The 72089-nt window shown below is 43.1% G+C and overlaps 1 protein-coding gene and 1 long non-coding RNA gene across 3 annotated transcripts; both read left to right on the forward strand.

The window, feature by feature from the left end:
* The first annotated feature begins 1310 nt into the window (after positions 1-1310).
* LOC307181063 (testis-specific Y-encoded protein 10-like) lies at positions 1311-4152 on the forward strand. Of its 2 annotated transcripts, XM_079911840.1 has the most exons (7): positions 1311-1448; positions 1677-1982; positions 2590-2667; positions 2771-2882; positions 2980-3125; positions 3240-3328; positions 3969-4152. In XM_079911840.1, exons 2-7 carry the CDS (start codon positions 1689-1691, stop codon positions 3982-3984), a joined length of 735 nt encoding a protein of 244 aa, XP_079767966.1. In that variant the 5' UTR covers positions 1311-1448; positions 1677-1688; the 3' UTR covers positions 3985-4152. The 2 variants fall into 2 exon arrangements, with proteins under 2 accessions (XP_079767966.1, XP_079767967.1); XM_079911841.1 differs by lacking the exon at positions 2590-2667 and having other exon boundaries at positions 1677-1898.
* A 14953-nt stretch (positions 4153-19105) lies between these two features.
* Positions 19106-59796, forward strand: LOC307181052. Its single transcript, XR_013825852.1, has 5 exons — positions 19106-19763; positions 38019-38108; positions 39666-39850; positions 51790-51964; positions 58565-59796. It is a non-coding gene; the product is annotated as an uncharacterized lncRNA (long non-coding RNA).
* The last annotated feature ends 12293 nt before the right edge of the window (positions 59797-72089 follow it).

Genomic DNA, 72089 nt, shown 5'->3' on the forward strand with positions numbered 1-72089 from the left:
TGGATTCAGCCAGAAGCAGATGCAATCAAATATTGGACCCACACTGAAACTGAAACAATCAGACCCTGGAACCATCCTGAAGCTGGTACAGCGAGATCTTGGTTCTGGACAAAACCTGATCAAATGGGAGAGAGGACCCAGGCAGACTTTAAAACATCCACTCTTGGACTCAGCCTGAAGTTGACGTGGTTAGACCATGGATTCAGTCTGAAGCTGGTAGTATCCAACAATGGACAAAGCCTGAATCATCTACATTCAGACTCATGACACAGTCTAAAGTTAATACAGTCACAGCATGGACTAGGCGTGAAGCTGATGCTGTCAGACTCTGGTTGCAAACACAAACTGATAAAATCAGAACCTGGAGCCAACCTGAATCTCCGACAATCATTTCTTGGTCTGAGCCTGAATCTGATAGAGTCAGACCTTGGTTGAATACTCAAATGGATGGATACGTGCAAACCTTGGATTGAGACAGAATTTGAAACAGCCCACTCCTGGGCCCAATCTGAAGGTGATCTAGCCAGATCCTGGACTCAGTTTGAAGCTGAAAATGTCAAACACTGGTTCCAGACTCAAATGGAGACAGTCACACTGTGGACAGAGCCAGTAATCAAAACATCCCACCACTGGATACAGTCCACAAAGGAAAATAGTCAAGCCCTGGAACCAACCTGATAAGGTGGAAACTTGGATACAACATGATGCTTTTACGGTCAGAGGGGAGACAGACACTCAGATGGAGCTCTTCACTGCATGGCTTTTCTGCTCTTGAGCAAAGGAATTCAAGTCTAGCAAAGAGCTGGGTTTGCCGGACACTCCCCTCTCATGCCACAGAGCTTCCGGCTCTCGGTCCCCTGGAAGAAAAGTATCTAGCAACTTCGGCCACCATGCATTTCCTTGTACATTTTCTGAGAGCTCCCAGTGCCTAAAGGTCCCGAGGCAAACCGGATTCTGATTTTCTGATTTTGGAGCGGGAACACCTGGCTCCAACTGGCACAGGCCACATAGGTATCACAGGCACCCAGGCACCCCAGACGCAAGGCCGGAGGCCTCCCTGGAGGCGAGCTCCTTGTGGAACCTGGGCTGCTAAGTCCGGGGGACGGAAGGGGTGTTTTGGCGGACCCGGCAATCCCGGAGACCCGCCTGTTTCCACAGGGCGAGGGGCGAGGCAGCCGAGGGTGACGCCCACTGTCCTCGCCCTGATTGGTCGTGATGGGGCCGAGCGGCCTGGGCGTGGCTTGGAGCTGCTTCCTGCCACATGGACACGCATGCCTGGTGGCCAATGCTCCTGCGCATGCGTTTCAGCACTCTTCACCGCAGAGGATCCTGGGAACGGTTCAGCCCGCAGCGAAGCGTGATTGTAGTTGCTGGGAGTGCGTGGTGCTCGGCCCACGTGCTGAGCTTCCAACTGCCGCACCTTCGCCGCTGCCCCAGCTCCGAGCCAGGTCCGCATGGGCAGTGAGGCGGGACCCGGGGTCGTCCTAGGTGTGGGAGGGGGTCCTCAGGAAGCAGGGGCCCGCGGGTCACCAGGTGTGGTGCGGGAGGTGGGTAGGGTGCTGGCCCTAGCTGATGGGTGGGGCGAGGAGGCCGCCATCTTTATCGGGGAGGTGGTGCGGCAATGCGCGGCCTTGTTGGAGGGAGAGGTGGCGCGGATCATGGAGGTGTTTTGGCAGCCTGTGGAGGACATGATGGAAGAGGTGGAGGTGGTGGCGGAGAAGCAGCAGCAGCAGGTGGTGGCGGAAGAGCAGGAGGAGAAGCCTCAGGAGCAGGGGCAGGAAGAGCCAGGGCCGTCCCCGAAGAGCGCGTCGCTGGAGGCGCTGGAGGCGTTGAAGGTCTTGCAGTTACAGCTGGAGCCTGTGAATGCGGAGTGCAGCCGACAACTCTTTCGTCTCAAGGTCACAACACTTATGAGGCGGAAACCTTATCTGGAACACAGAAGCACCATCATCCAGAGCATCCCTGGCTTCTGGGTCAAAGTTGTATCCTTAATTTTGTATTTGAGAGACCACGTTGTGGCCGGGCTAGTGCAAGGGGTACCTAACATAGCGGGCCGTTTGGGTACCAAAATGTATCCGTTGGATTGTGCATTGTGGGCACACTCAGGGAAATGTGATCCTGAAATTGTGGGGGCATGCTGATTTTCTGCATAGCAGGAAGTAAGACTAGGGCTTTAGTTGCAGAGGTCCAAAAAGGTATTGTCATTAGTGCCAGGGCCTCTTGAGACAAAAGAGTTGTCTTGTGCACAGGTTCTTCTTGGAATAACCATCAGGGAAAACGGAGGTGAGAGTGGGGAGTTATGAAAGCGCATCCTAGTTAGAGCCAGGAGTGTTTGCTGTGCGGAAGTAAGCTTGTTCTGTCCAGATGGAGATCAGGGCCTCCCTCTCAGAATTGGAGGCTCCCTGTTTTAGTGCACAGATATGCACACCCCGAGGGGCTCATTGTTCCTTCATGCAGTCTGTATTGAAGAAATAGGACTAGATGCTAGTGGGGCCTTGAGATCAGACACTCCCAGGCCGCTGTCCAGGCTCGCTCTGTTCTCCCAGCCCTTTCACCTCCGGCATCTAGAGGCTCCTTGACGTAAAGCAGTTTGTGAACCACCCCCGGATGTCGGCCATGATTAGCACCCAAGATAAAGACATGCTTAGCTACATGACCAACTTGAAGGTCAGGCAGGGGAGGAGAGGGGAAATGATTTATCCCGGAAAGCAGGAAAGAGCAGGTGTGCTGGAGAGAGATTTCACCCTCCGCCTCCACTTTGTCCCGACAGGTGGAGGAGCTCGCAGATCCCAGTGATTATCGCAAGATCTTGTTGTTTTTCCGGAAGAACCCCTATTTCCAGAATGAGGTGGTTGTTAAGGAGTATCTCATTGAGGCCACTAGTAAGAGACAGCTCCCTGGATCGTGGGGGAGGGCAGATGGGGTGAGGTGAACTTGAAACGTGATTTAGGCCCTTGTCCCACGCTCCTTTTCCCACAGGATATAGGGCATCTCATCTCGCTCCAATTCAGTGGCACCGTCGTTTTGAAGAGGAGGTGTATAGCCGCAGGCACAACAACAGCGGCCTTAACTTCTTCAACTGGTTCTCTGACCACAGCTGTGTAGGATCTAGCAGGATTGCTGAGGTGGGGTGCCTCTGGGCCTCCTCAGCAATGGCGATGTTGTTCGGCTGGTCGGGGGGAGGGGTGTGGGCCTGGCCTGGCCTGGCCTGTACCGACCAGGCCCCTTTCCCCTACCAGATCATCGGCGAGGACCTGTGGCCCAATCCCCTGCGCTACTACCCGAGGGAGAAAGGCCCCACTGGGACAGGTCACCGAGAGGAGGACAGGTGGGTAAGGAGCCCAGGGGCTGGGCGCTGAAACGAGTAAGCTGGGTCGTTTATTTCACTCATGGAGGAGTTGAGGCTCAGAGGCATACAGTGACACCAGGGCGTGAGGGCGTCAGGGTGCGACAGCACGTCTGGAAAACTGCAGTGCAGGACTGGTTCTGACTAGGGAAGCTTTAGGCGAGTGAAGCAGCATGAGAGTCAAAGTCACTGAGATTCAAAGGTGCACGTCTCTGAACTGTCATTCCATGGCCATCAACCCCACCCTCAGGCCTCCTGTACCGCCCCCTTAAATTTGGGCTTGCCTCAGGTTCCCCCCACCACCTGGTTTCCACAAAGGTGTGTGAGACCCCTTTGTGCAAAGCCTTACCCCGCTGTCCCATCATTTTTTTCTGTTTTGATCATCACCGTCATCTTTTACTTTTCTTATGCATCTCCTTCACCTGCCATGGCTATTGTGAGAACAGTGGCCATTTTGCGTCGATTATGAAGGAAAGTTTCTAATATGCGGTTGGAGGAAATGTAAGAGATCACAGGGGATGTGACTCTGTCTCCTGGGCAGGGCCTTAAAAAGTTAAAGCGGTCTTTAGCATCGTTCAGAGAGGTTGGGTTATTATGTGTGTGCCTGTGTGTGTTTTCAAAGGCACTCCCGATCTTGAGATGCGTGTGATGGAGCATCGCCCTTGACCTAAGAAGCTGCTTTGGGTGAAGGCGAACGGTCAACGTGGTTGTCGTGCACACGAAGAAACGAAGAGAGGTCTGGTGGTGAGACGTACAGAGAGGGAGACACCAGTAAACCTGGAATAAAACCGGAAGATAAATAAGCAGCATCAGTTGTATGTGTTTGTGTGGTGTTTGTGCAGGGGCTCAGGGTAGACACATCAGCCCCAGGCAGGCTTCTCAGTTTGCTGCCTGGGAATTACCAGGCCATGGAGAGTTGTAGAGGTGGGGGGAAATCATACTTTGGGATTGCATCAGAGGATGCAGTTCTGCCTGTGGGATGGGGGTTGGGGAGGAAGGAGAAATAAGAGAAGGACTGGTTAACTGGGGCCTGTCATTTTTCCAAGGGAAATGCAGAAGTTCAAGGAAAGGGCCTGGTGAGCAAGGGCCTGAGATTGAAATGCTGGAAGTTAATTTTGTTGGATAGTGGTCCTCCATGTATCCTCCCTGTTGCATATCATCAGACACTTCAATGGGATACAACGGGGGGAAGCCTTAGCATTTAATTCACTGTTGGACCGGATGCCCTTCTAGTGCATATGAACACAGGGTCTTTTGCTGAGACAATTAGCCTCTCAGGGCTAGGGTTCCAGACAACATCTCAGGACATGGGGTATAAGGTGTATGGAGGACATCTGAGGAGGTGAGGGAGACAGGGGTGGGAAGGCAGTGAGGATGTTAGTGTGCTCTGGCAAAGGTGACCAGGGGAAAAGGTAAGTTTGCTGGGAAACGGCTAAGCAAACAAAAACGGAGTCCCTCACATCTGAGTGAGCTCACGTGAACTCTGTTCTTTTTTCCGGGGGACTCAGTTTGGGTACAAAAGGGCACACGGGGAGAGGGGAGAGGTGGGGGGGAGTGGGGAGTTGGGGATGTTAAACAGGGAAGTGCCAGGCCACCCAGCTGTGTGCTGTCTGTCCCGTGACGGCACAGTGGTTAATATCCCTATTTTCAGACAGGCTTAAGCCCTCTGCCCAAGGCCCGCTTCAGGCCAGGTCCCCAGAAAGTAAACATTTTTCTCATGAACAGTCTGGTAGAGGTGTCCCATCCTCGCTGAATGGCTGGGCACACCGTGTTTCAACCACAAAGGCACTGTCCTTCTTCTGGGGCCTTGCCAGCACTCTGTGCCCCTGAGGCCAATGGGAAGACCTAGAGCATACCGAGCTCACCCAGGAAGTGGTGAGCACTTCGGGTGCTCCTTGCCAAGTGGCTGGCTGCTTCCCAGAAGCACGTCTGTCTCTGGACCAGGCAAAGGATAGACTCTGCCACAAACGGAGCAGGGAATGTTCAATGTTTGTCCCCCCAGTGTTCTCTCTTCCCAGATACAGCGGTTCCAACACAGGCGTCCCTGAGGGTGGCATATTGACAGTACCATTTCCGTCCCACATGTTGAGCTGTTGCTCAACGACTTTTGGTAGAAGAGCCTTCTCCCAAAAGCCCCAGCTCGTTCCAGGACGAGGGTTTGACAATCAAAGTTCATGGAGTCACGGATGTCGCCTTCAAAGTGCACTGAGTTAGATCGCCTGCTCAGTGTCAGGTTTTGTATTTGAACATCTACATCCCAGCTATGCCCCTTCTACAGTGGAGACATCCGAAGGTCTAGAAGGCAAGGCTTGGCCTTTGTCCGCTGCTGTCCCCACAACCACCCCACAGACACTGTGGAAACAGGTCTTCTCAGCTTCTCGCACTGTACACCTCAAGGAACCCTTGGGGCTTCCACATGCTGGTCCCTGTCTTTCCTGGTGCTGGTAAAAATAAACTATGCTCTGATAACCCTGCAGTGGGAGTGGGACAGCATACTGGTGCGTGGTCTTAGGGAACCTCAGACGGGGCTTGTTCTAAGGACTCCAGGATATTTATCCACATCCAGAACATTTAGTAAGGTCTTGCAAAGGACTTAATCACCAAAGCAAAGGTTGGGACAGGCTCCCCCAACTCCTAACATCTCCTGCCAGTGCTTAGGTACCAAGGCTATGCTTAGGCCTGACCTGTCCTGGAGTGAAGCTGGGCAGACGTTCATGGATCAGGTAGCGGAACTGTAAACTGTGGACGGTTGACTTGATTGTCATTGTCTGGAGACTTGGCATGATGTGTGCCCCAGAGGCTATAGCTTACTGAGTTTCCTCCTGGGCTACAGAGCTTAGACGTAGGTGTGACCCGGTCTCTTAAGGGCTTTTTCACGTGGGGCCTAATATCTAGGTGCGAGTAGATTGAATGCACAGTTGCACACGTTGCCTGAGGTTTCCTTCCGTTGAACTTCAGGGCATGTGAGGCCCAGCAGATTACTGATCAATCTATGAGCATTCTGGCTCAATCACTCTGAGCCACGTTTGCGTTTCCTGGTGTCTGGACATGTTTGTGTTTTCCTCTGTGTGAATGAAGATGGTGTGTCCGTGTTGTGTTTGCCCATGATCTCACTCTGAGCGTGAGTTGGTGTTCCTTCCTCTGGCTTTGCCCATGCCTTCGTCTCTCTGATCTTCCACCCATGCCTGTGCCCATATGCACGCCTCTAGTGCCATAGCTGTCTCAGTCTGTTCATGTCCCTGTTTCGATACACGTGCTCTGGGGTGCTGTTACTCACTTACTTATTTGTTAAAGTTTGTGTCTCTGAGTTGGTCTGTGCCTGCGTTCCACCCTTTCCTCCATTCCTGCATCAAATGCTTCCACCACCTTGAACTGGGACTTTTTTGTGACTTCCGTTATCTTTGTGAGCAACAAGAAATGCTTTATTGCAGGTGGAGTTAGCAGTGACACACATTTGGAAACAGAGGAATAGGCATGCCCTTGTGGCAAATCACCAACAGACAAGAATATCTTGGTGGAGGTGAGAATATCAATTACGGCCCCCAGAGGGTGATGAGGACATTGAGGGAATGCATTTGCCAGGGAAGCTTCCAGGAGGAGAACGTTTGGGGTTGACTTGTTAGTGTTTTGTAAACACTAGTGCAGGAGTGAAGGAAGATGACTCTTATTCCTCCCCATTTTATTCTTGCGTTGGTCATTAAACCGACATTATGTGGGCACAATTTCTTCATGATTTTTAATAAAGCATCACCCGAACGATAGGAATTGGGGCTAGTCTTCCTGTGAAGAGAAAAGTTGTTAGAGAATCCTTGCCCTCGGTGACCTCCTATGACCCAGTGAGAGGGGGTGCATGAACAAAATACGGGCATACCGAATAGAAACTCGTGGACCAAGCACCTCACCCAGAGGATCAGGTGGTGCTGAAGGAAGGTGAGGGCTTCAGGAAGAGAGAGGTATGAGTAAAGGAAAGTTTGACGTGTAGATTCATGAGTTTTGCCATACCTGAAGAGTGTGAGGGGCATGATTTCTTGAAATACTTGTCCTGCCCCTTTCTCTCCTGTCTCCACCTGGGACTGCAAATACGTAAGCCTCGGATTGCTCAGTGGAGTCTGGCAAATAATCTAGGCTGTTACATTTTCTGCATCATTTTTGTTCTCTTTCTGCTCCTCAGCCAGGATGATTTCAATTAACCTGACTTTAGGTTTTGTGATTCTTCTGCCTGCTCAAACCTTCCTTTGAAGTCTCTACTGAAGGTGTTGATTCACATGCTGTGGTTTTTCAGCCCATAATTCCTATTTGTTTCTGCTTTAAATGTCTCTTTGTTGAGAGTCTCTATTTCGCTAGACCTTGGTCTCCTGGTTTCTTTTAGTTCTTGCTCCATCGTTTCCTTTGTCAGGTGAGCGTGGGTATGACTCTTGATTGAATGTCTGCCTACAGAGTTAAAGTACTTGGTTTCCTCACGCACAGTTTCTATTAATTTGCTTATCTGACCTGTGATGGGGCAAATACACACTTGTTTCATTGCATGCCTTGTAAGTGGTGTTGAAAACTGGAGATTTTGAAGTTTGGAATGCAGTAAATGGGGAGAAGCTTCTTCTCCCTCGTATTCATGTGTGGCTGCTGGTTGTAGTTGATCCTTTCTGTTACTGTGCCGAACTATTTTTCGTTAGACGGCTTTCTTTGCCGTGTGCTGTGTAGCCACTGGTGTTTCTGTTCCACTGCGTGGGTGGACACAACCAATTATTATTTTTTTAAACCGCCGGGGTGCTGGGTCAGGGGGTTTGGGGAGGTAGCAAGGAAACACAAATTTCAAAAACCACTCTCCTGGTCTCTGCAGATTACCTTGGGGCTGGGTGCACAGCTTCATCACCGTATACACCATTTTCATTTTCCCAAGTTTTCCCACCCAGTACACCTGGAGACTAAAGATCAGCCAGAGGTGAAAACTTAGGGTCTCCTCAAATCTCTTCTGAGCCAGTGAATGTGTGTGACCTTGTCTAGCAACACGGGGATGGGCAAATTTCTCCTTTACCCCTGTTGAGGTCCTTTTGGCTCTCCTAATAATTATGTGGACACAAGACAGATTAACAGGAAAAATAAATGAATTTAATTCATGTACACAGAGGTCTCAGAAATGGGACCGCCTGAAGTGACCAAAGCCCGCTGAATGTATCTAGTTTTGGACAAATAAATATTTTTGTACATTCGACAAAACAAAGAAGCCTGTGCTTGCTTGGGTAAGCAGCCTAATGAAGAAGTGTCAGCGTTCATTTATCCAGCTTTCTTAGCCTTGAATTTCCTAACTGTGGTGACAAGGATGCTTTCTAGCCTCCTGCCATAGGGAGGATACCGTCACATGGATTTAGTTCACACTTTGGGGGAAGGCAGGGGGCCAGAGTATTTTTGTTGTGGTTTTCAATCATTTCCCCTCACTGACCGTTTCCCTGGTAGCCTCCGTTCAAAATAATCAACGTGCCGGTGAGGCATATCTTGGGCGGCCCGCTCTGAGCCCCAAGGATTCCCTCCTCTGCAACTTCCCTTGATGTTTCACAAAGAAAAGGCTAAGGTGATGGCCGTGGAGAGCAAAACTCGGTGAGTAGCTCAGTGCTAAGAGATCTGCAAAGGGAGAAAAGAACATAGGTTAGAATGAGGATGAAGAAAAACAGAAAAGAACAAATCAAATCAAAGTACATTTCCCCAAACCCTACCGAAACAGTTCCCCAGTCCTGGGAAGACATCAGTCCAATAAAACGGCTTTGCTTCATTTATGTGATGAAAGCATTTCCTTCACTTTTAATAAGTTGGAGACTATTTTTCCCATTTGATTTACGTAGAAGCAGGTATTTTCCACCGATGATTGCATAAGTTCATCCTCGCGGAGCAGTCAGGATGTCCAGAGCAAGTCCATTTTGGAGCACCACTGATGCTAGGCTGTTAACTTCTGACTGAAGTATTTTCACACTTTGCATAGGGGAACTGAACTCTTGTTCCACTACCATGGAGAGTTAAGATGGCTGTTCTAATTCATAACCTCCATAGCTTGGGAATAAGATCCTGAACAATGAAAAGAAGTTGGAGTTGTGATACCCAATGGATTGTCTATGACTTCCCTGCTGGCACCTTTATGGGACACAGTTTTATGAACAAAGGAGCCCAGGTTTGTAATTTGGCTGCATTTAGGGTGGAGTATTTGGTGACAGAAGGAGCCAGGTATCCAAGTCCCCATTGTCCTGACTGGTTAGGTGGACACCCTTTATATACTTTGCTGCCACCCAACATAAAAAGACCAGTGTGGTTTGCACACAAGGTTACAACGGAACCTGCATCTCCAGGAACTGGAGTATTCCACGACCTTTGCCATTGGTAATGCTAGCATCCATACCCTCCATTTCCTGTGTGCTCCTGTCAATCTGTGAGAGCAGGACAGGTTGCAAAATAGTTGGTACAGGAAGCCTGTGGTCTGGTTTGGGCAGCACTAAGGCTTGGTTCTGTGGCCAAGCGAGTCCAGATTTTTATAGTGGTCCACCCGTACATAGCTTATGGTAGTAGGCAGCTTAGTCATGGGAGCAGCCGTAGTACCCCAAGTTGTACGGAGGTGGCTTACGAGTCATCCAAAACATTTGTTGATTTGGCAGACGTTTGTACCAAGAATGGTAGCGCTAGAGCCACTTACAATCTTTTCCAGGGATTTGAAGATGCCACCTGTGGGGTCAAACCACAGAGTCTGAATGTACTGTTGGTCCCCGAGTGTCACTCGGGAAAGGCCGAGTATCATGTTTGTTCCAAAGCAAAGGGACAATTTTTCACCTGTTGGTCTTTATGTGGGCAAGGGAAAGTTCTTGCCCTTCCATGTAGGTTATGCAAGACCCAAATAACTCACCAGAAGGAGGGACACAGCAATGTTTTCTTAGACATGGGTGCCATACCTTGTCATTTATCTGCCTTCCATACTTGGTCCACCAGATGTTCACATCGGCAGAAACAGAGAACAGTTCAGGTCCTTTAGCAGTATCTAGAGGCTGGCATGACCAGCAGTCAGATCAGTTAGGCCAGGGGCTGGTAAACTGGCATAAGCAAGTGTTTGGTTGGTACTCTTTGCATTGAAAAAGTAAAGGTTAATAAGAGCCTTTACAATAGGTTGTAAAGGGGCGCACAGTGAGTATTTGGAGAGGGGCAGTAGGATAGATAGAGACCAGCTAACTCTCCAGTCAGCCTTTTAGCAAGAGACTAACAAATGTAGGAGGACCTTCAAGATGCTGGAGCAGTGAGACGTGGAGATCGCCTTCCTCCCCACAGATACACCAGAAATACATCTACACGTGGAACAACTCCTACAGAACACCTACTGAACGCTGGCAGAAGACCTCAGACCTCCCAAAAGGCAAGAAACCCCCCATGTACCTTGGTAGGGCAAAAGAAAAAAGAAAACACAGAGACAAAGGAATAGGGACGGGACCTGCGTCACGGGGAGGGAGCTGTGAAGGAGGAAAAGTTTCCACACGCTAGGAAGCCCCTTCACTGGTGGAGACGAGGGATGGGGCGTGGGGGTGGGTGGGGATATAGAGGGGCGGTGTGGGGGTGGGGTTGGCGGGGGAGAAGCTTCGGATCCATGAAGGAGAGGGCAGTAATAGGGGTGCAGAGGGCAAAGCGGAGAGATTCCCGCACAGAGGCTCGGTGCAGACCAGCACTCACCAGCCGGAGACGCTTGCCTGCTCAGCCACTGGGGCGGGCGGGGGCTGGGAACCGAGGCTCGGGCTTCGGAGGGCAGGTCCCAGGGAGAGGACTGGGGTTGGCTGCGTGAACACAGCCTGAAGGGGGCTAGTGCGCCACAGCTAGCCGGGAGGGAGTCCAGGGAAAAGTCTGGAGATAACTGTAGACTTGGGGTGTGCTGTATGCGACTACTAGTTTATGATTTTAATGTGTATCCTAGTACAGTTTTAGCCCTTGGTATCATTGGTGGATTTGTTTATTGGTTTGGTTGCTCTCTTCTTTTTTTCCGTGTATTACTTTTTTATTATTTTTAATTTTTTTATTTTAATAATATTTTTAATTTTTTATTTTAATAACTCTAATATATTTTATATTTTCTTTCTTCTTTATGTCCCTTTTCTTCTTTTGAGCCGTGTGGCTGGCAGGGTCTTGGTGCCCCAGCCGGGTGTCAGGCCTGAGCCTCTGAGGTGGGAGGGCCGAGTTCAAAACATTGGACCTCCAGCGACCACCCGGCCCCACGTAATATCAATCAGTGAGAGCTCTCCCAGAGATCTCTGACTCCCTGCTAAGACCCAGCTCCACTCAACGAGCAGCAAGCTCCAGGGCTGGACGCCCCATGCCAAACAACTAGCAAGATAGGACCACAACCCCACCCATTAGCGGAGAGGCTGCCTAAAATCATAATAAGTTCACAGACACCTCAAAACACACCAGCAGATGCGGCCTCGCCCACCAGAAAGACAAGATCCAGCCTCATCCACCAGAACACAGGCACCAGTCCCTCCACTGTGAAGCCTACACAACCCACTGAACCAACCTTACCCACTGGGGGCAGACACCAGAAGCAATGGGAACTATGAACCTGCAGCCTGAGAAAACGAGACCCCAAACACAGTAAGATAAGCAAAATGAGAAGACAGAGACATACACAGCAGATGAAGGAGCAAAGTAAAACCCCACCAGACCAAACAAATGAAGAGGGAATAGGCAGTCAACCTGACAAAGAACTCAGAGAAACGACTGTAAAGATGATCCAAGATCTTGGAAATAGAATGGAGAAAATACAAGAAACCTTTAACAAGGACCTAGGAGAACTAAAGTGCAAGCAAACAATGATGAACAACACAATAAATGAAACTGAAAATTCTCTAGAAGGAATCAATAGCAGAATAACTGAGGCAGAAGAACGGAGAAGTGACCTGGAAGATAAAATAGTGGAAATAACTGCCACAGAGCAGAATAAAGAAAAAAGAATGAAAAGAATTGAGGACAGTCTCAGAGACCTCTGGGACAACATTAAACGCACCAACATTCGAATTATATGGGTCCCAGAACAAGAAGAGAAAAAGAAAGGGACTGAGAAAATATTTGAAGAGATTATAGTTGAAAACGTCCCTAATATGGGAACGGAAATAGTCAAGTCCAGGGAGCGCAGAGAGTCCCAGATAGGATAAATCCAAGGAGAAAAAACGCCAAGACACATATTAATCAAACTATCAAAAAAGAAATACAAAGAAAAAAATATTAAAACAGCAAGGGAAAAGCAGCAAATAACATACAAGGGAATCCCTGTCAGGTTAACAGCTGACCTTTCAGCAGAAACTCTGCAAGGCAGAAGGGAGTGGCAGGACATATTTAAAGTGATGAAAGGGAAAAAACTACAATCGAGATTACTCTACCCAGCAAGGATCTCATTCGATTCGACGGAGAAATTAAAACCTTTACAGACAAGCAAAAGCTAAGAGAATTCAGCACCACCAAACCAGCTTTACAACGAATGATAAAGGAACTTCTCTAGGCAGGAAACACAAGAGAAGGAAAAGACCTACAATAACAAACCCAAAACAATTAAGAAAATGGTAACAGGAACACACATATCGATAAGTACCTTAAATGTAAATGGATTAAATGCTCTAAACAAAAGACACAGACTGGCTGAATGGATACGAAAACAAGACCCGTATATATGCTGTCTTTACAAGAGACCCGCTTCAGACCTAGGGACACAGACAGACTGAAAGTGAGGGGATGGAAAAAGATATTCCACGCAAATGGAAAGCAAAAGAAAGCTGGAGTAGGAATTCTCATGTCACACAAAATAGACTTTAAAATAAAGACTATTTTTCTTTCAGTAAAGTTACATGTACCTTTATTATATTAATATATACACTACCAAATGTAAAATAAAGACGATTACCAGAGACAAAGAAGAACACTACCTAGTGATCAATCCAAGAGGAAGATATAACAGTTGTAAATATTTACGCACCCAACATAGGAGCACCTCAAAACCTAAGGCAAACGTTAACAGCCATGAAAGGGGAAATTGACAGTAACAGAGGACAGGCATCTGTGTTCCTCCCAATCCCCCTAGTCTGTTCTAATGGCAGGTAACTAAGATCACTGGGGCACAAGACCATCTGATTTAGAACATTTAGGAGGCTCCTTTTGTCTCTATTAGGGATCTTTACCAGCATGCACCTCTGAAAAAGGAATTTTTTTAGGCAGAAAACACTCATTGGAAATACAGTTCACCCAGTTGGCCTATTATATCCTATAGTATTTTCTTACACGGAAACAGGCAAAGAGTACCTGAAATGCTCACCAAGCAATAAAATAAGACTTCCACTATCTTTCTGATTGAAACTTTGTATTTTCATAAAACTGTACAGCCCAGGAGACCTGTGAGGACAAATACAAACTATGAATAACGGGCTTAATTCTCCTCCATTAAATAATAAGGAGAGAGGTTTCCACCTCTGCCTTTTGCTCAGAGCAATTATTTTAGAAAACTTGTCGTTAAGTACTCTCTCCTCTTTTTGAAATGTGTATAAATCTTTCCGATGGGACTTTTCTCAGCTTTGTGACCCAGAAGTGTCCTTCTCAAGGACCTGGGGACTATCTCTTTGAAACAAAACCAGGAAGGGAGAGGGAGCCCATCTCCCAGGCTCTGTGGGAGGTGAGGGGCTGAGCTTCTGTAGGCTCCTGGCCCCAACCTGCAAACCTACCTCTCGTCACAAAGACAGGAGCGGTTCGTCTTTCCTCTGGACGAAGCTGATTAGCTACCACAGACGGTCCCTGCAATTCGCAGGTCAACTCGGGATGGCTGTGTATGTGTATAGTACACGCTGCTGCCAGGTCTTGCTGAGGCCTAGTCAGTGCTCATCTTGAGAACATTCACAGAAGGAGCTCTAGCTGCCTGACCACATAAAAGGGTGAGATTTTCCTTCTGTCTTTGCCTCTCTTGGCGAATTCCCTGTGGTGTGCACCACATTCTGATTTAACGCTTATCTGATGATAAAACTGCTGTCTTTCTCTTCTGCTTTGTGGAGAGGTTTGCTGGGGGTTGGGAGGAGATTTGCGTTTTAAGTATATTTCCCAAATGAACCTCAAATCCTTTGTGGAATAGGAATAGGAAACATAAGCTACTATATACATAAGCACGGACTATACCTACGTACACTCGGGTATTCTTTGTAAGAGTCAAAATCATATTTATTGCTAATTTCATTTTTATCTACTGCAGTGAAAACTACGTTAAATTTTTATAACATATGCTATTCATTAAATTCCCACTGGCTATGGCATCTATTCTCTAGGCTACAAAAAAATTCTATGGTAATTTATTGACAAATAAAAGTGTGGAGCAAATGTATTACGTATTTGACACTAATGGAAATATTATTCCCTGTTCATCACACAAACGCATCCCAGGAACTCCACCATCTGATTTCTAGGGTTTCCAGGAGCTTATCCTGGTTAATTACGTTCACAAATTGTGCTTCCATCTGTGCCTTTAATATAGATTTAGAAAAAAATAGCTCTATTATAAATCTTCAGGGGCTTCCCTGGTGGCGCAGTGGTTGGGAGTCCGCCTGCCGATGCAGGGGACGCAGGTTCGTGCTCCAGTCCGGGAGGATCCCACATGCCGTGGAGCGGCTGGGCCCGTGAGCCATGGCCGCTGAGCCTGCGCGTCCGGAGCCTGTGCCCCGCAACGGGAGAGGCCACAACAGTGAGAGGCCCGCGTACCGCAAACAAACAAACAAACATGCTACAAGCAAAGGAGAAATACCTTCAAAATGATGGAGTTAATTCATCCATTTGTTCCCTTATTTTAAAATATGTATAAAGGTTACTAGGTATTAGGTATAACGAGAGGAAATGTCTCCTGTCCTCAGAGTGAGCACAGTTCCTTGGGGGCAAAGGCAACCTCTAAAGTGTCAACTAAAATTGATGTGATCTATGGGAAGTAGAGGAAGAAACCAGCCTGGTTCAGTGAGGGAAGCCTGTGCAATTTCAGATGGAATAATTTTGAAGTGACCCTAACAGTATGAAGTGGTTTTACTTGAACAGAAGAGAGGGACGACCCTCTCTATTAACATTCTATTTTTACAATACCAACAGAAATGTAAACTAGGTTATTTCTAGTACTGCTCTGACAGACAGTCTTATTCTGAGGGTTCCATATTGACTTGCGCTTCAACTCCTGTCTTCAAGGCTCTCTGGGGAGGGGGCGTGCTCACCGTGCCCGGGGGATGCCCCCAGATGCGGGACCACCCGGCTCTTCCATCTTCCTTGGGAAAGCCTGGCCTTCACCCCAGAATCCCACACTGTTCAGAGACTTTGTGCTCATTAACTTCTTAATCTGGTCCATTCTAATAACGCAAAGCAGTTTTACTTAATTATTATTCTGAAAGTCCAGTTAAGAATTTAATCATTTCTAAGCAAATCACTTAAATACTAGTGGGACTAACCATGGTGCAGCACTTAACGAATTACTTGGTCTCTCTCTGTAGGAATATTATTTAGTCAGAATTGGACATCTTCTTTCTCTCAGCCAGCCCTCCTCTTAAACAACAATGGTTTTAAAATTCCAATTTTATGACGTAGTTTACCACTCTGCACTGGCATTATAAGAGGCATTTTCTAAATTAAGTGTCTGAGGTCTTTTCCATGCCTCTCAACTCGGAGACTCAGAGTTTAGCTGTGGGTAGATGTACGATTGTATACTGGATATTTCGGAGAGACAGTCCTCCAAGATTTCTACTAAAGTGTACCTGTTTCTTTGGACAACTGGAATTGCCCTCCTCTACTTCTGATAAGTACTACACCCTATTAATTTTATATATTTAAACATTTTCTTCCTCCTATACTGAGTGTTAGCTGGAAGGTAGGAAACTCGCTCCTGATTTAGGAAAAGGAGACATTCTAGTCCTATTCAGTGCTCTATAACTTGTCCTAAAATTTCCATCTCTGTATCTATCTGCCTTTCTAAATACCTACCTATTTTTTTCCTTTTCCTCCTTCTTCTCCTCTTCCTCCTTCTTGTCTCTTTCTCTGTCTCTGTCTTTGTCTCTCTCTATCTCAGACACACACACACACACACACACACACACACACACACTCCTCATGTATATCTGGGGAAGATGCTGATGAGATTGCTATTCTTTACAATCCCTAAGTCTGTAGAGATGTCAATCTTTAAAAGACAGTGTGCGATCTCTCCTTTGAGAACCTGATACCCTTCTGGGAAAGCAGTATACTTGCTGCTTAGCGGTGATGAGATGTCCCAGGAGCTACTAAAACCTGACTACTGTGTTTTTTCTTGAGAAATTTAATCATCAACACAACTGCTAATTTAAACCCTGTAAGTTGTCTTTCATTTTATATTACAGGGAAGTTCAAAGCCAATAAATTGAAGTCGCAGGTGCTCCACTCTCAGAGTTAATAAACATAAAAACTCTTTTATGTCCCTGAAGAGTCTGCTGAATTCATTGTACTAAGTACTTGCCTGCATTCCTGGAAATGAAGGGCAAAATTGTATCAATTGGTGGGTGTGGATTTGTGTGTCCAAGTCCATTTATCTGGTAGAAAACTGATCCTGTCTTTATTTAAAGTCTTAATATCTTGTTCATCATGTATTCTGCATCACTTCTGAGTTTTTAAAATAGTGCATTAAATATTATTCACCTCGATTACTGAATTTTTTTGGTGCACCCCTAAATTCTGTATCCAATGTAACAGCCTCACTTGCCACCCTGTCCCAGTCCGGCAGGACAACCTGACGTTAGTTTAAGTTCTGAAGTGATTGAGGACTTCACTCTTGCTTTTCTTTTGCTTTGTTTTTTTACATAGTAAGTAGTGTTAAGGGTATGAACACGATAAATCGCCACTAACAGAGAAATATCGATAGAGACATAAAATGTGTCCTTGCTTTTATGTGCAAAATATCCAAACCCTGGATGGGTATATTCTGGTCCATCTCAGTTTTTTGGTGTACGTTTAAGTTTAACCACGTTAAAAATACTGATAAAAAGTGGCAAGTTGTGATAAAATACAAATGAAGTGAGTCAATGCATTAAGGGCATATTCCAGCTTTATCGCACTCTATCCACATGATCCCAACACCTTTAAACCTCAGCCATGCCATCCCCTTGTGGGGACAATACATATCAATTTTGTGAAGAAGGTTTTCATCCACAATAAAATAGAAGCAAGCGTAATGAGGCAGGAAGTGTGGACTAGGTTATATTTAAAAAGAGAATATGAGTACGTTACAATCTGTGATGTACAAAGTTCTATAGGTATTAGTCATTAGTTTTTCAGTTTTCACACCAGAGGTAAAACCTGGAGGCAGCGGCTGTGCCCCCGTCAGGAGTGTGGCGTGTGGACTCTACTCTCTGAATTACTCCAAGCCCACTCAGCCTGGTCACCCAAGGATCCCCGCATGAGACCACCTGCTTGCTTTTTGTTTCTTGTCTCCATGGCTCAGTGCTTTACTGCCAGAGAGACATGGGATTCCTCCTTTTCTTTTTCTGCTTCACGGAGACAATTGCCAGTGAAAGAAACCCAGGAAAACTTAGCACAAAGCACAAAACCGAGTCTAAAACTCCCAGAGGGGAACTTTCTAAAAGGCCATTAAGTTTCCTAAATGATAACATAAGTGTGAAAAACCTCATAGGTTGGTGCTTTCCGTTTCCTGACATGTAAAAATGGTAATAATCATCACAGCCAGTGAACGACACTGACAAATGACACTCCTGTAGTCTCTCTTAGTTCTAAGCTCATTCACATGTGTCGTTTCATCTTTGTCCTCACAAGGAACTTGTCAGATTTCCATCTCAACGTCCTCATGCGAGTGAGGATAATGTCAAAAAACTTACAGAGAGACTGTGACTTACTCGAGATCACCAAAAAGAAATCTGAATTTAAAGTTCCTGTATCTTAGTCCTTTTCTATTGCAACCACGCCTCGCTGTTTTACTTAAAATTACGTTCATTTAAATAACTGCTTCAGTAAAATGAAATGTTACAAGACTAGGAACCTTTGTAGGCTAGGTTACACAGTGCTCTAAACACTTAAGCTACGTTATGGTTTGGTCTGACCATTACAAGTTCCGTACACTGCGGGCTTCGTTCTGGAGGTGTAACTTACACACAGCTTACATTAGCGTCAGGGGTACACGGTAATGCCTCGACGTCGGTATACACTGTGAAATCACCACCAGAATAAGCCTAGTTAAAGTCTGTCACGACACACAGGTGCACTTTTCTTCCTGCAGTGAGACCGTGTTTCATTCAGTGTTACTGAGAAGTAACTGACGTCCGCCACTGCGTTAAGTCTACGGTGTGCGCAGCACATGGTTTGATTTAATGGTGAGAACCGCCCCGTAGAGTTCCAATACTACGCAGCACAGTATTGCTAGCCGTGGTCACTGTGCGGGACATCACATCCCAGGGCTTCTTTCTGTCACAACTAGAAGTTTGCACCTTCCGACCCCTTTTCCCCTATCTCCTCCACGCCCCGCCCCCACCTCTGGCGACCACCACTCCGTTCTCTGCATCTAGGAGCCGGTTTTCTGTCTGTCTGTGGCCTGGATCCCACGGAGAAGAGAGGCCGTGTGCTCTTTGTCTTCGTCTGGCTACTTTCACTCACCCTATGGCCCTCCAGGTCCATCCGCCGTCACACATGGCGGCACGCCCTCCGTTTTCACGGCTGAGTGGCACCCATCGTGCGCGCGTGAGCGCCCCTCCGCTGTATCCGCTCTCCGCTCACGGACTCGCAGGGGCCCCCGCCGCGCCTACTGCGAAGAGCGCTGGGGTGAATGCGCCGCTGCAGACACCTGGCTGAGTCGGTGCTGACCCTGAGGGTTTGCCCAGCCCCGTCAGTGGCCCCAGGGGCACGGTCTGGCGAGCACCAGACTCTGGCTGACCCTCAAGCGGAAGCTCTGCACGGAGGCAAATGTAGGCAGTCCTGTGGGACCTCAAGCCTCAGCCCCTTTGGCCACCAGGGCCCGGCCGTGTCCCCCGGTGGCAGTTAAAACTGGGGCCACAGCCACTGACGTAAATCTGGGGTCACTGACGTAAATCCGGGGGTCACTGACATAAAACTGAGGTCACTGACGTAAAACCGGGCCCCCAGAGGTAAAGCCGGGGCCTCAGCCGTAAAGCCGGCGCCACGGACGTAAAACTGGGGTCACTGACGTAAAACCGGGGCCTCAGACTTAGTAAAACCGGGGCCTCGGACGTGAAGCCAGGGCTGCAGGCGCCTGTCAAGCCCAGGCGGAGTCCCTGGTGTGCTGGGCGGCGCGGGGGCCGCAGGAGGCTCGGCTCTGACCCCGAGGACACCAGGCCGCCCTGTGCGCCTCAGGCCACAGCCCTGCCCCTCCGGCGTCTCCAGGTCCCCATCGCCGTGCAGCAGCCAGGCGGTGAGTTCCCGGGCCTCTGAGAACGGCTTCCGGGGGCCTTGTGCGCCCGGCCCTGGCGGTTCTCAGAGCCAGGGGTTCCGGGGCTGCACGCGGGAGGAGGTCTTAGAAGTCGGGGTGCCGCGTGTGGGGTTCAAACCCTGCTCTTCAGGGAGCAGCCCAGGGTTATGGAGAGCCCGCGTCCCAGAGTAGTCATCGCTCAGCCGGGTTTCGGGGGTTTTCAGAGGAAGTGGTTCCAAGTGTAGCTGTAGATCCCGTATTTGCGGGGTGCAGGGGAGCGAGTTCAGCATCCTCCTCGGTCCCCATCCTGAACGTGAACCCTGTGGTTCTCATTTACCCGACAATACAGATCAGGAAACCGAAGCCCAGAGAAATTCCGATTTTCGCTCGTAGTCACTCACGGTGAACAGGGACTCGTGGACTCAAGAGTCAGGCAGCCCAGGACCCCATGCCATCCTGCCTCCCAGGAAGCTGCGCAGACACTCACTGCTTCGATGCAGTGCGACTGCATTCCTGCTCATGCACCGGTCTGCACAGGGGCTGGCGCAAAAACCACAGACTGGGTGGGTGGTTTCCAGGCCAGAGGCGTGTTTCCTCGTAGTTCTGGGAGCTGGAAAGCTACGATGGAGGTGTTGGCTATTGTGGCTCGTGATGAGGGGCCCCTTCCTGGCTTGTAGGTGGGTGGCTGCCTGCCTACTGCTCACGCGGCCTTTTCCAAGCGCAGAGGAACGGAGAGAGGGGTGTCTCTCCTCCGCCTCTTACCGTCTTAGGGCCCCACCCTTACGAGTTCCTTTAATCATAATCACCTTCTAAGAGCCCTGTCTTCAGACACTGTTGCCTTGGGTGTTAGGGCTGCAACATAAGAGTTTTCGGGGGACACAGTTCCGTCCAGGGCATATTAGCAAGCACAAAAATAAATGATTACTAGATATTTGGAACCCTTTGCAATTCTGTGCCTTATGTTTCTGAGGGGCTGCACTGTCTTCCTTTCCGTATTGCATATTAATTTCTCATTGCTTCTGTAACAAACTACCACAAATTCGGTGGCTTAAAACAACGTAAATGTATTATCCTGCAGCTTTAGGGATCAGAGGTCTAGAGTCAAGGTGTTGGCAGGACTTTGTTCCCTCAGGAAGCTTCAGAGAGCGTGCGCTTCCTTGCCTTTTCCGGCTTCTGGAGCCGCCCTGCATTCCTTATCCTGTGGCCCCTTGCCCCACGCAGTGTCTTCCCCACACTGCGTCTCTCTGACAGTCCTCTTCTGTAGTCGGATCTCCCTTTGCCCTGAAGGACAGTTGCCATTCTGCTGGGTCTGCCTGGCTAATCCAGGGCTCTGCCATCTCAATATCCTCAACTTAGTCACATCTTCACTTTTACCACGTAACATAATGTATTCACCGGTTCCAGGGATTTGGATGTCCGTGTCTTTGGGGGGCCATTACTTCGCCTGCCACGTGGTGAGTACTACATTGAAGCAAACAGCTTTCTAATATCATTATGCTATGCTAATCAATAAATTACTAACTTAATATTCTAAAGTTAGAGTCACATATGTTTCAGCTTACTAAAGTGGCAAATGGTAGGCACACCTTGGAAGATACACTTACAAGGAGATATTCCAGTTTCTCATATAATTAGCCTATTTTCCTTGGAAATCAAATCAGGACTTGCCAGTTGTTGAAATGGGCTATCACCAGAATCATTTACTTTCTCAATAATTTAAAAGTATGTGGTGAACTAACATGTGCTTAAAGATCCTGAGTCTGAGTAAACAATTTGTTAAGATCCCTTCTAAAATTCTTCTCATGGTTTCCCGAGGATACAGATAGATGGTCAGTTATTTTCTGCAGCATTTCTCCTCTGATACGGGATATACTTGGGAAGCATCTCTTAGGGTTAATGTTGAAAGTGTTGCTTATTTATTCTAAGTATTCTGCACCTATTTCTAACAAAACACTTTCCTTTGAATTCTGTGTCAGTTTTATCTTCTTCAGTGTACTTGAAAATTGCCAGGTAAGTCCAGCAACTTCATCAGCCTTCATCCTCCTCCTTAAGAGTAACGAAAGGAAGGATTCTTACTTAATTTGGGGAGTACCCTTCGGGGAATTTCATTGGCTAGGTTATTATGTAAGTGGATGAAAGATATTACATGAAGATTGGCCATTGCCCAACTGGAGGAAAGAAAAGAGTTCATCGTAAACCTGCCTTAAGGCCTTCACAAGAAAACTACTAGCTACCTATAACCATAGTGTGAGTCATGTCAGAGAATCTCATAGCTGAGATTCGTCTGTTTGTTTGTTTTCCTTGAAATCTGCACTCCCTGCCCGCAGAGTGAAGTCTACTTGTCGGTGAGGCATCAGGATCGTTCTCAGTAGGTTTTCAAAATATATTGGATTTAGGAGCCGAATCACTTGCCTCCTCCCCATGCCCCCAGCGCCCCTCACCACTGCTCCAGAGTCTTCTCAGTGCCTTCCTGATATTCAGCACTTAGCCCCTGTCTTGATTTTAAGGAAAACTCTGGATTAGTTCTAAACCCCAAATGTTTAAACCAAGCCTCCTCTGTCTAGCTCACCCCCAGACATCCTACAGATGGTTTTGTTTTGCTTTTGGTCCCAAGTCTATGGTCCTTGGACACGTGCTCTTGGTGACCAGTTATCTGGTCCTTCATGTTTCAAGCTCCATTAATATCTCATTTGCAGAAAGCGCCATTCATAACTAGGTGTCATAAATGATTAACTCCAACAGATAGTCATGGCTATCTGACACATACATAATTTTTTTTTAACATCCTGAATCTCATTCTCATGAAGTACAGTAAATAATTCAGGTCCCATGGTCGAACGTTGAGAGTGAGCTCAGTTAGATGAATGAAGCTTGAAGATAAATACAATTCCATTAACAGAAGTTTATAATGATGATTTATCTAAACGTCTATTTGAAACGAAACAAAAAGCACCTGGGGTGGTGTCAGCAGGAAGTGCATATAGAATCGCAAAGTCAGTTCTGGGCCCCTCGTCTCTTAAACACGTGCAGCCCATCGACAGCAGCAGGAATGTAGAGATATCCACGTTCCTTTCTCGATCCTACTCTGAAGTCAGCAGGGTGGGATGCATGGCAGAAATTTTGAGGATGCTTTAAATGTTGAGTAATCTCCGTACATCTCATGTCTTCTTGGTCTTTGTCATTTGTTCTCAAAATGACAACATTTGTTCTCATTTGCACCAAAATACGTAATTCTGGTAAATTGTGATGTACAGTTGATGCTCGTTAAGCACCATAGGATTGATTGTAGGGTTACAAATCAGTTTTGGATTAGGCAAATTCCTATACAGGGATTCGGCAGGTAGTGAGCATCAGCTGTGATTGGTGAATCTCTATGACCATGTTTTCTCTTTGCTCTTGTGTGTGCTTATACGCTCATTTATATGAGGGTTTATCACTGACTCTTAGGCAATGATAACGGTGCTGAAAAACATGGATGTGGAACTTGGAAGGCATCCACATGACACAAGAAGTCATTCAGACCCAACTATTAGAAAGAGTGAGTGGGCTCTCAGCAGAATGGCGAGAAATAAAATGAAAAATTGCACTTGCTGCAAAATATAACTACCGGTCATTTATCAGACACTACGAGTGTGATGTGACAGTGTCACGAATAACCTGGGTTAAAGAGACGATGAGCGACCTGGGTAGCTAGTGCATCTCAGATAAGCAAACTTTGGAGATGAAACAACAACCATGTTTTGGTTGTAGCTCATGACTTCGTGGGTTAGGTGTTTGGAGAGAACTCAGCTGGGCCCTTGTGCTCCACTTGGCACTGAGGGAGGTCTCGCAGCGGTGTGCAGATGGCAGATGGGGTCTGGAGGGTCCAAGGGGCTTCCACTCACAAGTCGGTTGCCCTGGTAAGTGGATGGAAGTCTGGATTCAGCTGGTAATGCCCACCCGAGAAGATTCCAAGAGGCCCCAAGGATTCCAGGATTCCAGATGCTGTCAGATTTCTGTGATGTAGACTTGGAGACCCAGAATGTCCCTTCAGTTGGTCAAGCAGCTCAGCGCAGAGAGGGATGTAGTGCTCTCTTTCTCTCTCTCTCTCTCTCTCTCTCAGTTGCAGAAAAGGCAAAAAGTGCACCCCGTGAAATTATCCTTTCTACCCTTCAGAGTACCTGTAGTGAACATGCTGTACTTCTGTTGACTTCTACACCCCAAACCAATTAGTGGGCAATATATTTATTTTAATGTATTTTAAAAATATCTTCTTAAATCAGGCTTGTTTGCTCATTAATATTTATTTTCTTAATCTAATCACCTAGGGTGAAAATGGAAACTATAAAAAGAAAGGAAATGTAGCTTGTGATGTGCAAATGTAGTATCATTTCCTTAGAAAAGTCCAGAAAGAACAAATAAAAGTTAGCCTCAGTATCAATTAGAGAAGAAAGAAATTTAATTCATGCATGTTAATTGTTTATCACCATTGTAATTGGTAAAGTTAGTTGAATTTCAATATTTTATTTATTGATAGAAAGATGAAAGTCAGAAGGTAGAAACATTTGGAACAGCGTTTTTTCATTTTTCTTTTTTTAAACTCCTACTACTGACTGAGGCTATTAAGGGCTTAAAAAAAAACTAAGCTTATAAATGGAATGGATTTTTCTGTGTACTAACTTTTAAAAAATATTTGGTGTCATACAATTTTTATAAACTACCTTTATAGTAGTGCTAACAAGTCAATATCTGGAGTCTTTAGTAGTTAGATCCCATATATTCTGTTGAATTTAAAGTTGTCAGTGTAAGAAAGTTATGTGTTGTAATGACAGTGAATTAACTTTGGGGGTTCTCAGACCTTTTAGGTGGTTTTCAGGCATGGAGACACAAATAATATATTAAGTAAACGAAAAAACAAGAGGTTAAGTTAAATGACAGAGAACTAAGGCAGTAAAATCAAGTTTCCCTGCAGAAGAGTGTGCTCAGCAGCCAGCCAGGAGAATCTGTGAATAGGAAACACATGCACAAGCTTTTCCGTCACCATCGAGGCCCCTCCCCTCGGTAGATGTCGGTTATGTGGGATCCTTCAGTTTTAAACCCAGGAATAAGCTGTAATAAAACATTAATGAAAACCAGTTTGATAAAACAGTAGAGAATTATTATTTGGTTTCTATCATGACAACTTCTCTTACCACAGCAGCGTCTCATATTTTTTGTCTTTATAAAGTTTTGCATGTGTGTAAAAGTAACCCACGCTTATCATAAAATGTAAATGTTGTAAACGTCTGTAACACAGCCAAGTGGAAGAACCATGTGACACTACAAACAGAGGAGTCCCGTCGTCAGTAGTTTGTACCAGGCTCGCGTTTAGTTCCTTTTGTAATGACAGTCATCCCCAGAGTCAGCCAGGGGTCCAGGGTAGAGAAAGGAGGGAGAGCAGCCCTGGAAGAAAGGGACCTGAGTTCCACTTGACTCTCTGTCTTATACCTGCTGTAAGTATGTGGTGATTTCCTGTAAAATGTACTTAGCAGCACCTGAAGTGACGATTCTCACGTCCTGATCAAGGTCCTTTAACCTCTGAAGAGTCAAAGAGGCCCAGTGAATGGTCTCACCACCCAATACTTTCTCCACATAGCAGAGAGAGACCTCTGAGGACCACTTCAGCTGCCAGAGGACAAGATGCAGAAGACTTTTAACAGACTGACGGAGACACCACCATTGTCCAGTGGTGGCAGCAAGATTTTCTGTGTAGAAGGGTTTAGGGTTGGTATTCTAGCTGGAGCATAGGGGCCAAGGGATGTGAATCAAGCCGCTTCTTCTCAGCAGATCCATTGTATTTCACGTAACTGAAGTGTTCATTGCACATAACTTTTAAGGAGTTGATGGAATTACAGGAGAAAGGACCCCATACCCACCCACACCCATCTACAGCTGTAGAATCTAAAGACCTAAAGTAGAGATATATATTTTAAATTTGAGATGAGGCATATTAGTGTATACACAGGATATTCTGTACAGATTGAACATTGTTTTGGTGTGAGTAATGCTATCCACATGGGGCTCTGGGAAATTTTGAGCACAGGGGTATTTGAAGTGAACGAGACCACGCTACCAGAGCAGACAAACCCATTACATTTCCCACTGTGTCCTTTCTACTGTGTAATTCACCTTTCTTTTCTTTCTTAGAAAAAAAGGCAAGGTTGTTAAATTTTATTTTCATCATCAAACACAAGTTAGTTCCATTGGCCTAGAATAAGTGACATCCCAGATAGGTAGGGAGAAGTTATTTGTTCAACCACTATGCTTAAAATGTAAAGTCCTGCGTTTCTATAGGAAAAAGAATTAAGTCAGGCTCCAGAATTGGGACTTAATTTCTCACCGATCAGTAGGCAACCACATAGGTGGGATCATACTTCAGCTCGTGAACACTTAGAATCAAACATCATTTCAGAGCTGGGACTTTTTTTTTTCCATATGTGGGACTAATTAGTATATGGGACTAATTTCCATATACTGTCAAGGGCATTGGTGTGTAAAAACTTGGGGAGTATTGGTAGCTGCATGCATTCTGATAAGGTGGGATTGCGGGCAGTGGGAAAGAGAAAGGCTGAGAAGAAGGTAAGCAGGAGTAAATCACAGAGGGTTTCATAGGTTTCAAGAGTTTCTATTAGAGTCTGTGGACAGCGATTCGGAAATTGTGCTGTGTTTCGGAATCAGCTTGTTAATTAAATGGTGCCTCCAAGGTTTCCCTTTAAAGAGTCTAATGAAGTCGATCTGGGGTAAGACCCAGAAATGGCTTCGTACTCTTTGAAGGATATATGTTAGTGGAAAGGAGCTAAAAGTTGTATAATCCTGGTCACATAATTTTACATGTTATGGAGCAGAGGGCTGATCCAGTGAAAATATAGATGAAGGCACAATTATATAAGATTTGCCTGGGATAACGTCTGTCAGAAAACAGTGTTCCATGGGTGTCTTGCATCTCTGCACTTCTTGTGAGCAGAAACACCAAGCGCCTTTTTTCTGCTCTATTTTTAAGGAAATTTCTGTAGAGAACATCCTTGGAAAATAGATGCGGTGTCTCCTTCCAGAGTAGAAGGCAGGTTTTCCTGCTGTGGAGTGCAGTAAAGAGAAAGTGTCCCTTGAGATGCTGAGCAGGTCTGCTTGCAGGTTGGGGTTTCCTAACTGTAATACATGCCCACTGTGCATGCCGCAACTGCCTGAGCCGCCTCCGCCCCCAGGAACATGCCATGCATGCTACTGCACCAGCTAACTGTAGCTTGCAGCTAGGATAAAATCTTTGAAATGTCACAGTACTTGACGTATGCTGCTGGGTTTTCATCCTACTTGTAGTTTGTTGAGCTGCTTTGATCTTTATGTTAATTTTTAAATTAATTTGAGAAGACTTGGGGCATTACTACAAAATATTTTTCTGCTCCTTCCTGCCCTCTTCTTCTGAAACTCCTATTTCACTTGTATTGGAGGGCTTGGCACTGAGGCTCTGGTTGTGTTTCTTTTTCCTTCAATATTTGTTTTCCTTTTTTAAAATTTTGACTGGATAACTTCTGTTATCTACTTTCAAGTTCACTGCTTATTTCTTACACCATCTAAACATCTGACGTTAAGCCCATCCAATAATTTTTTCATTTCGGTTGTTGTACTTTCAACACTAGAATTTCCCTTTGGCTCTTTCTTCTGCTTTCCATTTCTCCCTTGATATTTCTTATTTGTAGAATCATTGTTAGTTTATAGTCCGTTAATATTCGGAACATATTTATAATTGCTGTTTTGACATTTCTTTATACTAAATCCAACACCTAGTCCCACGCAGTCAGTTCCTATTGACTGCTTCGTTTTTTCCAATATAGCTCACACTTTTCCTGATGCTGTAGCTTGTAAATTTTGGTTGAAAACTGACATTCAAGATGAAGTACAGCAAGGACTCTAGATTTTCTCCCATAAGGGCTGCTGAATTACTTTTTTGTAACTTCCCTGAACTTCAGCTACAAAATTAGCGTCTCTCCTGATGTGCAGCTCTTGCCGTGTCCGTTGATTTTATTTATTTGCCCATCTGTTTACTTATTGAGTTTTGCCGACGTCCTTAGAGGTGGTTTCTATCTCTGCGTAGTTCAGTGATCAGTTCCAGTGGCTGGGACAGGAGTTGTGATCAGGCAGCTTTATTTCATAAGGCTTCTAACTTCTGCCAACTGACTTGTCTGTGGGTTGAGAAATATATTCAGATGTGTGGCCGATGCTCAAGTCTCTCTTGGCTTTCACTTATCACAGTGTCTTGGGTCTCCCTCAGGCTTGCATAGGACAGTAGTCAGGAAGAGGTGTGGACAGCATATCTCAGTGCTTCTATGGTTTTCCTCCTTCTAGGGTCTTCCTATTAAATCTCTGACTGGATGGCCACTCACCCTGAATACATAACAGCCTGCCACCTTGAGCTACGAAATCTATGTGATACTCCCCATCTGCTCTGAACTAAATCTGCCACTTTTAGCCAACAAAGCCATGGTTTATGAGTGACCTTTGCCCTGACTCAGTGAGCCACTTCTGGCCGTAAAGCTAGTCCAGTAGCTAGTCCATCCTTCTTTGTTGAATCATTGTTAGTTAGTATATCGTCCTTTAATATTCTGATGGACTAGCTAGGAATTCTAGGCCATCCAGACTAAGCAGAGAATGCTATGACGGTTGAGCAGGAAAGCTACAGACTCACGGACAAAACTCGCCCAAAATTGTAACAGTTTTTTGTTTTTTAAGAATTAACGCTTCCCAATTTGTTGTCGTCTGCATTGGTCGAATGTTAAGGAAACTGAAATAGTTGTTTTTCACATTTTGTCTAGGAATCTACCTGTTTTCTACAAAGGGGAACCAACTAAATTTATTATAACACCCCAACCAGCAGTGGGCTCATTTATAAAATACCAAGTTAAAGATGTTCAACTGTCATTTTGTAAAAGACTGAGTGAAATTTAGGCAGTGTACATAATTTTAAGAAATTCCATATGTTACCTAACAGTGTAATAGCTGGATCACATGAGAAGTACACTTTAAATTTTTTTATTTTTAACTGACAAAGTATTTCTCAGATTGGCTGCATCATTTTACATTCCCACCAGCAACATACAAGGTTTCCTACATTCTCACCACCCCTTGGTGTTTTCAAACCTGTTTAGTCATTGTAGTGGGTATGAAAAGTTCCTCCAAGAAAAACAGGGTAATTATAGAAACCATCTTATCTGTGTCACCTCTCTCAAGAATCAGAGTCCTGATAGAGATGTTTTCCACTGTATGAAACTGATTTTCGTGTATGTTAATGGGTTTTCCAGCTGTTTACAGCAGGAGGGTAAGTTTCATTCCAGTTACTCCACTAGGGCTGATAGCAGAGACTCATAGCTAGAATTTGAACTAAGATTCCCTGGTTCTTTTGGTAGCTTTTCGTTTCATTTGTAGGTAATAATACTTAGGAAGCGATAAGCATGCCAATTACCTTTTGGACTGTGTCAGAGGTGGTTTGTCTAATTGAATGTTTCTACATCATTAGATACAGGCCAACCATGTCTTGTGTTTATTTACTGTGTCTATTATGTTTTATATGGGGTTTTGTTTGTTTGTTTGTATGTCTATGTGGTCCATTTCTTTGCTCCCTTATTTGAATTTATTTCGCTGTCTTGAGTGTTAGGAGGTCTCCAAACACAGCCTCCACACAGTTCTGCCCCTCTCCTTGTACAAAGACCACTCCTCCCACCAGTAGAGCTTGTGTTCCTTCCCCTAGCAATGTGGCTGAGTTTTAAACCACAGTGACTGGGGGTGGATTCTTACGCAGCAATATATAACCCCAAATTTCAGGAATATTTGTATTTTGTTTTCATGTGGACCTTTATATGTTTATAATGTCCTTATTCTCATTTTTCCTTTCTTAGTTTTCTACTCATTTATTTATTAACTTTAATTTTCTGACTCCCACCTATTATATTCCCCCCACCCCAAAGACACTGTTTCCTGTCTTCTCTTGACGATTCTTTTCATTTACAGTTGTGTTATTTCTAAATTGTAAGGACACTTAAGATTATTATACTGTTTTCCTATCCTCATTGCCCTTTTCTTTAGTTATCTTTTTAATTTAAATCTGTTTAGTCCTTGACTAGTTCTGTAACTGGTCCTGTTTGCACCTAATCATCCCATTTCTTGCTGTGTGTAGGAGAAGTCAGCGTTCAACTTCTGACAAAAATTCACAGGTATCCTTGACACCACTGACTCAGTAACACATAATATATTCCATTTCTTTTTTGCAGAATAACTGGTGATGAATCAGTAGTCACAGGTGTTCCAACACCTTACGTTTTCAAAGACATTTTATACATTTTTGTAAGACTTTTTATGTTCTACATAAATTTTCACCACCATCCTTTGCAATACACAGATTCAACTTCGCATTGTACTGAATCAGTGTTTCCTCAACTTCTTTGAAAATAATGTCGACTGTAGTTATAAAATAGACTCTCCATAGACGCTACTTTTTCAGTCATTTCAACCTTGGCATTGACTCCTGGAATAAACAACAAGGTAGTATTGGTAACATCCATTGACTCATAAAGGGCCAAGAAAGGTCACTTGAAATTATTTGTCTTGGTATTTATTGACTAATGATAATACTTCCAATGTCATTAACTCATCAAACAACTGTTCTCACCAAAAGACTAATAGGCTTTAAAAAGGCCACTTTACACACATTGCTTCAACTGCTGCAGTCAGACGTAATTATTGATAATTCATCATGGGGACCCTGCTTTCCCTGCTTGACTGGAAAGAGAATCACTCAGAAAATTACTTTATTGCAGCCTTAATTTATAATTATTTTTGTATTTGTGAAGGAATTCTGTCCTGATGTCAGACTGCTTTATACATTTAGTAATTTTTCTGAATGCTGCTTTTCTGTGAGGTGGAAGGAGTGGGTTGAATGTATAATCTGGTAATGTTGGTGTATATTGTATTATTTTAGCCCAAGTATAGTGTCATTACATAATAAACACAATGTTTACCATCTATTTAATTAAGAAAATAGTGCATACTCCATAATGCCTGGAAAATTATGAGAATCAATGTTTACTTTTTTCTTCTTTTCTTCCTTTGACCTAATGGGACCTGTAGTTTCCCCACTATCTGATGATCTTGTTTGTCACTTTTCAGAGCCCCTTCAGCATAAGAAAGTGATCTAACAATCATTCAGCCTCTTTGATTATGTTGTGTAGCTCTTTTATGTGCGACTTTCTTAATTCACTTGATTCGTCTGGGACTGGTAGATATTGTGTCTCCTTCTGTTGTTTTGACCACCTCAAAACTTTGTGTTTTCTCTAGTTTTTGCTTCAAGGAAGTTGTGTCTTTCATTTGTGGCACAGGGAGCATTAACCTTTTGTATGTGCTTTGCATGCTTTAGATTTTTAAATGTCTCTCTCTGGTCTGGATCTGCCTTGGCTTGAATCAAAAGCATATTCCTTGCATTGGTTTTTGTTTGCCTTTGTCTATCTTTTCACCTATATCCTTTTTTAAATCACTTTGCTTAAGTGCAGGGAACATTGAGTGGAATTTTGTTGATGACACAAACGAAAAGCCTTTTTTCTTCTATAAACTTACATTTATTGTTGTGGCAGATATTTAAAATCCGAGTTTTCTTGCTTTAGATGTCTGTGACTCTGTGTGTGTGTGTATGTGTGTGTAAAACTGTTGTGGTGCGCCCATCTCCGTGTTAGTGGTGCCAAGGAGAGTCTAGTATTAGGTTCGTACCTGACAAACACTTGATGAGTAGAGGAATGGATGTTTAGGATCACGCATTTTAGTCTCGGGTGAACCCAAGCCTCGCCACTTCCTAGCTATGCAATCTTGAGAAAGTGATGGAATCTCTGTTTTTTTAAAATTCATCTGATAAATTGAGACATTACCACCTGCCGTACAGTGTTGTTGAAAAAGTTGCACGCAGTCCTGCTTATAAAATCACGGTGCTGGCATGTTTGAAGTGATTGAGAGACAAGATACACAAGTTTCCTCACATCCTGCCGTGTCAGGTCCGACAACCAATGTCGGTGGGATCCAACCCATGTTTTGCTTTAAGTGAAATTCCTTGAAGTACCTAAGCCTTTTAATTTCTTCAAGAAAACCATGACCAAACTCAACTTTGGACTGTTAGACTAAAAGCAGGTTATTAATCCAGTGCCTGAGAGAATGCAGTTGTCTCTCAGTGCCTGAGAGAATGCAGTAACAGACGGCCTTGTTAAAGCATTCCAAAAATAGTGTTCCAGAGGTGGAAGAAATTGGACACAAAACAGATCCTTGTCCTCGTTGTTGAATTCACCGGTGGTGAGAGGTCGGCTTCCGGGAGTTAGATATTTATTTAGGCCACTGATTCATACCGTGATAATAAAAAAAGTGAATCGTCTTAGTTTCATACTGAGAATAATGATTTTATCTTATCCAACTACATTAAAGATCGTGCAGCCAGCGTGTCAATTACAAAGATAGTGTGTATCAGAGAATGAGAGATCTTTTTGGGTATTTTTTAAACGTAATTAATTGATGTATTTATTTATTTATTTTTGGCTGCGTTGGATCTTCATTGCCGCGTGGGCTTTACTCTAGTTGGGGCGAGCGGGGGCAACTTTTTGTTGTGGTTCACGGGCTTATTGTGGTGGCTTCTTTTGTTGGGGAGCGCAGACGGGCTTCAGTAGTTGTGGATCTTGGGCTCTAGAGCACAGGCTCAGTAGTTGTAGCGCACGGGCTTAGTTGCTCTGCGGCATGCGGGATCTTCCTGGACCAGGGCTCGAACCTGTGTGCCCTGCATTGGCAGGCGGATTCTTAACCACTGCGCCACCAAGGAAGTCCCTTTCTGGGTATTCTTTATCATATGAAAATGAAACTTTTTTTTTTTAACCTGCTTATTGTCTGTTCTCTGAATAGAATTAAGATCCGTGAGGCCACAACCCATGTCTGTTTTGTTTACTTAAACAGTGCATGGTACACAGTAAATTCAATCAAAGTTTATTTTTAAAACATTTGAATGAATGAAGTCTTTCACCTGAAAACTGAATGGAATATTTGATCTTTGATAGAGATATCCCTGAGGCGTGCAGAGGAGAAAAACTGTATTAATCCTTTCTTCCTCAGGTAGGCTAAATTATTTCTGGGAATACAAAGCTGCTACCTTCTTGAGTTATCCACTGTGGTGTGTAGTTTAGAGGAGAGACCCATCCGAAGAGAGTGTTTCAATTATCACCTAACTGGGGTGATAGCAGGATTAAACTAGATGGGAGAGGTGACATAATAAAGAATGACTGAGAGTTTCTGCATGTTGAATAGTCAGAGGACATTGTCCAGAAGTGCCTGGGTAATGGGAAGAATGAGCTAGACCCCAGGGAGACAAGCGTTCCAGGCAGAGGGAGGAGCACAAGTAAATGTGTGATGTGAAAACAGACTTCTGTTCAGAGTAAAAACTAGCTTACTTGTCTGGGAGTGTAGTCAGTAAAAGAGGAGAGGATTTAAAGATAAGGTAGATTTTATTTACTTAACTTTTATTGTTTTCACTTTTAATCCAGGCGAGCAAGTTTGCTTTTTATCTTAAGCGTTTGGTGTATTTTAAACAGAGTAGTGACACTGTCACCTTCACCTTTAAATGCTTTTTAGAAGATCACTCTGGCTCCTTGTGTGGAGAAAGCATTTTAAAGAGGATGTAAAAAGAGGATTCAGGCGACTGTTACACTCAAGGATTATAAGGATTTGGAGCAGTGTGGAGTTCAAGAAAGTAAGACACATCTGGATGCATTTTGTACATCGAATGGACGGGAATTGAAAATGGTGGATTGAAAATGGTGGATTGAAAATGAGGAAACAAAAATCAGAGCTAATGGTAGAAAGAATTTGGCGCTTCAGCAATTGAATTGCTAAATGGTGACATTTATAGATCTGGAGAAGAAAGGAAATGGTATAGGATTGAGGATGGGTTAGAATTCAGAGTTTGTTTTGAGATCCTGATGTTGAGATTCCCATTACACAAGTAGGAGGAGATGTCGCATCTGAACTTAAGGGATTTGTTCCCATATACGTGGTATTTAACAGTATTAAACTGCAGTTCCACGGCAGACATTTGTAAGGTAGAAGGGAAAAGGACCCCAAAGAGATCCCTAGGAGTTCTATAACATTTAATTTTTGAGCCACCAGGCAGGGGCTCTTAAAGGAGATGGTGAAGGAGAAAGGAAAGCCAACCAAAAAAAAGATTCGAAAAGCGGAGAGTGTTTACCCCTGTGGAATGCTGCTCAGCCATCGGTCCTGACATGTCACGTCTGCAAGAGCAAAGCAGTAATCGTTGGATTTGAGGACTAGCAGGGGTGCTGCCCGGGAGCTTGAGAGGTTTAGTGTAGCTGGGATGGTGAGAAGTAAAGCCAGAATTGTGTGGGAGAATATGGAGTTAGGAAAACAGAGACTGAAGGTAGCCCATTCAGTATGTTTTGATTTGACGGAGAACCAAAGATGTGTCCTCTCGGGAAGAAGCCGTGGTGGTGGTTAGGGCGTTGTTGGACAGGGGCCTGGCAATTGTGCTGCAGCACTTCAGCCTTCTACCAAAATGGGACCAAGCTCATCCAGAAAGACTCTTGGACGTACCTACAGGTCATGTTTGATAAGGGCACCCTTGACCAGTCAAGTTGACGTGCAAACTAATCAGATCACAGATGTGTTCCTCCATCCATGTTCACTGCCTGCCTTTCCCTTACAAAGCCTAACTTGTATCTAAAGCCATTCTTGAACCCACCTTATCTGACACTCAGACTTCCCCAACCACAAAGCTTCCTACTGGCCATTCAGCTTGAAATCTGCAGACAGGAGATACAGAACCTCTTAAAGCAAGCGGGTCCACCTTTGGGATCCCTGCTGTCAAATTCTTCCTAATGGATCGTCCCTCAGTAACTCACACTTGTTCTGGTTCTGACTGAATGGTTAGGAATACATGAAATCCCTACTCGATATATCTATCCTTCAAATATTTGAAAACTGCTATCTTACTTTTTGGAGTTAATTTTCTTCACTTTTGTGCATTATGTTTTAACAATACAAATTCTTGCAAGGCTCAGTTCAGCTCTACTGTTCTCTAAGTGTATGGGCTTTGCTGTTGCTGATCTCCTCAGAATGTGTGATGTTCACCACAGAATTTGGACAACAGGAAGGGACCAACTGGTACACATATAGTGGTCCATGACCCCCACCATAATTTCTACACAAAAGTGAAGCCCTAGAAACGGAGGAAATACAGCTCCTAAAGATACTTGTAAGCAATAGACATACTGATTTCTAGAAAGATTTAACATTGCTTTCAGGGTTTAGAAGGCCAAAATAAAGTTTTTTAAACTCTGCAAATAATATGTTGTGGGAATTAAAAAGAAATCCTGAAAATTTGTATGCTTTGAGGAGTCTTATATGATGTAAATGAAATCAGTTCCCGACCAGGCTGGGTTCCACTGCCAGTCATGTTTGCATCCTGCATTGTCCCCAGAGTGTAGCCCAATCTTTGAATTGGGAGACCCTGAGCCTTTGGAAGTGAGAACTGTGTACAGTGACAGCATGTGTGGTGGCACATGGAGGCTCTGTTGACAAGTAGTTCAGTAGCTATACTTTTGTACATAACCTAAGAGAATCGGTTTCTTAAAAATATATGTATTTCTGTGTCAAACGACATCTTGAGTATAATAAAAATATGTTAGGCAGGCAAAGAAACATAAGGAACAGGCTTGTTCTGTATCTGTAGTAGAAGTATGGCCCAGGAGGACGTATGACCAGGGACTGGAACTGCTCTAGATGTTATGCTGTAGGACGTATTTTTCTTGGCATGGGAGTGAAAGCTGTGCTAGGTAATACTTAACTCTGACTCATCTTTGCAGTAATTGGAAGATTACTAAGAAGATGTCCATGTGGCGTAAACTTCAGACAAGCGTGTAGGTGAAGCCAGTGACTAACGTTTATAAGTGCACGTGTGGCTGAGAACGCTAGTGGTCTGCATTGGGAGGATTATAGATCTGTAAGAGCTTTGACAGCACAAAACAGTTTCTTCTGGGAATAAACAGTGGGAAAAGTCCCATAGTTTATGCTTTTAAAGAATATAGTAAATGCAAGGGAAACGAGAGGGAACATTAGAAAAATATATATTTATATCCAAGCTGCCAATCATTATTGAGTATAATTTTTGCAGTCAAATGTTGTATGTATGTATTTTGGAAACACATAGAAGGTTCATTCTGCTGCCTATGGAGTCCTCTTAACAAATTGCATGTAGAACTTTGGCAGGAATGTTGTACTAAATTGTTCAAGTGGGCAATTCAGTGAAAAAGAATGTGGCCTAATTAACATATTGAGGTATCTTCAACCTTACTAAAATTTACAGAATCGATAACTTAACAATAAAATGTCACCTCTGGAGTATTCATTTTTTTAAATATGGAAAGGTAATATCCTTACTGGGAAGTTGCAGTGAGATGGTCTCTCTTCTACAATCTTAGTGGAAGTGTAAATTGATACTACATTTTAGAAAGCATTTTGGTAATGTCTAGTAAAATTGTAAATATTATGTGCTTCATAACCTGGCATTTCTTTTGTTTTGTTTTGTTTTGTTTTTTTTGCGGTACGCGGGCCTCTCACTGTTGTGACCTCTCCCGTTGCGGAGCGCAGGCTCAGCGGCCATGGCTCACAGGCCTAGCTGCTCCGCGGAATGTGGGATTTTCCCGGACCGGGGCACGAACCCGTGTCCCCTGCATCGGCAGGCGGACTCTCAACCACTGCGCCACCAGGGAAGCCCTGGCATTTCTGATTTTAGCAATTTATACTCTAGAAATATTTCCTCAAGTCTAAAAAAAATATACAAGAAGTTAACACTGTGTATATTAGCGACATGTTAGGAATAACTCATCAAATATAATAAATTGCTGCATATTTTTATAAGAAACTACTATACCGTGCTTAAAAAGAATGATGGGATAGTTGTATTTCTTAACATGGAATATTGTGCAAGCAGAATAGCCAAAAGAAAGCGACATGTTGCCATACGTGAGACAAAAATTTTAGAATAGCTAAAATAAAACGTCAATTTTTGTACAAGGCATAATTTACTTTTTATAAAAATTTTATAACACTTGTATATTCAGAAGAAAAATCAAAGAAATATTCAGAATGTCAGGCAGTAGTAATTTATTAGGTACCGTACCAATTTGGGAGACTTCCACTCTTTTAATACGTGAGTGGATTTTGTAATGCTTGAATTTGGATGGTTTTTATACACTCTAATCAGGAGAAATGTAACAATGTTAGAAAACAATAGGAATTAAAGGAAGAATAAATTAGTATATTTTTATTTCTATCCAAGTTACCTCTGGGACGGTGTCCACAGCCCTTTGGCTGGTCTGGTGATTCTCCTCCTTCTGATCTTATCTCTCACTTTTCCGTCCATGAATCTTGGTATTTAGTCAGGCTGCTCTGACCTACTCTGTGTTTAAAAAATCGGATTTGCACACGCTCCCATCCTTATTTCTGTAGGTGCCAGGCTCTCCTTAACACATGGTATTGACTGAAGGACCAAGGGTGACATAACACTCATCGACATTCGTCCACTGGAATACATTAGCACTGTCACATCACTGACGTAAATTCCTAGGACTCTTACAGACTAAACAACAGCAATTACAACAAGCAGACGGATTTCACAGGCCAGTGTGTGCTCAGATCCATATCTGCTTTGCTGACAGGTCAAAATACTGTTGAGTTTCTATGCTTCCACAAACTGGGAAACTAAAGAGTTTCTCTTTTTTTTATTTTTCATACCACCATGCTTGGTTCACACTTGGTATTCCATGTAACGGATTTATCTTAGAGGTTCCAAATTGAAAAGTCAGTGGAGGGAGGAGAGATACAGAAAGAAGCTACTATTTCTCATTTCATAACTTAATAAAATATGAGAACAGAACTTCAGTTTTTACTTTGACTCTTTACAAAGCTTTGGGAATAACCACTGTCTACTTCTGCTCTTGGCAAGTAACCTTCAGCGTCCCTGGGCTACCCTACGTCTGCCACAAACAACACTGCTTGCAAAGATCATATCCACCTTACATCTGGCCCTTCTTTTTGGTGCTGAAAGCTTGTATTCCTGATGTGCTATCCCAAATACACTCTCTTTTTCTATAGATTATTATTGTTATTATTATCATTATTATTATTGCCAAGTCTCTGACATGTCGCTTTGCCATGTAGATTTTGTTTTATGAAGAGAAATGTGGGAAATGAAACACTCCAAGCAACAGAGACACTTAATTTTCAAGGGCATCTGGAAAATTCACTGAGGTAGGTCATATTTGGGGCCACACAATAAATTTCAATAACTTTAAAGGATTTAAGTCATTCAAATTATGTTTTCTGGTTACAGCAGAACTAAATCAGATATCCAGTAATTTGTAAAGTATGCCAGAATTTGAAGTTAGACAATAAACACCTCAGCAGTACCTGGGTCAAAAGAAATCACAAGACAAATTAGAATATGTTTTGAATTTAACAGAAATGAGCAACAATGTATGAAAATTTGTGGGATGCAATAAGAGCAGAACAGAAGGAAGTGTACAGCTTTCATTTTGCTTTTTTTAATGAGAAAAGAAGGTCTCACATTAGTGAGCTAAGCTTCCTCCAGGAGAAACTAGCGAAGGAATAACAGATGAAATCAAAACCTGGCAGAAGAAAGTAAGTGAAAAAGATATTATAAGAAATCAATGAAAATGAAAACAGAAAACCACCAGAGGAAATCAGTATGCCAAAATCTGGTTTCCTGGAAAGATCAATAAAAATGATAAACTTCTAATCAGAATGGTCAAGAATAAAAGAGAGAAGACATGAATTACCAATAGCAAGCAAGAAAGGTACTATACCACTAACGATTCTACAGATGCTAGGAGGACACAATAAAAGTGTTATGCCAGTGAATTAGATAACATAGGTAAGGTAAAAATAATCCTGAAAAATTACCAGTCAGTCAAGGGAAAAGGAGATGACCTGACTGACTCTGCCTATTGGAAACATAGATTTCGAAGTTTAAAAAAATTTCCACAAAAATGATACCAGGCACAGAGAGCTACACTATTGTATTCTACCTAACATTTAGGAATGGAAAAATAATAATGCCACCAATCCTAACAAATTCTTCCAAAACTTAGAAAGGGCGGGGGGGACACTTTAAAGTCAGTTTAAGACCTTTGCCTAATCTGTATTGAAATGTGAAAAGAGACATTTCAAGAAACGAAATTATCTTTATAAACATAGATGTGGATTTGAAATATGGATCAAGGGGCAATAGTGGTTGAATATTAGCTTTCCATAGGTCCCTAGTTCTGAATTAGTTTAGAAGTTTCTCCCCTCTTTCCACTAACACTTAACAGCAACCACAGCATGAGTGTAGAAACAGATAGTGTGTTGGATGTAATCTGGGGTTAGCCATTTGCACATCAGCGTAAAAGAAATGTGTGTGTATGTGTGTACGTGTCCTTAAAGCATACGCTGGCCTCTCTCTGCCCTTCAGTAACTCCATCCTCTGGAAGGTGGAGTGGGTTAGCTGATGGATGCGTTTGGTAAGAATCACTGAGCAGGTACAGCTTGGCTTCATCCTTCCTCCCTCGGGAACCGTCCTGTCCGCAGAAAGCGCGTGCTCTCGTCTGCAACCCCAAGCTGCACATTGTAGAGAAGTCCACAGCTTTTGGAGGAAGCTCGCCCTGGTCCAGCGCACTGGAAGTAGTGATAAGCCTGCAAACTTTGAATTCAGTATGAGCACGGATGTCTTTCTAACAGAAGTAACTAAGCCACATTTATGATGATGTTGATTTGTGCACTTCTGTATCTGCATGTTTTATTTTACAGCTTGCTCTGTAACGGGTTCATGAAGAACAGTCCAACTCCTAGGGACCCCTCAGAGACCTCGGCAGTTGCTGAGAGCAGGAGTGATTTGGGACTAAGGAAGTTTATGGAAGTGTCAGGTGGATGGAGTGTTTATGAGTGATGTTTCCTCAAGAATAAGGAAGATGAGCAATGCTGGCAAGCATGAGGTAAAAAGGATCTAGATACCAGAATCTTGAGGGGGACGTGCTAAGAAGATTCTACTACAAAATGTGTGTGTGCGGGGCGTGGGTGGGGGAGGGGGTGAGGCGGGCGGGCGGTTTGAAAAGCACGCCCTTGGAGTTGAAGTTTGAGAAGAATAGGAGACTCGGAATCAGATGCTAATAAACACAAGAGATCAAGGTCTCTGAATAAGGTTCTCTCTCAGAAAATAGTAAAATAATGCCAGTAGGTGAGTGAAGTTTTGTGTCAGTTGTAAAATGGAATTATCTCCTTGGGACCTTGGCATTAACCTTTCAAATAAGAATACACGGTTATTGTTCACAGCATTGCTTCCATTCTATACTTACTTTTCACAGCTTTGGGACTTCTTTTTTGGTAGCCAGGGAAGTGAATTTAAACAATTTTTCTTTCGTTTTGCTTTTATCCTATTTTGAAAACTGGCTGTGTGTTTATGGCTTAGACTTTCAATCTGTCATTTCTCTTATAAAATTTGTACAGTGACACTGATGCCAGGTGTCAAGTCCAGCCACCTCTAAAATGCCACTGTTCAAACCAGCCGTCTTAACACAGGAGCCATAAGACTTTATTGCTCTGGGGGATTAAAAAATATCCTAGAGTCTTGGTGGGGCTTTTGGGGTCTTGCCATGAATTTGTAGTGATAGCCAAAACAAAGCGGGGATATTTCTGAAGAGTGGCACTTTAAAAACTCTTTTCCTTGCTCTGCTCCATTTTGGATAGGCATGGAAATGTTTTCTGGGATGCCTTTTTCCAGATCTTACTGGAAAACCTTTCAGTGTTTTGTTGTGGAATATGATATCCGCTGTAGGCTTTTCGTAATGACCTTTGTGATGTTGAGGTAATTACTGTCTATTCCTACTTTCTTGAGAGCTTTTATCATGAAATGCAATTGAATTCTCGCAAATGCTTTTTCTGCATCTCTTGAGATAAGCATATGACTTTCACCTTCCATTCTGTCCATGTGGTTTGTCATATTAATCAATTTTCATATGTTGAAATATCCTTGCATCTCAGGGGTAAAATGCACTATATCATGGTGTAGGATCCTTTTACTGTGCTGTTGACTTCAGTTTGCTAGTGTTGTGTTGAGAACTTGCGCATCTGTGTTCATCAAGGATATTGCCTGTAGTTTTCTTTTCTCATGGCGTCTGACTTTGGTATCAGGGTAAGGCTGGCCTCATAAAATGAGTTTGGAAGTGTTCCCTTCTTCAGTTTTTTGGAATAGTTGTGGAGTTAATTCTTCTTTAAATATATGATGGAATTCATATATATGCATATATACATGAGAAATGTCACAGTATGTTATGTGATTTCTGGGGAAACTTTGGATATTCTAATCAAGTTTCCAGGACCTCTTTAAAAATAGCCTGCCGAATGTAAGATCAAGCTTCTGGCATCATCCAGACTTGGTCTTGAGGAAATTATTAATAATTGAAGATAGAAATGTGTGGGATTAAAAGTAAAACTTTCTGGAAACAGAGTATCTGAAAGGCATCTGCAATTATTTGAAAGCAGCCTAACACCCCACAGCGAGTGCTGAGCTGTGCTGACCATGGGCAGGAGGTCTGAGCAGTAACAGAGGGCAGCGTGAATAAGATACCAGCCACCTGCCAGCTGTATAGTGAAAACAGATGAAGGCTGCTGTGGGGATTTAGCAGAAGGCACTCAGCGCTGCAAGGGTTCCGGGCTTCAGCGTGTGCTTCACATTAAACTCTGTGCCAGAGGAGACTCTCAATCCCTAAGATCAGCCAAGTAGGAATAAAGTGAAATTGTCAATAGGATGCTGAATACATGAACACATTACTACATGTCAGATATGTAAGTAGAACCCAAAGGAACATATTGTATAAATCCTCCGAGAAATGACAGTAGAGAACAATGTAAGCAATAGCATGTTAAATTAGATTTTAATTTGAGGCTGAATGTCAAGAAAAATTTATATGATTATCAAATTGAGCCTGATTTGCATAGTTCCTTAAAATTATATATATATGTGTGTGTGTGTGTATAATATGTATGTCTATATATATGTATAATATATATACACACATATATATATATACACACTATGTATATATAGAGAGAGCGCGCGCGAGAGAGAGGCAGAGAGAGAGTATGTAATCAACTTAGCTGAGTTAAATTTATAAATATATATACAAATTTTACTCAGCTAACTTGATTAAATTTTTAAAAGTTGTAGCAGGCTTTGGGAAAATGCTAAAGTTTGAAGTTCAGCACGTTGTTGCATATATAAAACGGAAACAGACATTAAAAGCCCTGATATAGATGTGTATCCCCGTGTTAGCTTCTTAACGTGAGACTCACCTGCATTATGAAGCAGGGATTATAATCATTTTTCTCTTTTACAAAACTGTCCTGAGAAGCAGACATGGTAATATATATTCAGATCCTTGGAAAAGTTCTGTGCAGTTGTAGAGGGTCACTGAAATGACCCACGACCTTGCGTTATAGTTCTGAAATTTGCCATTTTTTGCCACCCTGTTTTTAAATCAAAGTGCTTGGCCCTTCAACAGCACCATAAGCTTTGTGAGGGAGAGCCCCGCCCCTATGAAGCCACAGTGATGGGGAAGGTAACCCGAGGCCTCGTCGTCACTGATCAGTTCAGGACCTCTATCTCCGGGGGATAAGATGGTGGCTTCTTCTGGGACTCACCCCGCTGAAGCTGTCGGAGATGCAGAGTCGCTGGGCTCACAGGCTGGGCTTGAAGCTGCCGCCGACCCTCTTCCCTCATGTGAGTAAAACCTGGGTTAAGTTTTAGCCTAATGGGTGCGGCCAAAGCTGACAGCTCAGCACAGGCCTCTGAGTCTGGTTTCTAACTCTACTAATGAACTGCAGAAAATGGCAAACACTTCCTTGTCTTTTGAGTTGAAAAACAGGATCTTGAAACTTTCAGGTGAGACAGTGTGGTCTTGAATCATGTTTTTAATCCTCAAGTGTCCTGTCTTTTGAGTGTCAGAAGGCCCAGCCCTGGAAATTTGACATGAACAAGGAAAGGGGAAAAGCTGAAATGAAGGCCTACGCTGTCCTCAAATTAAATAGACTGGACGAGGGGGATCCCCAGAAGGTTAAAGGCACCGAGGCCTCGTGGTTGGTCTGGGAGATGTCAGAAGGAGCCCCAAAGCAGGAGAGACTCCTCCAGGGGATGTTCTGGGAAACTCCACACTTAGAAGAGGTGAGGCAAGGGTAGAGCAGGATCCTGTAGCTCCATGGGAATTTTTGGGAAAGAACCCACAAAGGCACCCAAGCCTGCTGAGGTCCAGAAGATGTGTCAGGTAGCATTAACAGCGCTGCCCACAGATTCCCAAGAGGAAGGTGGGAGGGTGAGGAGAGGGGTGACGTGCCCTGAGGACGCTCCCAGACTTGTGAATATGCCCGGTGAATTTTCACTGCCTAAAAGTCAAGGCTTAACAGCAACCGTAGGAATGATGTCATAGGGGGTATATGCTGAAAATTGTGGAAAGTGTTTTACCTTGTTGACTACGTGGCACCTGCTATAAGGCAGAAATAAATGCTGTAGGAAATAATGTGTATAGTTATAGAAAGATGAGGTTATATTTTGCATTATATGTGGCTTATAAAATTATATATGCTGGGATCCAGAAAGTATAGTGGTCTGGTATTGCCTTATTTTGTTTTAAGTGTTAAAGTTATGTTTTCACTGTGTTTCCTTTAACCTTTTAGGCACCAAATTTGAGGCACTTCTAAATTCAAAGGAGAGAACAAAAACAAATACACTGTCTTCACCAAGTGTCCAGATATGTAGTGCCAAGGTCTCATTTTCGTTCATTTCTAACACATTTACTTTGACATTCTTTTGAAGAATCCGTGGAGAAACTGATAATTGATTATGTTAGTTTCCAAGTGCCCTTGTTCTCAGTACATTAAATGTATCTGAAAGAATAGTTTGCTTAGCGTCCTCCTCAAAGAGCCGCCCCCCCAAAAAAAGTGTTTGCATTTTTATGTCTGCCCCATGGTGAGAAGAGGGAGGATGAGGGAATACTGTCTGCTGACCATGTAGTTCAGTGAATAATAAACTATTAGAGACACAGACTAGTTGAATCAACATTAAGATGTAAAAAGTGAATTAAATGATGGGAGAGAGCAGGAGAGTGGGAAGTCAGATGGAGCGGGACACAGAGACACTCAGACCAGCACGTGGCACTTCCTGTGTGACAGGACAGTCAGCACAAGAGAAGCCGCGTCAGCCTGGACCCTGGAAAGCTGGGATTCCAGTTTGTTCTTGAAATGACTTGCTAGTTCAGATTTCCCTGTGCATCCTTCCCACGTGCATTTGAGGCTTTTTCTCTTGTTCCTCTGTGTCCTTGTAAGTGAGAGCTCAGCGTACACATGGCTGCATTTGTCCTAGTAGCATCTGTGTGCCCTCCTTTCCCAGGGGGTCTGGAGGGCCCTTCCCCGGGCGGCCCCAAGACTCGCGGGTGATTCTCTTGGAACAGTGCTTGTTGGGAGCACTGAGTTCATCAAAGGGGGTAACATTTCTCAGGGTGATAACCCTTCCTCTGTGCTTTGACCGCACGTTCTGTTCTGTTCTCCTGTAAAGTAAGCTTCTCATATGATTCCGTCAGAGTTAACGTGCATGCTACTCTGAATTCTCCCCCTCCTTCAGCAAGGAGACCTGAGCTGCTGCTGGGGGCAACTCAGGGACGGGCTGTACCTCGACTGGATGCGTGTCCAGCAGTGTCCAAGATTAATCTTTTATATACAAGCACAGAAGAGAATGAGTCAGAGACAGAGGCAGAAAGAGGGACCAGGAGACAGAGAGAGATGGGAGAGATAGACCAGAGATACAGAGAGACAGAGACAGAGCCTGCACAATAAGCCTTCTTAACACCTCGGATGCCCCCTTTCCCCACACACTGGAAAATCCTCTTCCGTTTAGGTTTCATGTAGAGTTTAATTCCGAAAGGGGAAACAAACGTTACCAGTACCACCTGGTGTACATATTAGTAAAGGTGTAAGATGCTCTTTTTTACTTTGTTAAGAAAACATAATCGTATACTTGTGGTTTTGTTCTGCGGTTCCCAAGTGGGGCTGGGAACCCTGGAGAGAAGTTAAGTGTGTGACAACGCGAGGCGTGTCAAGAGTCTTTCTCATGAACACCTGGAGGAGGCCCAAGGGAAAGGGCTTGAGGGGTGCACCGACTTCCCTTGTGTCTTCAGCGCTCAGTGATTCTAAACCAGCCGAGTAAGCCACCTAGGACTGCTAAAAAATTGTCCAAGTCTTCCCCTCCTTCACGGCAGCCCCCTGCCGCCGTGCTCTAGGAAGGTGGAGGGATCCATATACCAGCTCTTTGGAGAGCTTGTTCCTGCGTGGAGTCCATGCATTTGAACTTCTTGAAATCTCAGCTCTCCGGTGGGCTCCAGTACAACTAAGCCTTCTGTAGATCATTCAGCATTTTCTGTTGGTTTGTACGGAGTGATGTTTTTCTGAAACGTTTCACCTCATGAATCCAAGGGCAACCCTGGGTTGGTTTTGAATTGGCAGCACATTTTGAATTTTGTCAGCATCCCCTCTGTCCAACCCTTGGTGGCCCCTGACCTCAACGTTTCAGGCCGCGACCCACGAGTCTGAGGGAAGATGCCCTTGGCACCTCAGTGCACCAGCCCCCGTTTCCAATTTCAACGTCCTCAGAACTAGGGAGAACTCCACTGCAGGTTTCCTTTGCTGGGGCTCGATCTTGTCCTTGATGTTGGCCACATAGAACTTCAGTACCTTCCCTGTTATCTTCAAGCAGATTTTCTTAAACATAGTTTGTCCATTTTTTCTACTTTACTCACTGGAGGATTTTGTCTAAGTTAGCCCACCGTGACTGGAAACAGATAATTTTCTTTATTTTCTCATATAAGTGTTGCCGTTTTATGGGGTCCTGCTACGTATACAGATGAATTTAGGAATCAGTTGCCAAGTGTCCTATTGAGACTTCCTGTCACACAATGTGTCATTTTCAGCAGTGGATGGGGAAATAAGCAAATTTTCCAGTTGCTTTTTCTTTTCTTGTCAGAAATCATCATTTGCAAAATTTAAGATACATTCAAAAGAAGAGATGCTGATAAGGGAAAAAAGTAAAAATTAAAAATGTTTTTTAAGTGTCTTCTTTTCTAAATTTCTTTCAGGGATTCAGACGTAAGGGCATTGTACCATCAGTATTGTTCATTGATACCCTAAGTAAACTCAGCTGCTGGAGATCACAGTAAGGTGCCCCCTTTCTTCTCCTTTCCAGACATGCTGTAATGAGAGTGGATGTCAAATCGATTCATACATTTATAATTAATATTTATATGCAGTACATTTTAGTATTGGGCTAAACGACATGTAAAGCTTCTGCATAGTCGTAGTGGTATTGAATATTTGATCAACACCAAATGGAAACTTTGGATTGTTTATCAAATCAGTCACTAAAGTGAGAGTAAAGATTCGAGGTAAAAGGAATCTTTTACAGGTCTGGCTTGGCAGAAAGAACCTATAAATAGCACTTAGATACTCACACTAAATTTAGAGAACAGTTATCTTACATATTTGTGTTCAGTACTCATAATGGTATAACCTACAACTGACAAAAAATGAATTTTTGCTGCAAAGGAAGAAATAAACTCTCCTTGTGGCTAACAAATTGTATGTTAACTGTGAAACAAATATTGAGTTTACATTTTATTTTTTATTCTATAAGCCCCACAGTCTTAAGATCCTTATGTTTTAACTACATTTAATATTTTAAAGGTACTTAAAAACTTTATGGCGACAGTTTACATACTTCTCAGGTAGCAAAAAAAGGAAAACTTTGAAGACCAAAATATTGTCATATTCAAATGGGAAAACTTTGAGAAAAAAGTGGGTTTTAAAGTCAACAGCAATAAAATTTAGGGAGAGAACAATTATTCTTCATTTTTCTCTACTATGCAAAATGTATTTAACTCCAAGCAGGCTTTTATTTTAAAAGAGATTCCTTTGAAGTGCATCAGCTGAACAGACTTTATGAACCTCAAAGCTGTCTTCATTTGTGCTGCATGCAAGTGACAGGGAGTGTGCAGTGCTACATACTATCCAGGGCTTCATGGCGACCAGACTGACGTGAGGCTGTCGGAAGTTCATTTGGACAAGCGCGGCTTGCAGGCAGGGGCTGTAGGGAACCCAGAGTGCTGAAGGAGGCGGTTGGGTGAGTTTCAGTTCCACCATGAAATCCACTCCCACCGCCCCTCAGAGATCTTCCCCTTCCCCAGGGCGGAAGGCCCCTAAACCCATGGAAAGCCCACCAAAAAAACAGCACTGGAACCAAAAACTGCAGGAGACTTGCCTGCTAAATTATTAATTATGCTGCAGGGCATAAGAGGTCTGAGGACAACCCTAATCCCAAACACAATTCTCTTCGCCTGGGGGATGCCAGCCTGAAAAACAAAGCACAGCCTTCCTTTACCACCCTGATAGCTGTTTCGCAGGAACCACCGCCTCTCATAGGTAGACTCTGTGTGTCTCTGTTTCTGTATTTCTCTCCTCTGCTTTTCCATCGTTGCAGGCCATAAATGGATGTTCCTCCTTGTCTTCTGGTCTAAGATTGAGTTATTGCAAAAATCCTGTCCCCAGGAGCCACGGGAAACAGTAGAGCCCAGGTGCAAATCTCCTGTCACTATTTGAATATTATGCAAAGAACAGTCCAAAATGCCCGTAAAAATGTGGCAGCTGCCATAGGGCTCAGCTTTCAGGCTCCCAGATAGAGAATGTGAGATGCTTCCAGCAAAAGGTATTTCCAAAGCTATTTTAGGAGAAAAGTAAAACCCAAACTTTGGAGTGTATTCAGTGCTCTCTGAAAAGCACACCACCACTTGGAGTACAACAGTGAGTGTTCCTCTGTGGGACCATCTTGTGCTCATTAAAAAACAATGCATATTCATCACTGTGCTTAGCCCAGCCGGGCTACAAGTAGTCCCTCCCCACTCCTCACCTCTTTTTGTTTCCTAGTGTATGTTTTATTTTTAAAAAATCTTTATTTACTTATTTATTTTGGCTGTGTTGGGTCTTAGGGCCCTTCATTGCAGTGCGTGGGCTTCTCTCTAGTTGTGGCTCGAGGGCTTAGTCCTGACCCGGGATTGAACTGGTGTCCCCTGAATTGCAAAGCAGATTCTTAACCCCTGGACCACCAGGGAGTTCCCCTGCTCCTCACCTTTTTTTTTTTTTTAACATCTTTATTGGGGCATAATTGCTTTACAATGGTGTGTTAGTCTCTGCTGTATAACAAACTGAATCAGTATTCAATTTTTTTCCAATAAAGGAAAGCCACCTAGGAGACAGTGGATTTGGAAATGCTTTGAAAATGTGAAGTTACTTTATCTCTATTCACTTCATCAAATGTTTAATGAGTGACTAATACATGTTAGACTGTCAGCAGATATCTGAACATAGTTACAAAGATAGAGAAATGCTTTCTATATAGTGTGTCTTTAACAAAACTGGGGCTACATTAAAAAACTCATAAAGGACATATCCCAGTATTATCACAGGATAACAGAATCTTAAATTTGAAACAGAGCTCAGAGTATACTGAATTCAAATTCCGCCTCATACAGTTTCTCCCTTCTACAACGTTTTGACATATTACTCTTGAAATTTTGGTTAAATACTCTATGTGAAATATTCTATATTTCTCAATAGCCCCGTAATTGGTCTAAGGCTTTGAATGTTTTACAGAGGAACTCACCTGAGGCCTGGAAAGTTACACAAGTGACAAACAGATTGTTCTCTACCAGCTTCATCCAGAAGTCACATCGTCCACATTTACTTAAAATAGGAAGTGAAGTTTGAGGTGATGCTGTCAATTCTTCTCTCCTTCAGGCACTGAGCTGAAAGGGAGTGTTTTTGAAGGACATCCCCGATTTTCTTTAGGTCTTTACGGCCAGTTCCTCCCAGAACTGAAGTGACCATGTGTCAGAGAAGAGGTGCTGTTGGAAGCCTTTGTTTCCACACAAGCCTGTCAACCTTGCCATCTGGTTTCTAGAGTGTACAGTATCTCTTCTAGAGTGTACAAGTATCTCCTTGCCGTTAGGAGTGCTTATTTGCCAGGCTTTCAACAGAGGATGCAGCCTTGAATCATGTGCTCTTACTGAAAACTTAGATGAAAAAACTACGATTGAGGTTTAAAAGTGAGCCTAGCCAGTTGTGTTTGTCTAAGTCAACAGTGAGGCTGTGCAGATCACGGAGAGGGATGGGGACTTTCTGTCGCAATGTACCCTTTTCAGCATCTCGGTTACCCTGAGCCCGGGTCCCTCCTCTTGGAGTGCTGATCAGGTTCAGGATACCCCCCAAATGCTTGACATTCTCTAGAGTAACAGCCAGGAATCAGGTGGCCCACACTCTCTTTGAGGATTGGAGTGTGTTATTTTGGTGTGTGCTTCTAGAAATTACATCTTTTCCTTCTCACCTCGGAAGTGGCTGGATCCCTGCAGTAGTAAGCCCATGTGTGGTGGCTCTGGCTCCTTTCTTGTCTCGGGGATGTGAGTGGGGCTCCATGTCTCTACCTGACGGAGATCGCCGTGCAAAGCCCAGCCTCTTGGAAGGAGCCCGCATCCGTGTTTCAGGATAACAGCCTCAGAAGCTCTCCCTTCAACCCGCGGAGAACATTCAGCCTCCTCCCAGTTCCCTGCTTGTTTCATGCCTGGTGTGGGGGGAGGCGATCTGGCTTCTGGTCAGAATCAGCTTTATTGATCTGGATCTGGCTGAGTGTAAAAGCTGCAGAGGGGACAAAAGATCAAGCGAATCGAGCACAACTTGACCCGACCTCTTACAAACGTTGGGGCAGAGATTCTGCTCAAAGAGGGATACCTATCACCGATGCGGTTTTCTCCCTCTGTCCTCTGCAAAGTCATCCTGCTGATAACAGATCTAGTTCAAACCTAGGATAACACAATGCAGCTGCATTGCCTTGAACAGAAATAGAGGGTATTGTTGTGATTTCTTCCAGAATGGTGGCATTAACCCTGACTGTCATTTGGCCATGCTCTCAGCTTTGGGGTTCCTGTGCTCTGAGTAAAGCACTGGCAGCTGGGTGCTCTATTCGGGGCGGTAGTGGCCAGGGGAAATCCACCCCAAAACGCTCTGCAGCCGCTCCAGCCTAAGGAGCGAGTTTTGGCGGACAATTCAGGAGCTCTCCTTGTCTATCCGAAACCCCTGTGTGACTCACATCCTTTTCGTGTCAGTTACTCCTAATGCTCCATAGTTTGTTAACAAGATACTCTTTCCATGTACGTGAGGAGGGGAGAGGTGGGCGGGAGGGGCAGAGAGGAGGATGGATGGAGGGGAAGGAGAGAAAGTGGAAGGAGAATGAAAGAGAAGAAGGGAATCCCGCCTTTCCTAGTTTTCCCCGGGCCACACAGCACCTTCCTACTGTTACAGAGAAGAATATTCATGACGCTCCTTAAAGATAATGAGGCAGACTTCATTTAGGTCCCTAGCGATTCGTGCAGGGACCAGGGTGATGGGATTTTACAAAGGATACGACTCAACTCCGGATGCCATGTGGGCCAGTGGGGGTCACAGCCAAGGGGCAAGGAGGGGGCACAGGTGGGACATTGCTGAGAGGGAACCTCAGGGCTTGGAGGGGCTCTGGCTCAACCCACCTACCAGTGGCGGGTGGGGATGAGAAACTGGATCAGATGTTGAGGCTGGAGGGTCCTTGTAGGGTGACTTAGCAGGGTGCTTGCTAAAGTTGGCTTTTACCAGGAGGTGCACAGGTGGGCCTGAGAGAAGTGTCAGGACCCGCATTAAAGTTTGGTCAGTCAAAGAACCTTTGTCACTCCTCAGCCTTCAACTCACGAAGGACTGAAAATTCCTCTAACTTCCTTCCCCACTTGGAAGCCCTCTGGTTCTGAAGTTTATCTGACACCCTGTTTGCCAGTGACCTTACATATCAGAGTCCTCACATCAGTACTGTTTTCCTCCCCTTAAGTGTTGATGTTCACCCCAGTTTTGTCTTTGGGCCCTTTCTTTCCTCGCTGTACGTACTCTTCACGGGCAAGCTCAGCCACCGGTTGGGTTTCAGCCTCCATCTGTAATCTAGTTTTTCCTAAATCTGCTCAGTCTGCAGGATGTCCCTCCCCTGAGCTCTGGACTTCTGTGTTTAACTGAGTATGCGACAGTTTCCCCTAGACATCAGTTCAGACATAATTCAAATGGACGTTTTCTGAAATTGAACTGATTTTCTGATAGCAGTCCTTCCTTTGGAATTGCACAGATAGTTCAGGAATCTGGGCTCTCACTGGAGATCCTTCCATCCTTTTCTTTGCTACCCATTTTCTATACGGTTACAGAACTTATATTAATTCCAAGTGTCTCTTCCTTTCTTTTGGCTTTTTATTTGGAAATAGAATAAATAGATAAATAACATAAAATATCAATAAGAACAATAAGTAAAAGAAAGAAATGGAGAAACCATACCTGGGGAAATACCTTTTAACAATTTTATATTTGAACTATTACTTATGTTACCCGCAATTGTTAAGAAAAATTAATGAGTTGAAGAAAACTCTTATCAAATAGAAAATATATAAGTGGAAAAAATTCCAATAATGTTTGCATTCAGTGCTCTCAATCACTTGACAATAAACTAAGTTTGAATGGAGTACTTTTATTATTTTAGATTTTTTTTACTGGAGTATACTTGATTTACAATGGTGTGTTAATTTTTTCTGTACAGCATTGTGACCCGGTTATACATATACATATGTATTCTTTTGTATATTCTTTTCCAGTCTGGTTTATCCCAGGACGTTGAATAGAGTTCCCCGTGCTATACCGTGGGACTATCTTGTTTACCCACGAATGTGGTACTTTTATAGAAGACAAGCTCTCCAGCGTGTTTTTGTTGGTTTTGCTTGTTTTTCAGCGGGCCTCTGAGGCTGCCCGGATCCCATCGTGAACGGCCACATCAGCGGCGACGGCTTCAGTTACAGGGACACCGTGGTTTATCAGTGCAAACCCCGGTTTCTGGCTCGTGGGGACTTCCGTCCGGATATGCTTGCAAGACCCCAAGTGGTCCGGACACACCCCAGTCTGTGTCCGTAAGTACACCTGTGAACTAAGTCAGCGGGTGCTTCCCTTCGTGGTGTTTTCTTTTGTCATTAGGTTGTAACACAGACACGTTTAAGCTCAGAGAAAGGGTGGAGAGCTGTCGGAAGAGAGAGAACGTGGGCGCCCCTCCCCTTCCGTCTTTGGTCTTCCTCCCATTCCATGTCCTTCCGACGCCTCCTGCAGGCTCCCTCCACATGTAATTTGCTCACCAGCTCATCTCAGATGGGTCCCAGGATGAGGGATGTCAGGCATGAATTCCGCCAACGTTATCCCAGGACGACAAGGTGGAAACAGCATCCGACCAGAGGAGGTTAGAGGTGCTGGGTCCGAGTATGCAGGTTGGCTTTGCAGGGGCCCCACGGTAGCCAGCCCCCCAATCTTCTGTGTTGTTTTGTGTTTTGGGCATTGCTTCATCAAGAGCACAGAGAGTTTGTACGCAATCCTTCCTTTAGTAAAGAGGTGAAATTGTATGTAACCATTGTCCTCAAACATTATAACTTGAGAGACAAATGCTGACTCCTATTTTTCTCTCTCTTTTTTTTAACATCTTTATTGGAGTATAATTGCTTTACAATTGTGTGTTAGTTTCCGTTTTATAACAAAGTGAATCAGCTATGCATATACATATATCCCCATATCCCCTCCCTCTTGCGTCTCCCTCCCTCCCACCCTTCCTATCCCACCCCTCTAGGCCGTTACAAAGCACCGAGCTGATCTCCACATGCTACGTGGCTGCTTCCCACTAGCTATCGGTTTTACATTTGGTAGTGTATATAGTCCATACCACTCTCTCCCTTTGTCCCAGCTTACCCTTCGCCCTCCCCGTGTCCTCAAGTCCATTCTCTAGTAGGTCTGCATCTTTATTCCCGTCCTGCCCGTAGGTTCTTTGTGACTTTATGTTTGTTTTTTAGATTCCATATATATGTGTTAGTATACGGTATTTGTTTTTCTCTTTCTGACTTACTTCACTCTGCATGACAGACTCGGGGTACATCCACCTCACTACAAATAACTCAATTTCGTTTCTTTTTATGGCTGAGTAATATTCCATTCTATATATGTGCCACATCTTCTTTATCCATTCATCTGTTGATGGACACTGAGGTTGTTTCCATTTCCTGGCTATTGTAAAAAGAGCTGCAGTGAACGTTGAGCCCTCTTTCATGTGTTTGGTGGCGATCTGTATATCTTCTTTGGAGAAATGTCTATTTAGGTCTTCTGCCCATTGTTGGATTGGGTTGTTTGTTTTTTTTGTTATTGAGTTGCATGAGCTGCTTGTAAATTTTGGAGATTAATCCTTTGTCAGTTGCTTCATTTGCAAATATTTTCTCCCATTCTGAGGGTTGTCTTTTCATCTTGTTTATGGTTTCCTTTGCTGTGCAACAGCTTTGAAGTTTCATTAGGTCCCATTTGTTAATTTTTGGTTTTATTTCCATTTCTGTAGGAGGTGAGTCAAAAAGGATCTTGCTGTGATTTATGTCATAGAGAGTTCTGCTTATGTTTTCCTCTAAGAGTTTGATAGTGTCTCGCCTTACATTTAGGTCTTTAATCCATTTTTGAGTTTATTTTTGTATATGGTCTTAGGGAGTGCTCTAATTCCATTCTTTTACATGTAGCTGTCCAGTTTTCCCAGCACCACTAATTGAAGAGGCTGTCTTTTCTCTAATGTATATCCATGCCTCCTTTATCAAAGATAAGATGACCATGTGTAACTGGGTTTATCTCTGTGCTTTCTACCCTGTTCCATTGATCTACATTTCTGTTTTTGTGCCCGTACCATACTGCCTTGATGACTGTAGCTTTGTAGTATAGTCTGAGGTCAGGGAGCCTGATTGCTCCAGCTCCGTTTTTCTTTCTCAAGATTGCTTTGGCTATTTGGGGTCTTTGGTGTTTCCATAAAAATTGTGAAATGTTTAGTTCTAGTTCTGTGAAAAATGCCAGTGGTAGTTTGATAGGGATTGCACTGAATCTGTAGATTGCTTTGGGTAGTGGAGTCATTTTCACAATGTTGATTCTTCCAATCTGAGAACATGGTATATCTCTCCTTCTGTTTGTATCATCTTTAATTTCTTTCATCAATGTCTTATAATTTTCTGCATACAGGTCTTTTGTCTCCTTAGGTAGGTTTATTCTGAGATATTTTATTCTTTTTGTTGCAATGGTAAATGGGAGTGTTTTCTTAATTTCACTTCCAGATTTTTTATCATTACTGTATAAGAATGCAAGAGATTTCTGTACTTTAATTTTGTATGCTGCTACTTTACCAAGTTCATTGATTAGCTCTAGTAGTTTTCTGGTAGCATCTTTAGGATTCTCTGTGTATAGTATCATGTCATCTGCAAACAGTGACAGCTTTACTTCTTCTTTTCTGATTTGGATTCCTTTTATTTCTTTTTCTTCTCTGATTGCTGTGGCTAAAATTTCCATAACTATGTCAAATAATAGTGATGAGAGTGGGCAACCTTGTCTTGTTCCTGATTCTAGTGGGAATGGTTTCAATTTTTCACCATTGAAGAGGATGTTGTCTGTGGGTTTGTCATATATGGACTTTATTATGTTGAGATAAGTTCCCTCTATGCCTACTTTCTGGAGGGTTTTTATCATAAATGGGTGTTGAATTTTGTTGAAAGCTTTCTCTTCATCTGTTGAGATGATCATGTGTTTTTTCTGCTTCAATTTGTTAATATGGTGTATCACATTGATTGATTTGTATATATTGAAGAATCCTTGCATTCCTGGGATAAACCCCACTTGATCATTGTGTATGATCCTTTTAATGTGCTGTTGGATTCTGTTTGCTAGTATTTTGTTGAGGATTTTTGCATCTATGTTTATCAGTGATATTGGCCTGTAGTTTTCTTTCTTTGTGACATCTTTGTCTGGTTTTGGTATCAGGGTGATGGTGGCCTCGTATAATGAGGAAGAGTTTGAGAAGAATAGGTGTTTGTTCTGCTCTATTTGATAGAATTCGCCTGTGAAGCCATCTGGTCTTGGGCTTTTTTTTTTTTTTTTTTTTTTTTTTTTTGCGGTACGCGGGCCTCTCACTGTCATGGCCTCTCCCGCCATGGAGCACAGGCTCTGGACACGCAGGCCCAGTAGCCATGGCTCACCTAATAAGACTTTAAATGTCATACCTAAAGATTACTTCATTTATCCCTTCAGGGGTCTTCAGTTTTACATCTAGCAAAGCTTGAGGTCTTGTGTCTAACAGGTTCTACATCAGGCTGCATGACAAAATGGAAATAGATTATTTTGCTTTTCAGCATTCTACTTGCATTAGGATACACATGATGCGGCAAGAATTGCTTTTAAATACTATCTTGCACACAGTGTGTTCCACACGAGAGGGCTCAATTTACAGAATTTTCAAAGAAAAGTGAAAATAAAGTGATACAGATATACTTAGTATAATTTCTCATTGATGTCTAATATTTCTGTTAAAGTATGTGTGCTGATTCATTTCCATAGTACATCCTGTCTGACATTCCCAAAGGTAGTATTGTTATTATCATTAAGATAGTCAAGACTTGGTAGAACTCTGAAAACAAAAGTTCCCCAAATTTCTTTACTGTTAAGCCTGATTTAATAAAAATTAGTCCTTTAAAAAAAATGCTAACTTCTTTCTGCTACACTAAATGGTAAAAGTTCAAATCATAAGTTAATATGATTATATCGTAAATATAAATTCCATAGAACTCTCACATTATTAATATATGGTATAAATAATTGAATTTTTCTAAACCCCATGATCTTTTCCAAATTCACATTTTGATTTTTGAACTAAATGAAGTGGCATTTTAAAAGAGAAGTGGTTCTATATACTGTCCAATTGGTCTCTTAGCTCTCCAAGGCAAAGTGGTCTGATTAGATTTATTTTTCTGTCAATTGAACAAGTTTCTTTTCTTGAGATGTTTGCATCAATATTTCAGGTCTGGTTTTGCTTATCTTCCTTCACTTTCTCCTCCTGATGAGATACGAGTCAGTATAATTTTAAACCTCTGTGATTCTGAATTTTAAGTGGTTTAATAAGCCATCATTTCCTGAATTTACTCAAGCTGCTATAAATTTACCAAATGATGAATACTTTATTATGCCACTCAGCTATTATACAAAAGCTGTGAACATTTGCTGGTTATATTTTTGAATATCTTTATGGGTTTTGTTAATGCTAAATTCTAGCAGCGCCTTCCTTAAAACCAGGAGACACCTCTGCTACCAGGAAATTAAAAGTAAATTAACAATTAAAAGCCTTTTAGAGAACACAGAGCCTTTTCGTAGGAGTTTCCTACCTTCCCTTGGGTCACGGTGACTCATTATCAAGGTTCCCAAAATGTAATTCCTTGTTAATATATAAGGCAGTTTCACACAAGAAGTTTTCTCACTTAATTTTGTGCACTTCCCTGGAAGAAGGTTGACCTAGAAAATCTTCAAGTTTTCTTCCGACGCTAAGAGTTTGGAATCATTAGCTGACCCGGTGTCACAGAAAATCACGTACCTGTGACATGTTCTAAGGAATGGACAACTTGTGTGTGCTTAGGTGGGAGTTTTCCTGGGACCTCAGCTCCTAGATCTACTTAGTAGAAAGAAGGAGGAAGCCAGAAGTACCAGATGGGAACAAAGATGCTCAAGGACCCAGTCAAAGAAGCTGGTGTTGATACAGGCTTCCCAGGATGCACTGTTTAAAGAGTGTGACTGCAGTCAGGTGTGGAGAGGGGAGGGGAGCCCGGCATTACTAACAAGGAAGGCAAAGAATGACATGACCTGTCAAGCACATATGAGCTTCAAGGCTCACCCTGGTACTCAGGGGGTTTTCGGGGAGGAGTGTTTTCTCACAGGCTTCTATAGACTGTGGGGCTGATGCGACTTACACATTGGAACAAAAATTAAATTTGGTTTAAAAGCATGGCCAGACTTTGGCCTGTTATTGGGGCTTGTAGATCTGTGCATCTGGGATAGGTAGAAATAAGGCAGGATTTAACCAAAGGAATCATCATTAATTGTAAATATCACTTCAGACTTCTATGTGTGTGTGACGGCACATCCAAAAGGAGAGGGTAGTTAGAATATGTTCGTTTGTGCCTGATAGTACTTCCATGTTCAAAAATAATCTACCATAATAATTAGTTATGCCAGTTATCAGGGGTACAGCATGACCAGAGTCTAATAACGTCCTTGCAAACTATTCCAAATAAAATTGTTATTCCAACCAAATTCTGTTTGGTTGATGCAGTTCCTCTTGGCCTCTTTTCTCACTCTTTAGTCACTCCAGTCTTTTACTTTTTCTTCATTTCCAACTTCAGGGAACTTGTCAGATAAACAGACTCTGAAAGCTCTGACAAATTCCTTGAATAAATGTGTTCAGGACCTCACATGGGAGCGAGGGCACCTTGACAGGAAATGGGACAGCGCAATGCAGGTCCATATATCATACTAATGTCAGGTCCTTGGTGGTCCCCCGTGCTACATCCTTCAGAATGCAGTGGGCAGCTTCTGGAAAGACCTTGGGTTCACGTTGTATCCCTTGAATATCCAGATAAACTAAAGCCACTTAAACAATAGCACATGTTCATGATTATAAAACCTCCTGACTCTCTCCATCCCTGTATACAAATATGCTGTCAAGGGAAAGGAAAGAGAGTGGAAGCTGCATGGGTCGGTCCATGTTGAAGACCCCAAAGGCCCTGATTTAGAGATGAAGAGACAGAGGAGGGCAATTCAGAATGGATTACATCAATACCTCTGTCTAGTGTGTTTGTTTATTCTGATCCCACTGAGATCTTGGACATGTAAACCAAGTTCAATCTGTCACTTGAGAGGAGGTATATTTTTAAAGTTCCCAGACTATCATCATCCTTCTTATAAATGGCAGAGACATTTAAAGCTGCATCCCACTTGAGAGCTTTGGGCGTTAATTGTTAGACTTTGGAAATTATTAGGGTATTAATGTAAGGAGAGACAGAGAGAGAAATAGAGTGGGAGGGAGCGGGAGGGAGAGGGGAAGAGAAAATTGGAATATCCAATCAAGGTGAAATGATGTGAAGCAGTTGACTTCCATACTTTGTACCATTGTAGGGACTGCTATTATTGGCCAAATTATCTAAGCAAATAGAAGCAATTACAATTTTCAAAGTAAAATCAAACAAAAGTATTTTTTAACTTTAAGAATTGTCAGTAACATCAAGGATATATGTTATTAAAACTAAAAATATTCACATAAAAATCAAATACCAGTGGGAATGCATCCCTTCTGAACCCTGTTCTTTCAAACTGCATTTCATTAGAAATACCATGGTTATAGGGAAGACATACTATATCTCTGTTATAAGGGTTCATTTTCTTTCAGATTATCTTCAAAATCATACTGTATTGAAGATGTTGGTGATGCTATAAAATACTAATAGTATTCATTATAATTGTTATTTATTGCCATTTTGATTATTATTATATTTAACTTTTGGATTGTCCTAATTTTTAAAAATTACTTTACAAAGGCAAATAAGATCACTGTGTGCTCTCAGAGACTTTCTAGTCTGGAAGATAAGAGACACATATATTAGGTGCATAATCTAATTAATATTCTTTCCTTTTAGTTTCAACATGGAGCCCAGCTATGATTTCCTACGTATCTATGAAGGAGAGGATTCCAACAGCCCTCTCATTGGAAGTTTCCAGGGCTCTCAAGCTCCAGAAAGAATTGAGAGTAGTGGGAACAGTCTCCTTCTGGCATTTCGAAGTGATGCTTCTGTGGGCTTGTCGGGGTTTGCCATTGAATTTAAAGGTACTGTGACCAGCTTAAGTTGTGAGGAAAGTAATTTGTATTGAGATTGCTTTAATCATAAGCATTTATTTATAAAGTCTTGCCTATCTGTTTAATGCATAAAATTCTGACATCTCTCTCAATCATCTGGGGAACAGAGTCGACGTCGACAGTGGAGAAGAAATTTCCAACACGCATTTCTACCTTAGCTGAAAGAAAAGAAAGTGGGGGAGGGAGATTTCTTTTTCCAAATTCATGGCTATTTAAAGATAAACTATGATTTGTACAATAAATAATTTGAGTATATGTGTTTTGCTATCTTAATTTGTTTATCCAGGATGACTCAGTTTAAGTACATAAATAGCTTAGTCTGGTTTTTGTTTTTTGGGTTTTTTTGTTGTTGTTTTGGGGTTTTTTTTTTTTGACTTGCAGGATCTTAGTTCCCCAACCAAGGAATGAATCCGAGCCCTCAACAGTGAAAGCGTGGAGTCCTAATCACTGGACTGCCAAGGAATTCCCAATAAATAGCTTAGTTTTATCTCAATATTTTTCAAGATGTAAAATATCGATTGCCATTTCCCTGTCCTGACCACCCATGGTGGTTGGTTTGATGGGGAGCAAGCACTGATCCTGGTCGGCACTTTCTTCTTTGGTCACCTCATGGTGACTCCCACTTCTTTGGGATCCATCACCCCCTGTCACTAGCATTCAGAGAAAACAAACAGACAGACTCACAAACAAAGATCACCCCAACCTAAGCATTTTGCTGTTGGGTTCATGAAAATAAACATATATATTTTGCAAATCTGTTTCTCATGTGAACAAGGAAAACACGGGGTATATTACAAAGAATCAGAGCAAAGGATTTATCAAAATATTAATTGGCAGTAGTGAGTGCTTTATAAAAAAATAATGAAATATATACATTTATTTAAACTTTTGAGTTAGTTATTAGTTACTAGAATTATAAAATAAAATATAGGGTATGTTTCATCTATGTTAACCCTTTAATGGACTTGTATTTCTTGATATGTTTAATTTTTTCCGCGGTATGTGGGTCTCTCACTGTTGTGGCCTCTCCCATTGCAGAGTACAGGCTCCGGACGCGCAGGCTCAGCGGCCATGGCTCACGGGCCCAGCCGCTCCGCAGCATGTGGGATCTTCCAGGACCGGGCACGAACACGTGTCCCCTGCATCGGCAGGCGGACTCTCAACCACTGCGCCACCAGGGAAGCCCTTGATATGGTTTTTAAGTAGGAAATTAATCTACTTCCTCAAAAACACCAAAATCTACAAATTTACTGATCTTGGTACAATATACAATTTTTAAAAATTTAAACAATTCAGCAGTTGAAGGAGTTGCTGTGCTTTTTGGATGGGATCCATTAATGTTCACGAATAATTAACAGCAGTACTTTTAAGTATTTGCCATATCATTAGATAGTTTCTGTATTAATAAGAACTCATTGAAGTACATGTCACCATGACAACGTCCATTCTATACTGAGTAAAAAATCACACGTTTCATCTAAATATAAGACTGTAAGGAATGGGAGAGAATATTTGCAAATGATGAGACTAACATGCGGTTAATGTCTAAAATATATAAACAGCTCATACAGCTCAATACCAAGAAAGCAAACAATGCAATAAAAAAATGGACAGAAGACCTAAAGAGACATTTTTCCAAAAAGAAAGACATACAGATGTCTAACAGGCACCTGAGAAGATTTTCAGCATTGTCAGTTGTTAGAGAAATGCAAATCCAAACAACAATGAGGTATGACGTCACTCGAGTCAGCACGGCCATCATGAAAATGTCTACAAATAACAAATGTTGGCGAGGGTGTAGAGAAAAGGGAACCCTCCTACACTGTTGATGGGAATGTAAATTGGTGCAGCCACTATGGAGAACAGTATGGAGGGTCCTCAAAAAGCTAAAACTAGAGTTGCCTTATGAGCCAGCAACGGACTACTACTCAACCATAAAAAAGAATTAAATTCTGCTATTTGCAGAAACATGAACGGACCCAGAAAAATTACGCTTAGTGAAATAAGTCAGACAGTGAAAGACAGATATTGTGTAATATCACTTGTATGTGGACTCTAAAAATAATGCAAATGAATGTACATGCAAAACAAAAACAGACTCACAGACAAACTTACAGAAAACAGACTTATAGTTACCAAAGGGGAGAAGGAAGTGGGGAGGGACAAATTAGGGGTATGGGATTAACAGATACAAACTACTATGTATAAAATAGATAACAACAAGGATATTTTCTATAGCACAGGGAATTACAGCCATTATCTTGTAATAACTTATAATGGAGTATAATCTTCAAAAATACTGAATCACTATGCTGTACAAATGAGACTAATATAACATTGTAAATCAATTATACTTCTATGAAAAAAAAAAGACTGTACATCTGTCATCATCTTGTATTCCCCAGGGCATCCTAGGGTAAGAGAATCTGCGGATGAGTGAGTAAATGCAGAAGAACTTCTGTCCCTCATGATAGGGGGACAGGGCTGCCTCTTTGGTCTGGTTCTTTGGGGACCAGCAGAGCCTTCTAGATGGGTGCTAGAGCTCTCACGCTTTAAAAGTTCTCCAGTGGAGTCTGTGAAAAAAAAATCATCAGAAAACAAGGAAGGACACAGCAATGATACAGCATCCAGCAAGTACAAGGCCCCATACGGTGAGGGAAGCAGGGAGTGGACCTGGCTCTTGGGCTTGACCAGAAGGAGCCACGGGGCAGTCCTGCCGAGTGACCCCAGGGCCCTGGCGGCTTCGGCGCAGGCATTCTGGTAGGCGTCCGTAAGCAGTGCCGACAGGAACCAGGGCGGAGCACACCGCATAATGAAGTCATCTCACTGGTAAACGTGACAACTTGTAAGCAAAAAGCGTGCCATGAGTTATCACCAAACATCCTGAACTGACAACTGAGTAAATGCAACTAAAAGCTTTGATGCAGTGCATTTGGAGAAATGAATAAAAACTGGCCACCAGAGGTCTCAATTTGCAACACAGAGCAGAAAATCGTGGGAGTGGTATTTAACCAAACAGTACACTAAACCAACAGACACTGTAACAAAAAGTGATCAAAAAGCCTGACCAGGCAACAGGCATGTAGTTTTTTCTCCATCCTTTTTTAAAATACAATTTTAGTTATTTTATTTTTTATGTTTGGCTGCGTTGGGTCTTCATTGCTACATATGGGCTTTCTCTAGTTGTGGCGAGCAGGGGCTACTCTTCGTTGCGGTGTGCGGGCTTCTCACTATGGTAGCTTCTCTTGTTGTGGAGCATGGGCTCTAGGCGCGCAGGCTTCAGTAGTTGTGGCTCGTGGGCTCAGTAGTTGTGGCTTGCAGGCTCTGGAGCGCAGGTTCAGTAGTTGTGGCACACGGGCTTCAGTAGTTGTTGTTCGTGGGCTCTAGAGCGCAGACTCAGTAGTTGTGGTGCATGGGCTTAGATGCTCCACAGCATGTGGAATCTTCCCGGACCAGGGTTTGAACCCATGTCCCCTGCATTGGCAGGCGGATTCTTAACTTCTGTGCCACCACGGAAGCCCTTTCTCCATCATTTTATACGAGAAAAATATACGCCCTAGACCAGTGCTTGTATTTATTAGACACTCAGTACATTCTGTTCGATGACAGAGTAAATGACATCCGATGGAAGGATTGTTCTCGTGCCCACAGTTTTATTTATTCATCCCTTATTTGCTTAAAATAAACAATCTGTGTTCTCTATGGGATCTAAGGCAGCAGTAAAGAATTATCAGAATGTCACCTACTCCTTGAAATATCCAAATTCGTTTTCAATAAAGTGATTAGAGTGTTCGTCCCAACACAGTACACAACTATTGCTGTGAGTCTCTAACCAGAGCAAAAATAGAGAACCTGGAGGGGTTTCCACAATTTATATATATGATACAATATATTCATGATATATGTGATAATTAATATATTATACATGGCATATGATACCTATGATGTATGATAATATATAATACATATATTACAGATGCTATATGATACATCTGATAATATATGATGTATGATATATGATATATATGATAATATCATGTATGATACACGTGACAGTATAATGTTTATATATTTAAGTTGCACTTTAACCAAAGTATGTAAATAAAATATTCTAATAGCTGGCTATAATAATTAGTGCAACAGTTGCCAAAGAGATCTCTGTTTGGCTGATGTTGACACATAGGTCATTAAAAATATAATGAGGGATATTGAACAAATACAGTTAAACAGGCCTCTTCTCCGTCCTGCCGGATGTCACAAAGTTTCTGCTTTTCCCTCTTCCACTGTTTGTTATCCATTCCGAAGAGGATGTAGGGTGTAGTTTTCAGAGCCCATTGCATCTTTACTCTTTACCGGCTTACCTGCCACAATCTCCCAGGAGCATCTTCTTCCTAACACTACTGTGTGGATTTACTCATTGGCCATACGTGGACACTCAGGAAGGGAAAAATTCTTAAAAAGGAGCAAAATCCACATTGATCTCAACCTCCAAAAAGGTAAAATGCAGGCTTCCATTTATACTTTCCAGAGATTTTTTTATCTATTTGCTTAACCCTGGGGCAAAGATTGTCAAGCCAAATAGAAAGAACTGAAACATATTTATTTTATCCACTCAAGTTATCCTTGAGCCTATATTGACATTAATAACCCCATTCATGAATAACACATTCATGACAAATAGCATTTTCTTAACTTTAGGCCAAAAAGTGAAGAAAAACATTTCAGTATAACATCTATATTGATCCCTTGAAGATTTGTAAAATTCAGTTCAGAGCCTTCTGACATTACAAGGGGCTTTGCTGATGGAGTGAAGGACGTTGACAAGCACAAACAGAAAGCAATTCAAATGATGGAATTGCACACAACAGAAGGAGATATAGATACATCATTTAGAGACATTTGGAAGGTCTGCTGAAATATGACATTTACAATGTTAAGGCTACCAAGACATAAGTGGAACTATGTCCTGTACCACACAGCTACAGGACTGTGAGAAAGAAAGAAGAGAACTTTGTATTTATATCTGGGAAAAGAGAGGCTTTTAGCAAATGCCTCCTTTAGTGGCCCCCAGAGCTGGACAGATCTCTGCAGTGTGTTTTTGTGAAAGTTATTTAACCGCTCTTGAGCTTCAGATTCTCCAAATGTAGAATGGGGCCACAGATCATCCTCACGTTGCAGAGGTGGGGTGACGATTTGAATGAAAAACATGCAGTGTACCCAGCTCAGCGCCTCATGTATAACATGACCTCAATTCCTTTGAGCAGTTATTAGAATTAGAATAGAACTGTGTTGAGCAACTATTACATCCCAGACACAGGGCTTGACCCTTATGGATCAGGGTATATTCTTGCTTCCTTTATCAAAAATAAGGTGACCATATGTGCATGGGTTTATCTCTGGGCTATCTTGTTCCATTATCTGTATTTGTGTTTTTGTGCCAGAACCATACTGTCTTGATTACTGTAGCTTTGTAGTATAGTCTGAAGTCAGGGAGCCTGATGATTCCTCCAGCTCAATTTTTCTTTCTCAAGATTGCTTTGGCTATTTGGTGTCTTTGGTGTTTCCATATAAACCGTGCAATTTTGTATGCTTGTTCTGTGAAAAATGCCCTTGGTAGTGTGATAGGGATTGCATTGAATCTGTAACTTGCTTTGGGTAGTATAGTCATTTTCGCAGTGTTGATTCTTCCAATCCAAGAACATGGTATATCTCTCCATCTATTTATATCATCTTTAATTTCTTCCATCAGTGTCTTACAGTTTTCTGCATATAGGTCTTTCATCTCCTTAGGTAGGTTTATTCCAGGGTATTTTATTCTTTCTGTTGCAGTGGTCCATGGTAGTGTTTCCTTAAATTCTGTTTCAGATTTTTCATCATTAGTGTACAGGACTGCAAGAGATTTCTGTGCATTCATTTTGTATCGTACTACTTTACCAAATTCATTGATTAGCTCCAGTAGTTTTCCTGTAGCATCTGTAGGATTTTCTATGTATACTATCATGTCATCTACAAACAGTGACAGCTTAATGTCTTCTTTTCCGATTTGGATTTCGTTTATTTATTTTTCTTCTCTGATTGCTGTGGCTAAAACTTCCAAAACTATGTTGAATAAGAGTGGTGAGAGTGGGCAACCTTGTCTTCTTCCTGATCTTAGAGGAAATGGTTTCACTTTTTCACCATTGAGAACGATGTTGGCTGTGGGTTTGTCATATATGGCCTTTATCATGTTGAGGTAAGTTCCCTCTATGCCTACTTCTGGAGTGTTTTTATCATAAATCAGTGTTGAATTTTGTGAAAAGCTTTTTCTGCATCTATTGAGATGATCATATGGGTTTTCTCCTTCAGTTTGTTAACATGGTGTATAACATTGATTGATTTGTGTATATTGGGATAAACCCCACTTGATCATGGTGTATGCCCCCTTTAATGTGCTGTTGGATGCTGTTTGCTAGTATTTTGTGTAGGATTTTTTCATCTATGTTCCTCAGTGATATTGGCCTGTAGTTTTCTTTCTTTGTGACATCTTTGTTTGGTTTTGGTATCAGGATGATGGTAGCCTCGTAGAATGAGTTTGGGAGTGTTCCTCCCTCTGCTGTATTTTGGAAGAGTTTGAGAAGGATAGCTGTTAGTTCTTCTCTAAATGTTTGGTAGAATTCTCCTGTGAAGCCATCTGGTCCTGTGAAGCCATCTGAAGCCATCTGGTCTGGGCTTTTGTTTGTTGGAAGATTTTTAATCACACTCTCAATTTCAGTGCTTGTGAGTGGTCTGTTTATATTTTCTATTTCTTCCTGGTTCAGTCTCAGAAAGTTGTGCTTTTCTAAGAATGTGTCCATCTCTTCCAGGTTGCCCTTTTGTTTTGGCATATACTTGCTTGTATTAATCTCTCATGATTCACTGTATTTCTGCAATGTCCGTTGTTACTTCTCCTTTTTCATTTCTAATTCTATTGATTTGAGTCTTCTCCCTTTTTTTCTTGATGAGTCTGGCTAATGGTTTATCAATTTTGTGTATCTTCTCAAAGAACAAGCTTTTAGTTTTATTGATCTTTGCTATCGTTTCATTCATTTCTTTTTCATTTATTTCTGATCTGATTTTTATGATTTCTTTCCTTCTGCTAACTTTGGGGTCTTTTTGTTCTTCTTTCTCTAATTGCTTTAGGTGCAAGGTTAGGTTGTTTATTTGAGATGTTTCCTGTTTCTTAAGGTAGGATTGTGTTGCTATAAACTTCCCTCTTTGAACTGCTTTTGCTGCATCCCATAGATTTTGGGTCGTCGTGTCTCCATTGTCATTTGTTTCTAGGTTTTTTTAAAATTTCTTCTTTGCATTGAGTCACTGAGGTGTATGTGTGTATGTCTGTGTGTGTGGTGCTACAGACTGTGAAATGAATCACTATGAGTTGTGTGTGTGTGCGTGTGCTGGTATAGACTGTGCATTGAGTCACAGTGAGCCGTGTGTGTGTGTGTGTGTGTGCTGCTATAGGCTGTGCATTAAGTCACAATGAGTTGTGTGTCTGTGTGTGTTATGGTATAGACTGTGCCTTGAATCACAGTGAGCGTGTGTGTGTGTGTGTGTGTGTGTGTGTGTGTCTAGGTGGTGGTGTAGAGTGTGCATTGAGTCACAGTATGGTGTGTGTGTGTGTGTGTGTGTGTGTGCTGGTATAGGCTGAGCACTGAATCACAATTAGGTGTGTGTATGTGTCTGTGAGTGCTGGTATGGGCTTTGCATTGAGTCACTGAGGTGTATGTGTGAGATTCTGTGTGTGTGCTGCTACATGCTGTGCATTGACTCACAATGAGGTGTGTGTGTGTGAGTGCTGATATAGACTGTGCATTGAGTCACAGTGAGCTGTGTGTGTTTGTGTTTCTGTGTGTGTGCTGCTATAGGCTGTGCATTGACTCACAATGAGTTGTGTGTGTGTGTGTCTGTAATGGTATGTGCTGTGCCTTGAGTCACAGTGAGCCGTGTGTGTGTGTGTGTGCTGGTATGCTCTGTGCATTAAGTCAGATTGAGCCAGGCATGTGTGTGTGTGTGTCTGTGTGTGTGTGTGTGTGTGCTGTATAGGCTATACACTGAGTCACAGTGAGCCGTGTGTGTGTCTGTGTGTGCTGGTATGGGCTTTGCATTGAGTAACTGAGGTGTGTGTGTGATACTACAGACTTGGCATTGACTCACTGTGAGCCTTCTGTGTGTGTCTGTGTGTGTCTGAGTGTGGTGATATAGGCTGTGCATTGACTAACAGTGAGCCGTGTGTGTGTGTCTGTGTGTGTGTGTACTGGTATAGGCAGTGCTTTGAGTCACACTGACAAGTGTGTGTGGGAGTGGGGGGTTGCTATATGCTGTGCACTGAGGCACAGTGAGCCGTGTGTGTGTGTGTGTGTGTGCTGGTATAGACTGTGCAGTGAGTCACAGTTAGGTTCTGTGAGTGTTTGCTTGTATGGACTTTGCATTGAGTCACAGTGAGGTGTTTGTGTGTGTGTGTGTGTGTGTGTGTGTGTGTGCTGCTACAGACTAAGCACTGAATCATAGTGAGCCATGTGTTTGTGCTGGTACAGGCTGTGCAGTGAGTCACAGCCATGTGTGTGTGTGTGTGTGTGTGTGTGTCTGTGTGTGTGTTGGTATAGGCTGAGCATAGAGTCACACTTAGCTGCGTGTATCTGTGTGCTTTGCATTGAGTCATTGGGGTGTGTGTGTGTGTTTGTGTGTGTGCTGGTATAGGCTGAGCATTGAGACACAGTGCACCGTGTGTATGTGTGTGTGTTTAGGGGCTGCTATAGTCTGAGCATTGATTTAAGGTGAGGTGTGTTGTCTGTCTGTGTATGTGCTGCTATGGACTGCACATTGAGTCACAATGAGCTGTGCATGCCTGTGTGTATATGCACTGGTATATGCGGAGCATTAAATCAGTTAGGTGTGTGTATGTGTGTGTGTGTGCTGCTATGGGCTTTGCATTGAGTCACTGAGGTGCGTGTGTGTGTGTGGTGCTACAGACTGTGCACTGAGTCACAGTGAGCCTTGTGTGTTTGTGGCCGTGTGTGCTGGTGTACAGTGTGCACTGAGTCACAGTGAGCCGTGTGTGTTTGTGTGTGTGTGTGCTGGTATGATCTGTGCATTAAGTCACATTGAGCCATGTGTGTGTGTGTGTGTGTGTGTGTGTGTCTGCTGGTACACTCTGAGCATTGAGTCACAGTGAGTTGTGTGGTGTGTGTGTGTGTGTGTGCTGGTAAGGACTGTGCTTTTAGCCAAAGAGAGCCATGCAAGTGTGACTTGTGTGCACTGGTATAGGCTGACCATTGAGTCACAATGAGCTGTGTGTGCCTGTGTGTGTGTATGTGTTTGTGTGCGTGTGCTGGTGTAGGCTGTGCATTGAGTGACAGTTAGCCGTGTGTGTGTGTGTTTGTGGGTGTGGGTGCACGCACTGGTATAGGCAGTTCATTGAGTTACAGTGAGCTGTGTGTGTGTGCATGTGTGTGTGTGTGTGTGTATGTGTGTGTGTGTGCTGGTATATGCTGTGCATTGACTCACACTGAGCCGTGCATGTGTGTGTGTGTGTGTGTGCTGGTATAGGCTAAGCACTGAGTCACAGTGAGCCATGTGTGGTGGGGGACTGGGATAGTCTGAGCGTGAATCACAGTGAGGTGTGTGGTGTGTATGTGTTTATCTGCCTGTATGGACTGTTCATTGAGTCACATTGAGGTATGTGTGTGCGCGTGTCTGTGTGCTGGTATAGGCTGTACATTAGTCACATTGAGCCATGTGTGTGTGCTGGTACAGGCTGTGCAATGAGCCACAGAGAGCCGTGTGTGTGTGTGTGTGTGTGTTGGTATAGGCTGAGTATTGATTCACATTTAGATGTGTGTGTGTGTGTGTGTGTGTGTGCTGGTATAGGCTGTGCATTGAGTCACAGTGAGCTGTGTGTTGTGTGTGTGACTGTGCTGGTATAGGCTGTGCATTGAGTTACAGTGAGCCAAGTGTATGTGTGTGTGTGTGAAGGCATAGGCTGTGCACTGAGTCACAGTGAGCTGTGGGTGTGTGTGTGTGTGTCTGTGTTTGTGAGTGTGGGCTGGTATAGGCTGTGCATTGAGTCACAGTGAGCTGTGTGTTGTGTGTGTGTGTGTGCTGGTATACACTATGCAATGACTCACAGTGAGCCGTGTGTGTGTATTTTTGCTGGTATGGATGTTGCATTAAGTCACTAAGGTGTGTGTGTGTCTGGGTCTGTGTGTGTGTATGGTACTACACACTGTGCACTGAGTCACAGTGAGCCACGTGTGTGTATGTGTGTGTATATGTGATGCTATAGGCTGTGCATTGAGTCACACTCAGCTGTGTTTGTGTGTGTGTGTGTGCTGGTATAGGCTGTGCATTGAGTCACAGTGAGCCTTGTGTTAGTGCTGGTGTAGGCTGTGCATTGAGTCACAGTAAGGTGTTTTTGTGTGTGTGTCTTTGCTGGTATGGGCTGTGCATTGAGTCACAGTGAGGTGTGTGTGTGTGTTTGTGTGCTGGTATAAACTGTGCATTGAGTCACAGAGAGGTGTTTGTGTGTGTGTGGCTGTGTATGCTATTATAGGCTGTGCATTGAGTCACACTGATGTGTGTGTGTCAGCTCAATATGATTCTAAGCAAAATGCTTATGATAAAATGGTAAAGAAAAGAATGGGTAAGAAACCCACACATATCAAGATTGGTGCAGAGGGAGTGATCAAGATGACAGAGTAGTAGGACATGAAGCTCACCTCCTCCCACGAATACATCAAAAATACATCTACACGTGGATCAGTTCTCACAGAATATCTACTGAACGCTGGCAGAAGATCTCAGACCTCTAAAAAGGCAAAAAATCTCCACATAACTGGGTAGGACAAAAGAAAAAAAAAAAGAAAGTGAGAATGGAATCAGGACAGGACCTGCACCCCTGCACCCCTGGGAGCGAGCTGTGAAAGAGGAAAGGTTCCTGCACCGTGGGAAGTCCCCTCACCTCACCTGGAGAGATCAGCCAGGACAGGGGAGAGCTAAGGAGCCTTGGAGGAGAACGCAGCAACTGGTTTGCAGCAGCCAGAATGGAGAGAAACCTGCACAGACGGTCAGTGTCACTGCTCTGCACTCCCCAGCCTGAGATATGCGTCCGCCAGTGCCGGTACAATCTAGGTGTGGAAGCTTGGGCTGTGGAGATCAGACCCATGGAGAAGACTGGGGTGGGCTGTGCAGAAATAGCCTGAAGGGGCTGAAGCCTGATGCAATGGCATCTGAGGGTGTACACGGAGGAAGCCTGGGCCACCTTAGAGGCCAGGTGCCACTGTGTAGGCGACGCACAACGGGACGGGTGGGACCTGCCATTACAGCCTTTTTCCCTGCATAAGCTCTCAGGAGTCAGGACATCACCTAGACGAGCTCCAGGAGCCGTCATGAGCCACCTCTGCTCCCTTCGTGTGCTCTGGGGGCGTGCATGAGCCACCACCGCCAGCAAGAACCCCACGACCGCACACCAGCCACCGCATATGCATACCCCCTATCAAGGGGATAAGAGCCAGCACACACTGAGGAAAGAGGCAACAGGCATCCATACTAAAAACGGCCCTTGCACCAAAAATATTAAACCCACACAAGCTACATAGGGACACTGCCACATACAAATATCCCTCCACACCACAGGAGATAAAAGTGTTTCTCCTAAACTCACAGAATAAGAGAAATATAAGTAAAATGAAGAAGCAGAGGAACCACTCCCAATTAAAAGCCCAAGAGAATTCCCCTGAAAGAAACAAACTATGAAACACACCTCTTTGGTCTAATAGACACCAATATCTCAAAGGAGATAATGAAAATACTGAAGGAATTAAGAAAGACTATTGACAGAAATGCAGACTATTGTAAAAAGGGACTAGAAACTATAAAGAGCAACCAAGAAAAATTAGAAAACTCATTTGCCAAGACAAAAACTGAACTAAAGGCAATGAATAGCAGAGTAAATAGTGCAGAAGAATGAATAAGTGACCTGGAAGATAGAATAATGGAAATCACCCAATCAGGAGAGCAGACAGAAAGCCAAATGAAAAAAAATGAAAGCAATATAAGAGACCTGTGGGATAACATAAAGCATGCCAATCTACGCATAATAGGGATTCCAGAAGGGGAAGAAAGAGAAAATGGGATCAAAAATGTGTTTGAAGAAATGATGGCTGAAAACTTCCCAAACTTAAAGAAGGAAACAAATATCCACGTACAGGAAGCACAATGGGTCCCAAACAGGGTAAACCCACACAGAACTACACCAAGACCTATTATAATAAAAATGGCAGATGTTAAAGAGAGGATTCTAAAGGCAATAGGAGAAAAACAAAGAGTCAATCACAAAGGAACTCCCATAAGGCTATCAGCTGATTTCTCTACAGAAACATTGCAGGCCAGAAGGGAGTGGCAAGATATATTCGAAGTCCTGAAAGGGAAAAATCTGCAACCTAGGATGCTCTATCCAGCAAGATTATCATTTGGAATAGCAGGAGAGATAAAGAATTTCTCAGACGAGCAAAAACTAAAAAAATACAGCAATGCTAAATGCTAAGGGAAGTACTGAAAGGTCTTCTCTAAATACAAAAGAAGTCAAAGTATATAGGAAAGAGAAAATCACAATTGGAAAGCAAATCACCTAAATAAGCCAGTACCCAGATTTTTAAAAAATTTCTATGAAAGTGATGATAACCACCATGAACAGCAAAAGGATGAACGTGGAGATGTAAAAGAGGACATCAAAATCATAAAATGTGGGGTAGGAGAGTAAGAAAAATAGATTTTTTTTCATTTCCTCCAATGTGTTTGAGCCTATATGACTACCAGTCTAAGGCAAGCAGAAATAGGATGAGATTAACATACTTGAAAAACAGGGTACCACAAATCAAAAACATACAATAGAATCACAAAAAACAAAAAGAGAATATAATACGAAAGAAAATCATCAAACCGAAAAAGGAAAAAGAAAAATAAAGGGACAAAAAAGAAATATAAAATCAATGGGAAAACAAGGTTAAAATGGCAATAAATACATATCTCTCAATAATTACCTTAAACATCAATGGACTAAATGCTCCAATCAAAAGACACAGAGTAGCAGATTGTAGGCTCTTGTTTTCTAATCCAATATGCTGCCTAGAAGACACCCACTTAACGGCACAGGACACACATAGATTGAAAATGAGGGGATGGAAAAAGATATTTCATGGAAATGAAAAGAAACCAGGGGTCGCAATACTCATATCAGACAAAATAGACTTTAAAACAAAGGCCATAAAGAAAGATAAAGAACAACACTATAT

This window comes from Stenella coeruleoalba (genome assembly GCF_951394435.1).
Source record: "Stenella coeruleoalba genome assembly, chromosome: Y".
Lineage (NCBI taxonomy): Eukaryota > Metazoa > Chordata > Mammalia > Artiodactyla > Delphinidae > Stenella > Stenella coeruleoalba.

Bases quoted from the DNA above. Each gene is read 5' to 3' on its own strand.
- LOC307181063 (XM_079911840.1), top strand. From the start codon at position 1,689: ATGATGGAAGAGGTGGAGGTGGTGGCGGAGAAGCAGCAGCAGCAGGTG. The intron at 1,983-2,589 runs GTATCCTTAATT...GACGTAAAGCAG, and splicing joins CTGGCTTCTGGGTCAAAGTT to TTTGTGAACCACCCCCGGAT. The intron at 2,883-2,979 runs GTAAGAGACAGC...CTTTTCCCACAG, and splicing joins GTATCTCATTGAGGCCACTA to GATATAGGGCATCTCATCTC.